At 45.4% G+C, this 53492-nt stretch overlaps 1 protein-coding gene across 2 annotated transcripts; it reads right to left on the bottom strand.

The window, feature by feature from the left end:
- Window positions 1-7059: 7059 nt before the first annotated feature.
- LOC125462988 (transmembrane protein 263-like) lies at window positions 7060-33736 on the bottom strand. 2 transcript variants are annotated; one of them, XM_048553565.2, is made up of 4 exons: window positions 28940-28952; window positions 26492-26547; window positions 11099-11180; window positions 7060-10034 (listed from the first exon to the last, which is right to left on the bottom strand). In XM_048553565.2, exons 1-4 carry the CDS (start codon window positions 28947-28949, stop codon window positions 9742-9744), a joined length of 441 nt encoding a protein of 146 aa, XP_048409522.1. In that variant the 5' UTR covers window positions 28950-28952; the 3' UTR covers window positions 7060-9741. The 2 variants fall into 2 exon arrangements, with proteins under 2 accessions (XP_048409522.1, XP_048409523.1); XM_048553566.2 differs by lacking the exons at window positions 26492-26547; window positions 28940-28952 and adding an exon at window positions 33629-33736.
- Window positions 33737-53492: the final 19756 nt, after the last annotated feature.

Below are 53492 nucleotides of genomic sequence, written 5' to 3' on the forward strand. Positions count from 1 at the left end.
AGGGTAATGAAACATCTGCAGAAAAACAAACCAGCTTGGTCAGTGAACCAACCACATCATTTTCTCACTGTCTCCCTGTTCCCTAACTTCTCCTCTTCATCATGCATGTCCAATCCTCACATACCTTCATTTCCAAAGCCTGCTTGGCTTCTTCCTCAACCTGAACAAACCCCATTCATCAGAACTCTCCTCCACATGGGCCCCAGTTAAGTCTGCCTCTTTATGGGGTATGTGGAACAATCCTCGTCCCAGTCCTACACTGGGCCCTTCTCACTGTCGGTACATAGACAACTGCTTCGGCACCACTTCACGCTCCCATCTGGATCTTGAAGAATTTGTTCATTTTGCCTCCAATTTCTTTCCGTCCAATGGCTCATCTCTGACACTTTCCTTCCTTTCCTTGATCTCTCCATCTCCATTTCAGGAAATAAACTGTCAACTGCCATCCACTACAAAGCCACTGACTCCCACAGCTACCTTCACTACAACTCATCACACCCAACATTCTGCAAGGACTCCATCCCATTCTCGCAGTTCCTTCACCTACATTGTATCTGTTTGGATGACACCCATTTCCAAAACAGCATTGCTGACATGGCTGGCTTCTTCCATAACCATAGCTCCCGGTCACTGTGGTTGACAGGGTCCTCAAGAGCCTCTGACCTACCATTCGTGCTACTGCTCTCGCCCCTTCCCATCATATCCAACAGTGTGATCAGGTCCCCTTGTCCTTACTTTTCGTCCCATACTTCCACATTCAAATGATCATCCTTTGTCATTTCAGACAACTCCAACAGAATGCCAACACCAAACACTTCTTCCCCTCACCCTCCCCATCTGAATTTCACAGGGGCCGTTCCCTCGGGACACCCTACTCCATTCTTTGATGACCACAAACACCATGCCCCCTTCCCACTGCACCTTCCCATGTCACCAACAGAAGGTACAATATCTGCCCCTTCATCTCCTCTCTACTCACCATCCAAGTGCCTAAACAGTCTTTCCAGGTGAAGCAGCATGTCTCCTGTACCTCCTCCAATCCTGTGTATTGTATTTGCTGTACCCAATGTGGCTGACTCTACACTGGAGAAACCAAATGCTAATTGGGTGACCACTTTCCAACCACCTCCGATCCATGCACAAGCATGACTCTGACTTTCCCATATTCGCTCATTATTTCCTACATGGACATAGCCCGTCTTCTGTGCTTGTCTGTGCATCACACCTGGCTGCGCCTCCACTATCCCATCCTGCTGCCAAATTAGTTTAAAACCACACCAGCATATTACCGTGGAACAATGATAGCCCTGTTGTGGCTCCGGTTCAAACCATCAAACTTGGATAGGCCCTACCTTCCCAAGAAATGGACCCAGTGATCAAGAAACCAGAAGTCCTTTCTCTAACTCCAGCACATTCATCTGTTCCATCTGCCTATTCCTACACTCACCAACACATAATATTGGGAGTAATTCAGAAATTACAACCTTCGAAGTTCTGCTTTTTAAATCTACTACCTGGGTCCCTAAATTCTTGCTGCAGGATGTCTTCCCTCCCACAACATATGTTGCAGATACCAATGTGAACCACTTCTGACTGCTCACCCTTCCCCTTCAGAATGCTCTGTAGTGGTTCAGTGACATCCTTGACCCTGGCCCCAGCAAGTCAAGTCACCATCCTGGTGCGACTTCTGTGGCTGCAGAAATACTTGAGTGCCCCACACGACTGAGTTTCCCACCGCTATTGTTCGCCCTCTCCTTCTCCTCCCCACCTTGTGCAGCTGAGCTCTGACTGCACCCCCCACAAGAACCATCACTCCCACTGTTTTCAGACATACTGAATCTCTTCTTGTACTCTGGCATTTTGCTGAAGGTTCGGTTACCTCCTTTTTCTGACCAGCGCTCAGTGTTTGTCAGCAACTCTTCCTTAAGCTGGCAAGTGAAACCCCACTCTCAACCTGATCAAGCTAGTACTACTTCCTGCACATGTGGTCAGTGAAGGAGACTGAAGATCCCAAGCCTTGCTCTCTCTTCATCTGCTGCCTTGTAAGAGATGACCCTTCATGGTCCACTTCCAGAAGGTGAATGCATTAATGCGATGCATGCTGGTCCAATAATATTGCCACAAATTATTTTACAGTGAAGCGGAATATTTACTTACGATAAAATTAATTCTTCACAATATGTATGAAAATAGCTGGGAGAAGGGTCCATTGCTTTTATAAACTGGAGACTCTGGATGAGATCAATGGATATGATGAAAAAGTGTTACTTTTTAGATCAGTTCTGTTACAAGGGTGAGGATCTGGAGGAGATAAATTCTTGTAACAATGTCCACAATCTGGAGGAAGTCGATGCTGATACAAAGTTCAGGATCTGGAGAGATCAGGTGTTAGTACAAAGTTAAGATCTCAAGGACACTAGCTGTTGTGATGAAGGTGAGAAGATCCATTTGTGTTACATATACATTGACATTCAAAGGATCTATTAGTATTTTGAAGGTGAGGATTTGGAGCAGATCAGTTGGTGTGAGGGAGACAAGGATCTGGACAAGATTCTGAGCCTAATGTATTGAGGCCTCATTTGGGTTCTGGTCAGCAGCAATTGCTAATTAATATTTTTCCCCAGACGTTCCATCAGATAAGTCCAAAGCAATGTGTCTGCTTCATGAGGAATGTTGCTAAGGCCACTGCATGATCATGGGGGAGCAGGCTGGTTGGAGCTGAATGTCACACAGGCCGAGATGTAAAAATTCATCAGGTTTGGGTAATGGTCAACAAGTTGAAGTGACATGTGTCTCAGAAAGTTTGGGTAACTCCAGCCCGGCGCCTCCAGACATGTTTCAATTAAGGCACAAGCCTTTGTGGATCCAGTGGATGAGAAGATTGCTTGCAGTGTTGTAATACAACATTGGATGGTTTTCTCACTCTTACTCCCCAAGTGCAGCAGCAAGCACATGATGCTGCCGTTGATCTGTTGCTGGAAGTCGCCAGACTCTCCCCACCCCCAAACTTGGCCAATATTCCTAACGTTTGGAAAGCTTCCAATGAGGCTTGCTCACTCCCTGCCCCCAAAGAATGGCTGAATCCTGGTGAGGACTGGGTTTAAGATGAGCTTGATTGTTTCTGCTGGTGCCCAAAGAATGTTTTTCTGCAGGCAAGACAACACGGCAGTGTTCCCTATATTCCCCGACACCTCACCAATACAACTGTCATGCTCCAATAGCATTGTCTCGCTCCAAAATCAATGCTTTTTAGAGCTCTGACACAGAGCAACTGGATAACGGGAGAGGAGTCATCCCAGCACAGGTATCGGATCTAGCTGTCAATCACAATGTCTCTGAGACCCAGCTCAGAAACACATAGAGCGTTCAAGAGTTCCCTGAAGAAGATGATCACATGAACTGCCCAACAGTCTCGGAACCAAACGATTGGGAAGCCAATCGATGAATGGTGTCACACAAATCATTGCTGGCAGGTACAGTCATTGCTCTGGCCAGCAGAACAACACCCCCACCCCCAGTTCAAATGCAGCCCCTACTCACTGTTTGCCTTCCTGTGATAAGATGAGAACAGTAGGAGATGTCCCTTCAACAGGTCAGATCAAATAGGGCCTTGAGTGACCTGACATGCTTTTCATTCAGTGACAGATTTGTACCAACATCAAACCTGGCTGTGAAACCTCTCTGCTATGGTTCAATGTCCAAATCCTTGGGCAGACAGAAACTCGCTCCACTGGTGAGAGATACACATAGGCCACGGATTAGCTGTGGGAGCAGTGTCACACTACGTCTGCCATCCTGGCCTGAGTGAGAATTTCATTTAAGCCATGGGGACTGTTAGCGAGACATTGGTTGAGCACTGATGGGGCAGGTTTTCCCCTCAAGTGAGTACACAAGATGTTGGGCAATGGTCACCATGCAGATTTTATCAGCTGCTGCTCTTCACTTGTTCATTGAGGTCTGTCAGTTCATCAGGATCCGTAAGGGCTCGTGATGTGGTTCCAGGCTGGCCCCCTCACCCATTAGCTGGATGAACAGGATAGTACAGACTGCATTGAGGACCCTCTGCTGAACTACAAGGGAACAATCAGAACAGCATGGCATCAGTCCTCCAAGTAGTGTCCCCATAAGATTCCCCAGCACTTCCCTGCTGATATCGAACTTCCTTGAATACACCACTAGCATCTCAGAGATTGTGTGTGTTGCTGTCTCTCACTCACTGTCTTCCATTGATAAGATCCCCTCTTCAATTTGAAGCATGATCTTCTCTACTGCAATAGAAATGAATCACAGGCTTCGTTGTTCAGTCTACTTTGCAACATGTTTAACTCTGCTGATTCAACCATGTCTACTATCTCTCCCTAGAGTCAGGAAGGTATGGATTGAGTTCCCCAGAGCACTTGGCTTGCTCTCTATTCATCTCTTCTGCACAAATGAACAGATTGCCTCACTTTGTTGTGTTTTGTCTGGTGCAATGATGATCATATTGTCACAGTTCTCACTGCGATGGCAGCAGCCCTCAGTTGTGTTGTGGTCCTGAGTTCCCAGCAGGTATTGTGTGCCTGGATTTTCAAAAGCAGACATTCATTGAGGAGTCACAGAGGTTATGGCACCGAGTGAGAGTTTATGTCATAGTCTCATGTCACAGACCCTTCAGTCCAAGTCAAGTATAATCCCAAACTAAACTAAGTCCCCTCCTGCCAGCTCCAGGGCCATATTCCTATTCATGTACTCATTCAAATGGCTTTTAAACACTAGCTGCACCCACATCCCCCACTTCCTCAGGGAGGTCATTCCACACACAACCACCCTCTGTGTAAAACAATTACCTCATGTCTGTTTTAAAATCACTCTCCTGTCACCTTAAAATTGTGCCCCTTCTCTTGAACCACACCCCCACCCCCACCCCCATCCCAGGGCAAAATAACTGCCGTTAACTCTATCTACACCCCCTCATCACTTTATAAACTTCTTTAAGGTCACCCCCTCGATCTCTTACACTCTAATGGAAAAAGTCCCAGCCTATCCAGCCTTTCTTTATAACCCAATTCCTTCCATACCCAGCAACCTCCTGGTAAATCTCTTCTGAACCTTCTCCAGCTTAATAATATCCTTCCGAAAGGTTACAAATGGACAATGACAGGATGCGGAGCTGGGCTGAAAAGTCACAGATGGAGTTTCATCCCGAAAAATGTGAGGTGATTCATTTTGGAAGGACAAACTTGAAAGCAGAATACAGGGTTAACGGATAGGTTCTTAGCAGTGTGGAGGAGCAGAGGGATCTTGGGATTCATGTTCACAGTTCCCTGATAACTGCCACCCAGGTGGATAGAGTTGTTAAGATGATGTATGGTGTGTTAGCTTTCATTAATAGAGGGATTGAGTTCAAAAGCTGTGAAGTAACGCTCCAGCTATACAAAACCTGGTTCAGCCACATCTGGAGTATTGTGTCCAGTTCTGGTCACCTCATTACAGGAAAGGTGTGGAAGCGTTAGAAAAAAATGCAGAGATTTACTAGGATGTTTCCTGGAATGAAGGGAACGTCTTATGAGGAAAGGTTGAGAGAGCTCGGGCTTTTCTCTTTAGAATGAAGGATGTGAGGTGACTTGATAGAGGTGTACAAAATGATCAGAGGTATAGATAGACAGCCAGAGACTTTTTTCCTAGGGTGGAGGTAGCTTTTACGAGGGAACATAGTTTTGAAGTGAAAGCAGGTAGATATCGGGGAGATGTCACAGGTAGGTTCTTTACTCAGAGAGTGGTAGGGGCGTAGAATGCATTGGCGGAGAGGGTAGTGGAGTCAACCTTATTAGGGGCATTTTAGCAGCTATTAGATAGGCATATGGATGATAGTATAAAGGTAGGGGTGGAGGTTAGATAGACCTTAGGTTTAGGGCAAAAGTTTGGCACAACATCATGGACCGAAGGGCCTGTGCTGTGCTGTACTGTTCAATGTTCTATAACTGGATGTCCAGAACTGAACACAGTATTCCAGAAGAAGCCTCACCAATATCCTGTATAACGTCAACATGGCTTTCAAACTCCTATACTCAAAAGTACTGAGCAATGAAGGCAAGCATGCTAAATAACTTTTCAACTACCTCATCTGTATATGGCACAAACTTCAAAGAATTGTATACAAGAACTCCTAGGTCTCCCTGTACTACAGCACTACCCAAGGCCCTACCATTAACTGTGTAAGCCCTACTCTTCTATGATGTACCATAGTGCAATACTTCACATTTATCCACAGATTGAACTCCCATCTGCCATCTTTCAGCCCATTGACCCATTTGATCCAGATCCCTTCGTAATCTTAGAAAACCTTCTACGCTATCTACAATGCCATCAATTTTGGTGTTGTCCACAAATTTACTAACTGCGCCTTCTATACTCTCAAGCAAATCATTTATCTAAACAATGAACAAAAGAGAACCCAGAACCAATCCCTGTGGAACACCAGTGGCCACAGGCCTCCGGCCCAAAAAGTGACCCTCCACTATCACTCTGTCTCGTGCCGATATGACGAACTATACATCCAATTGGCAAGCTCACTCTGAATCCCATGTGATTTATAATTACTAATCAGTCTATTGTGCAAAACCTTGTTGAAAGCCCCTCTAAAGTGCAAGAAAAAAACATCTACTGCTCCATCTCAATCTTTTCGGCAACTTCAAAAAAACTCAACTGTGGGACACGACTTTCCTTACACAAAACCATGCTGACTATTGCTAATCAACTTTTGTCTCTAAATGCCCATAAATCCTATCTTTTAATTTGTCCTTATGTAGTCTGACCTACATATTACACCAGACCCACAGTAACATGAATGACTGCCTGGCCTGCTCCCCGTACCTCAAAAAAGAGATGAATTTTTAAGACAATGTCTTCACTCCCCAGTGTTGACACTCCAGCTCTCTAATGCGTCCTCATTCCCTAGCATTCACACATCCATTCCTACCTTCTGTACCTGCACTCCAGTGGGACAGAATAAAATTGTTGTAGGGTAGCCAGTATGGAGGCTCAGGAGTTGTGTAGTTAAAAAGGACACCAAGGATACAGTTTGGGTAAAAAGATTTATTCAATTAAAGGTGTAAAATACAATACTGATTGAAAAGTGTTTTGTATACAAATACAACCCTGCCTATTATCTAAACACAGCCTCAGTCCATCAGCTGAAGTACAAGGATAGAAAAGCATAAATTGGACAACCTTCTGCAAACTCAAGTTTTAGTTTGTCAAATATTATCAGAGTGTATACAAATTGGGCATTATACAGAGCTGGTAGCCCATGCTGCGTCCACTCCATCAAATCTATTCATCCACATTACTGTAAATACCACCAGTTGAGTTTTGGTTATAAAGGGAACTAAGCTATTGGTGAGAAAAACCAAAAGGTCTCTAAAATGTAAACTGTAACATGGAAGGCCTGCTCTTTTTATCAGAAGTTCAATTTTCAGCTTAACGTTTCAGGCTCAAGTAAACCCACAAAAGACAGACTGGTAGAGAAGACCAATGTAACTCAGAGACCAGAGGCACACTATTATAAAGCTACAAGACCAGGATATATCAGGCATGATCCAGAAGTGTTTGAGCAAAGAACAATTCCAAGTGGACTCTAAAAAGCTATAGTCCCAGTAGCACAAGTGTTAATTTTACAACCACAAGATTTTCACAGGAAGAGAAAGGTTTGAGCTGCTGCTTACGATCCCCTAAACAGTGCCAAAAATTCCATGTCTCATGCAATAAAAATAATGCTTTTTTTTCCAGGTACAGCTCACCTTAGATTACAACCCAGCTGACCACGAGGAATGTAGTCCACAAATGTAAGGGACATCAACCAGCTATGGGCCAGCTTGGCACATAATTTTGCATGGTCACAGTTAACACGCAGCCCTTCCATGAACTTCAGAGATGGGAGGAAGAAAATCAGGGCAGTAGTGAGATTGTCAAATGCAAATCACTTGCTCTAGCATACACCAGGGGTAACCAATACTCCACGTTATCCTAGAATTAATTATTAATCTCCTACATCATGAAAAAAATCATACGGGTGTTCCCTTCTCCATCTTTGTACTGATCGGACTCAAGCAGCAGCAAATTCACAGTGAACCCAATCAAGCCCTGTTGCATGAGTGCAGTAACCAGTTAAATAGATAGAGCAGTTTGGAGTTCACAGAGGATTGTGGGTATTGCAGCAGCCATTATTGACTGACTGTTGCACAGAGCAATCACTAGCAAGAGTGTAGGAGCGTTTCAACTGGATGTGATGAAACTTTCCAGAATACAGGTCAAGCACAGTTGACAACACTACACACGCGCACACACACTTGAGCTCAGGAGCAACAAAGAACAACTCTAGGTAATCTACCTCCCCTTATGGCACTACTGTGTTTCAACCCACAACAGTGAGGTGGCTGCAAACAGAGGTCATGTTTTTGATGAATCATTTGCTTTGTGGGACAGTCTGGTCATTTAAATAAATTGCAAATCCCACTTTTATTTGATGTGGCTCAAAATGGCTCAATACCTACTTATGTTACTGTACTATCAATAATCATTACTAACTTCAGAAGCAAAAAAGGAAATATCAGAACATAACCCAAGGTCTCAGCCTATTGTGACTTGATAAGCACTGTGAAAAACCCAAGCTTAGTTACAATATGCTGTTCGATAAACCAGCCTCAGCACATACCCAACTGGTATTGAACAAAGCAACTGCGGTTTACAATGCATGAACAGTGAGAAGCAACAGCCCTGATACGGGAGGTTATATTTCTGCAAATTTAATGACATTTTTACATACAGGGTACAGAACACTCCTAAGCTGGGTGGGTGACAGGATTAATCCTGTTCAACACACCCTTCACATGAGAGAGCTTTGCATTTGACAGGGCCGTGTTTAGGATTGACGCTCAGTGTGAAATGAGTGTCGCCTTTCCCAAAACTAATAGCCACCTGCCAGAAAGCTCAAAAACAAGGACATCAGTAAAAAATTTTCCTGCACCTCAGGCTGTGCAGATATCGACAGTTCTGTCTTGACAATTGATAGCAAAATTAAAAGAGGAAACAAGAAACAAAGGAGATGTCAATTCATTTAGAACAAAATTGATTCTCTGTTGAAACTCACCATTCACAGAAAGATCAGTCAGGTAATGGGAAAGGGTGTAGCTCTTGAAACATTACCATGGTTTAAGTTGGGGCCTTTAGCCTCAGACACTGCGTCTTTTTAGCATGAAGAGGCCCACAATACACTCTCACCCAGAGCAGCGTTGATAAGCCAGGACTCCCTAGTTGTTGCAGTGACTAACACTCTGGCTTTCTGTCTCACTTGCGTTCAAAATGAGGATTCAGTCAACTTCAGCATGTTTTCTCTTCAGAATTGGAGGTTGAAGGTCAGAGGGGGATGGGGGTGTGGGGTAGGATCTCCCAAGGTGACAGCAGTGCTCAGACTGCCCTCTCCTTGGGAGCACTGCAAAGATTTAAGCTTCTGTTCTTCAGGTGACTTGGCTTCCATGGACGGATCAGCTCCCCAGGTGACCTACCCTGATGTCCCACTCAGAAAGCAGTACACGCCAGGCAAGAGTCAACCCCAAAGGCTGATGCTTCCAAAGGTCTGACAATAAACTTCCAGGCTAAATGGCAATCGTCACAACCCCTCCCCACCCACACCCCTCCCGTACCCAATGAACTGGCACAGTCCAGGTAACGTGTGTCCATATCAGGCCCCCGCAGGTTGACTCGTTAGTCAGATTTATCTTTCTTCTTGGATGTGAAGGGCACTTTCCCAGCCACGGTGGACCCCACTGTCGAAACACCTCCTGCCACAGCCGACATGCCACCCTTTACCAGTCCCACGCCAACTGCTGGCACTGAAGTGACCGCTGTCTTGGTCGCCGCCAGCCCTTTGCCACCAAGCCAAACAGCACCACCTACTGTGGCACCAACAGCTCCTTTGGTGATATTGTACAGGCCACCAGTCACTTTCCAGATCATTCCACTTTCTGTGCTGGGGTGATCTTTCGACGAGTCGGGAACTAGGAGGGAAGGAGGGAACAAAGTTAATAGTCAAGAGAGAACAAAGCCTTCACATCAGGGCCACTGGGCAGGGATCAACAGCAAGAGACCCACCCTCCCCAGAACCGGCCCAATCAACAGTCTGCACCTCTCCAAGGACCCCCAACTAACGACTCTCAAACCATGCCACCCCCAACAACCATCCACTGCCCAAACCAAACCAAACCCAGTCCAACCTACCCAACCAACACTCTCCCCACTCAATGCAAACTCCCCTCACCCACTCCAACCAACCCAGCTCTTAACCCTTCCAAGCAGCTCTTACTCGACAGTCCCCTCAGATCATTCCTTGATCCAGGGGTCCTGAAGCTAACTGATGGGAATTAAGCAACTTGTATCTGCTCTGCTTTTCACAGCCGCACAAAATCTTTTGAGCAGCAGACGTAACAGACAATTGTTTTGCAACCAGAAGCTGCGAGCAGCAATGAACAGAACAGCCAGATAATTTTTTTTTGGGTCACCAGGGAGTAATCCCCTCCTCTTCTATACCTTAGGATATTCAATATCATGAGGAGGGGGTGGACAGGGCCTGGGATGAACACCACGTCTGATAGATGCCAATGTCATGCTCACTCAATGCTAGGGTCAGCCTGACCTGTATACTTTAATGGGAATTAAACATCTCGTGGGTGAGAAGTGAGAACTGCTGCCAACAGGCAGCTGAGGCTGGACCTCAAAACTGCAGAGGCCTTCATTAGCTACCTCAGAAATCAGGGATCGATCCACCTCCTGTTTTACCATAAGGCAGGCTGCTTGATATAGTGCAAGTGGCCTCTACCCACGCCCATCTGAGCAGGCCCATTGCCGTCACACAGTCATAAGAATACCAGTAGGCAAGGGGCTGACATGAAGCATGGCTCCAGCAATGTAGCAGAAAGTCTGCACAACGTGGACCTCATACTGCATAAGATAACCATAACTAAGCAATGCCAAATACCACAAGCCAATCTAAGCTTGGCAGTGATATTAAATATTGATTCCTCTGTTTCCCACTTGTCTTCAGTTAGCAGATTGACTTCCTTACCTTCGGTTTGTTCATTATCAAAAACTTCGTGTTCCTTCTTGCTTTGGGATGGTGATCGGTTCATTTCTGTACCATTCACAACCTAAAAGACAAAGACAGGAAGAGGTGAGCTTCACAACATAATCAACTGGAACAGCAGGGCATACTGTACAAGGGAAAGCTGCTTGAAATGCTGCATTGTTACTCTGGGTAGCATTGTTAGCAAGGGAACACAGACTGTCAATCTCCCAAGGTCACTCAGATTTCCTCTCCCGTCTCTCAGAAAATCTACATGTTCCAAATTACATTACACTGCAAAGTGGGAGCATTTTGTTGTATTGCCATTTATGCTGGGGATATGTAAATAAGGTTAGCTCAATACTGTGGCTTCCCTCAGATCAGCATGTGTTTGTTAGTTTTACTCAGAACAACATAAAACAGAATGACAAAAGCTGGGATGGAGTTCTTTTCTCCACTTTATTTGAAACCATAGCCATGGAAATGGCAGGAAGAGATCATTGCAGATCATGAGGGAGCCCTTTTCCTGAGCTGATGGGGTGGAGAGATCCACTGGATTTCTGCGACATCCAGTCTCAGAGCCAGAACTACAGATACAGCTAATGCTGGGGTAGCCTTCAAACATCAAAATTCCCCACTTCCAGCCAATGTGTCTGTGGGTAAGTTTATTAGAACCATAAAATCCCTACAGTGTGGAAGCAGGCTAATTGGCCTACTTAGTCCACACCGACTCTCCAAACAGCATCTCACCCAGACTCACCCTCCTATCCTATCCCTGTAAGCCGGCACATCCCATGGCTAATCCATCAAAACTATGCATCCCTGGATATTATGGGCAATTTGGCATGACCAATCCACCTAACCTGCACATCTTTGGACTGTGGGAGGAAACCCACACAGTCACAGGGAGAACACGCAAACTCCACACAGACAGTCACTCGAGGGTGGAACTGAACCCAAGTCCCTGCTGCTAACCACTGAGCCACTGTGCCACCCCAAATGAGATCCTAACAGCACACCAGAGGAGCAGAAACAGTAAAGCTCCAGGTCAACGTAAAACTCCAGGAAGATGATTCCGGAGTCTGCAAGCCCTCGATTATTCACATGACAGAAATGAAAACAGAAGTTGATGGTATCGAGCAGGGAGGTCAAGAGTGGTCCTCGGTCAAAGGACAAGCCATTTAGATCATGGGAGATGAGAAGAATAGGCTGAAGATATAATATTATCAGCCCACAACAGAAACAGAAGTCAAGAGATTTACAACTTTCTTCCAGCACAAGAAATCCAAATCACATTCTCTCCTTCAAAGCTGGTATGAAACTCGTTATTCCAACGTTAATGTCACAGTGGGATATGATGATCCATCCTGCTACTCAATATCAGTCGTACTTGGAGGAAACAAAATCTCTCAGCTTGGAAACATCTCTCTTTCTAAGAAATGGTTAAGCTGGGCCTAGATATTTGCATAAAACATAGAACGGTAGAGCAGAGCACAGGCCCTTCGGCCCACGATGTTGTGCCGACCTATTATCCTAAGATCAATCTACCCTGCACACCCTACATTTTACCATTTTGCAGTTGGGATGAGCCAGTGCATCTGATAGAGAAAGGGCTAAGGGAATACAAAGGCGTCTGAGGAAGGAGCACCAAAAAAAATAAAACTTTCCCTCACCAGAGTACATTTTAAAGACAAAAGGAGAAGGACTGGTATAATGGCCAATATTAGACACTAGAAGGTAAAAGTTTTTGAACAGAGTCCAAGTCCACACCTTTTTTAAGTGACAGCTTTGTTTCAGTTAACCACATTCCAAAAAGCTTTCACTCCACTGATTACTAGTTCATCATATCCGTACCCAATTTATTACCCAACTATCCCTGAATATATCTGTCACAAGTTTCCTTGTTTCATCAGCTCTCAGGTATCCTTTAACAGCTTAATAGATTGTAACAGTAAATGTCACTGGATTAATAATCCAGAATCCCAGGCTCTAATGTTCTAGGGGCCTGGATTCAAATCCCACCATGGCAAATGATACACTTTGAATTCAATAAATAAAAATGTAGAATCAAAACCTAGCCTAACAATGACGGTGTAACCAGTGTCGATTGTCAGGAAAAACCCAACTGGTTTACTAATATCCTTTCGGGATGGAAATCTGCCCATCTTGCCCGGTCTGCCCTATACATGACTCCAGGCCAGTTGCAACATAGTCGTCTCTTAACTGTCAGCTGAAACAGTTTAGTGAGCCCCTCTGTTTTGGGGCAATTCAGGATGGGCAGAAATGTTGTTCTTGCCAGTCACGTCTACATTCAATGAAATAACAGGTTTTAAGAAAAGGATAGATGAACCGTTGGTAGTTTGCAAGGCAAAGCCAGTGTCTTAATAGCAACTGCAAGTAGCAAAGAAAAACTGCTGTAGTATCCCTACCTTTGAACTAGGAGGCCCAAGTTCAAGCCCCACCTACTCCAAAGGCGTGTAATAACACCTTTGAATAGGTTGATTAGAAAAATAGGTTAAATAAAAAGACAACAGCTGGAGATCAGAAAGAACAGGGTTTTTTTTAGGGCATTCGAGAACAGTAATTAGGCTACACCCATTGCGGTCATTCACAAAGCAGGCGGCTCCACTTCAGTTTATGGAGACTATAAGCAAACAGTAAATAATGAGATTGAGAATGATACGTGCCAACTGCCCACTGGTATTTTCTCACTTAACAAACAAGGCGGCGGTCAATAAGATAGATCCATCAAATTCATACAATTAGACTTAACCAAAAGGCAAGGTATCTCCTACCATTCACATACAAGGAGAGTTTGACATGTCTACTGCTCCCGCAGTGTGCCAGAGTCCCAGTTCAGTTACTAAGGGAGTTGAAAGGAATTACTGGTTTAAGTGAAATTGTAATTAATAGTAAGATGGAGAAAGAGCATATGGTACAATGATACGACGTCATAGACTGACTTCAAGGACATGGTGTCAAAGCAACAAAGCACAAACGTTGCACATGGTGTGAGCCTGGGTCACCAGTTCATGTATCTGCCCAATGAAAGGGGAGGTTGAGGGGATTTTGAAAGCTAAAGAGACCAGAGAAGACATTCATAAGGATTGTATGTATTATTCTTAGTTAACGCATTCTGCCCCTGTATCAACCCCTCAAGGATTGAGTCGCCTTAGGAGTTGTCTGTGGAGCGAGGGAAGGCATTTGAAGAACTAAAGGAACTGACTAGTGACCCTGTTTTGACCCAACATGATGGACCACACTGGAGTCAGTATGTGATTCCCCAGCACAGAGATGTGTGTGTGCGCTTGTTATCTCGGAATAGAAGACAGCATAGAGAAGCCTGGAGCATATGCTTCACGTACTTTTAGAAGAAGTCAGAAAAATTTACTTTAGTTTTTAAAAAAAATAAAGAGGTAGTGTTACCAAATTCCATAAATACTTGTATAGTTGGAAGTTGACTTTAACGAGAAAACGAGCCCTTACAAACACACTTGTTTCAAAGAAGAGTGTAGCATGACTTCAGAGATAGGTGTTGACGTTGATGGTTCCTCAACATAAGCTTAAATATTGTAAGGCAACAGATCATGCAATGATGAACATTCTGGAGATGTCCCTTGAAGAAGGATTCATTTACAGACACTACGTCATCTGTAAGTGAGTTTACCAACACAGATGGCAAAATGGTCCCTTCCAGAAATCCAAGGACATACTGTTCAATAAAGGGCTCAATTATAACACTGACTAGGCCAACATTTATTACCCATCTGTGACTTCCCATGAGAAGTTGGTGCTGAGCTATCTCTTGAACCACTGCAATCCTTAGAGCATACCTACAGTTCTGTTTGGGTGGGGGTTCCAAGATTTTGACCCAGTGACAGTGAAAGAACGGCAAAATATTTCCAAGTCAGCATAATGCGTGATGCCAAGTCATTCTTTGTAAAAATAACAGCACTGCTTTGGATAGAGCACCCGAGCTTCAGAGAAGTCACATGTTGGTTTTAAAAGGAAGGACTGCAAATTCCAGTGACCTGATACAGCAATTGGCTGAATATTTAAGCAAGATAAATTCCAAACATGTTAAATGTAGCCAACATGTCTACAGAACCCCAACTGAGCCAATAGTCCAGAAGGGGAGTGAATGGCATCATCTCTAAACCCATTCAAAAAACATGCAAACAATCAGCTGGCTGGGGACTATGCATTAGATAGTATCACAACAGATAATATACTGTGGCTAAGAAAGAAATCTGCTCAGCCATGAGTTAAGAACATTAAAACCACGTACCTGGAACACACCGGTCATGACCATATTCGGGTCACTTGTCAGTTACAGAGAGAGGATATGAAAAGGCAGCTAACTGTTCTGGTTTAAGTAAACCATTTTCGCCAACAGAGACAGAGGCAGAAAAGACACCAAACTGACAAAATCCCTGTGTGGGTCGGTCTCTCTCCCCCAAACATCTTGCAAGCTCAAAAACAAAAATAGAAATTGCTGTCAGCATCTGTGGAGATAAATCAGTGTTAACGTTTCAGGTTGAACGGCTCTTCTTCAGAACACAAGAGTCACGGACCTGAAACGTTCATTTTTTTTTCCCCTTCACAGATGCTGCCAGACTTGCTGAGTTTTTCCAGCAACTTTGTTTTTGTTCCCGATTTACAGCATCCGCAGTTCTTTCAGTTTTCACAAGTGAGGACCCTGCCTGCTATTTGACAATCCATATGCCATAGGCAGCGATTTTAAACATCTCAACACACCAGAGTCTACATCCAGAGGAATTGATAAATCATCGCCTACAAATGTTAATCACCTCAACACTGGAACCAGGCAGACCACTAAGCACAGCTGGATGACCCAGATCATTGTTTTACAAGAACCATGTCACTTACATCTTCAATGGGTTGTAACGTTTCACTTTGTCCATCTCCCATTCATTAGTGTGCGTCCATGTGAAAGTTAGAACATTTTCAATACTTGTGCTTAACCTGCTCTAAATAAATTAAAACCTTCACTTCCTTCTCAGCAACTCACGAAAATTTGTCTATTTCTGTCTTTATAGTCACAGCATATAAATAGAGTCTGTAATGATAATCATGAAACTGCCATATTGTTATTAAAAACTCAGCCAATTCTTTACTATGTGGCCCTTACCAAGTTTGGCCTACATGTCATTCCAGACCCAAGCAATGTGTTTGACTGTTAACTTCCCTGAAAAGGCCCAGCCAGCCACTCATTTGCACAAAAACTGCTGCAGAATTTTTTTTTGAAAAGCTGGACAGGCTTGCCATGAGCCGAGGAACCAGGTACAATGAAGCCACACTCTGGCCAGGTGACCCTGCAAAGTCCTCCACATTAACATTTCCAGGCTAGTGTCAAAACTGGGAGAGGAGTCCCACAGACCAGTCAAGCAACTGCCTGAGAATCTCACTCAACAAATCATACCTTCTATAAAATGCCTCAAAAGCTTGAATCCCCAAACCTTGGCATGTCCTGTCCTATCGGCAGGATAGATCCAACAGAGGAACAGAGTTGTCCTGGGATTCCTCACCATTGTCTCTAGGTCCCATGAAGTCCAAGGCTGTAGGTCAAAAATGAGCATGGAAGCATTCTGCTGACTACCACAGATCCATCTGTCCACAACAGCTACAATATTGGCATCTAACTGACAGTTTGGAAAATTGCCCAGCTATCACCTTTCCACAGAAAGCAGGATGCATTCAAACCGGCCAATTACTGCCCCACGGGTCTACTCCAAATCAAAGTGCTGGAAGGGGTCGTAAGCAGTGCAGTCCAGTAGCACTGAGTAATAAGCTGATCGCTGACTTGGGTTCTATCAGGGCCACTCAACTCCTGATTGCATTAGTCCAAACATGGGCAAAAGTGCTGAACCCCAATGGGGACATGAATGAGTGACCTCAACACCAAGGCCTCCAACTGACTGAGTATTGTATCAAAGTGACCTAACCAAAGAGAAGTGAATGGGAAAATCTCTCTCTTGGTCACAGTCTCCTTTGCATGAAGGAAGATAGGTGTAGTTGTTGGAGGTCAACTATCTCAGCTTCAAGGCATCACTTGGAGCTCCTCAGAGCAGTGCTCTGGACTCAACTGTCTTCACTGAAGATCTATCCTCCATCATAACCTCAGAATTGGGAATGTTTGCTGATAACTGTGTAATGTTCAACACCATTCTCAACTCTACAGATTCTGAAGCAGATGTATCCAATACACGTAGTGAGACATTGACAGAATGCAGGCTTTGCCTAAAACATGGCAACTTATGTGCTCAGAGATAATGGGAACAGCAGATGCTGGAGAATCCAAGATAACAAAGTGTGGAGCTGGATGAACATAGCAGGCCAAGCAGCATCAGAGGAACATAAAAGCTGACATTTCGGTGTGCTGCCTGCCAATGACCATCTTGAAGAGGAGAGAATCTTACCATCACTCTTCACTGCTCAACAGCATTACTATTGTGGAATCTCACTGTCATCAGAGCCTGCCATTCAATATTGTGGTTACAACTGCAAGTCAGAGATTAGGAATTCTGATTAACTCAATTCCTCTCTTCCCAAAGTCCATCCACCATCAACACGGCACAAGTCAGGAGTATGATGGAATACTCCCCACATGCCTCAATGAGTGCAGCTCCAACACTCAAAAAGCATTACACCATCCAGGACAAAACAGCCCACTTTACTGATTCTGCATGGACAACCTTAAATGTTTACCTTCCCCTAACGGCCCCCACCCGACCATTGGTGCAGTGACAGCATTGTGCACACAAACAAATTTCAATATACCATCCAAACCCACAGCCTCAACCTCTTCATAGGACAAGGGTAGCAGATGCACGGGAACACCACTACCTACAAGTTCCCCATCATCCCACATGACACGGAACTAGATCACTATACCTTCAGTGTCACTAGATCAACCTCCTGGGCTGCCCTCTGCAACAGCATTGTGGGTACATCTATGTGCCTAGGACTGCAGCAGTTCAAGATGGCAGCTCACCACCACCTTTCCAGAGCAATGAGGGAAGGACAATAAACGCTGGTCCAGTCAGCGACGCACACCGCCTGTGATAGAATTTCTGAAACATTGGGCAAAGGAACTCCATGCCCTCCTCTGTTAAAAACAAATTCTTAGTCATCCCTTCAAATATCTCCCTTTGATCAATATTGGTTTTTGCTTGATGGTGCATCTGGAAACTATCTTGAGTATACCTCCGTTTGAATAGTATTACACCAGAGGTAAGGACCCTGCAGGTATTTTGTTTCTGATTCACCCAGCCCTCTTTGCACTCACCACTTTTTTAAAGGGCATGTGCGCCAAAAACCCTTCCTGATAGAGACTGAAGCATGAACTGTACCAGATAGTGACAAAGTCACCAGGTTTCTCCAGACATAAAATGCAGCTCGGCGTGTATTCACAGAATCCCCAGAGTGTGGAACTACCCCACAAGTCTGCACCCACATAATCCCATCCCATCCCATCCCATCCAGACCCATTGTCCCCATAACACACCTAATCTACGCATCCCTGAGCACTATGGGGCAATTTAGCAGGGCCAATCCACCCAGCCTGCACATCTTTGGGAGGAAACCGGTGCACCCAGAGGAAACCCACACAGGCACGGGGAGAATGTGCAAACTCCACACAGACAGACAATCATCCGAGGGTGGAATCGAACCCAGGTCCCTGGTGCTGTGAGGCTGCAGTGCTAACCGCTGAGCCACCGTGCCATTTTGGAGGGCTCTGGGATACAGGAGGAGGAAGCTGTGCCAGTTGCCATTTAGTCAACAGTCTCATCATTCACCAAACTCAAAGGCCACTTTTTATCTACGGCCATCAAACTGTACAACAGGGAACCCGTGAACCTTGCCTGGTACACAGTGATAACAAACAACACACCGTGTTGCAATGAAGCCTAGAACTCAGATGATTCAAAGTGATTGCCTTTGACACAGATCAGCAGAATGATTATTCTAAAAATATGAACAGTATTCAAACGTGCACAGTCTCAATTAACACTCACTCCCTGAGGCCCTTCAACGGTGACAAAGCACCGTTTGTGAACATCTTTAAACCACCAGAAATCTCACTGGGATTTCACTACCCCATCAAGCTGTCATACTTTTTCCTTAATGATGAAAAGTGCTAAGCAGTAGAATTGAACACAGTTTTCCTTAACACTTACGTTCACAGCTTCTCAGCTATATACCCAAGGTTTAGACCTGAAGGTTAAAAATCAAGCGCGAGAAGTGATTTAACATGTTAACCTTCAAAGTTGACTCTCCACCATCAATGCAGAGTGGCAGGAGCGTATGCCATCCGCAAGATGCACTGCAACAACTTGCCAAAGTTCCCTTAACAGCACCCTCCAAAGTTGCCATCTGTACCCCTAGAAGGACAGGGGCAGCTGATGCATGGGAACGCCACCATCAGCAAGTTCTCCTCTGAGCCTTATATCATCCTGACTTGCAACAGTATTGCCATTCCTTCACTATCACTGCGTCAAAACCTAGAACTCCCTTCCTAACAGCACTGTGGGTGTATTTACCCCATATGGACTGTAGTGCTTCAAGAAAGCAACTCTCCATCACTTTCTGAAGGAATAGGCAACAAAAGCACAATTACTAACCCCAAGGAGGTAATACACAACTGCTTGCCTTTAATGTAGTGAAACAGTCCGGTTGATCTTTGGGCTTCTAACAGAAAAGGACTGATAGTGTGTCAAAAAGCTGATTATAGGACAAGCAACTAAAACCTTGGCAAGTTTTGAGAAGTGGCTTCAAGTAGAAGATAGAGGCAGAGTGCTAGAGACAGAGCTAGGGCCTAGACAACTAGCATAGCTACCAATGGTGGCTCAAAGGTAATAGGGGTACCAGTGACAAGACCTGGAGGAAGACAATGATTTCCAATGGGTGCAGTCTTCCAGGTGATCCAGATAGAGAGATGTGAGGAAACGGAGGAATTTGAACATAAACACTTATTTGAGAATTTAGAATCAAGACATCTATGGGCCAGAATCCAACACACATTATCAAGCACAGAAGTGGCAGGTTAATTAATTTTGGTGCAGCTTTGGATAGAGCACCCGCGCTTCAGAGGAACTGACGTTTGAGGGCGAGGAATGAGACCATAGGAAAAGGCAAATCTGGAGGTAATAAGACATGAGGGAGGGTTTCAACAACACAAGTTGAGGATGAGCCATACATAGGCGAGGTTAACATCTCCATGGTCTTGGTAAAAGAAAGGATGTGCGGTGAGAGAACCAGCTCAAGTTCAGCTCGCCTGGAGTCAGAGAGTCATTACAATCTAAAAAGGAGGCCATTCAGCCTATCAGGTCAATGCAGGCTCTTTGTAGAGCAATCTAGTCAGTTCCACTCACTTACTCCATTACTCAGAGTTCTGCAAGTTCATTTCTCTTAAGGGCCTGCTGCCCATTCAATTTCCTCTGAAGTTACTGATGATCATTGTTTCAATCATCCTCATGAACAGACAGTTCCACGTCATTCCAATGTATTGTGTAATGAGATTCTTCCTGATCTAATCCTGTTCGAAACCTGACACCTGCGACTACAAAGTACTACAGCACGACTGCAGGCACAGTCAAGTTCAGTCTGGGACAATAACAAGTGAGTGGGACAGCATTGCTGTCAAGGGAACAGAATTTGTGGAAAGAGTGGGGATGGGATGAGTATATAATGGCTCAGTTAAAATTCTAATTGGACTCACAAGCAGTTGAAATCTGTAATATTAAACACAGGGGAATATGCCAGAACACCGACATATTCTCTGCATTAATGTTAAAGTACAGCAGTTAGCTAAACATACAGTAAGACGTAAGACAGCATTATCATAATAATCTCAGATTCCAATTTCATCCAGAAACAAGTGACACCCTTCTGGCAAAGCAACTCAAAAAAGTGTCTCAGGGACAACCCTCAAAACACAAAAATGCTTAAATATTCCATGTGCAACACTGGGTTACATCAGAATAACACGCATTTGGGGGAAAAAAAGTTGAAAATGACTTGCGTAGATATCTGCAATGAAAACAAGATAATAGCTGATTAACACTGCTCCACAGACTGCCTCTATTTACTGAAAGGGCGTGTACAAAGCAAAGGATTATGAGGATTTGGCCAGGACTGAAAAGAAATGCAGTTATGAGAAACTGTCAGACAAACTGGGGATGTAGCACTTGGAACAGAGTAGGCTGGGGGGAGATTAGACTGAGGTGTCTGATTAGAGTAGATGGGAAGGAATCATTTCTCTCAGCAGTGGGGTAGGTGTGAGGGTGTGTGGTGGGGCATAGATTTGAAGTGATTGGAGGCGAGATTACAATGGAGATGCAGAAAATATTTGCACCCAGACATCAGTAAGGACCTGGAAGTTAGCATTTCAAAGTGTAGTGGAGGTAAAAACCCTCACCACATTTAAAAGGAGCCTGAATATGCACATCAAGTGCTGTACCCTCTGTGAATATGGACTTAATGCTAGAAATTGTGGCTCATTTCTCAGCCAGCACAGACTTAATGGGCAGACTGGCCTCTTTCTGTGCCATTATCTTTATATGATCACAGTCCTAATACAAAACATAGATCAGTACTGGAGCAAAATCAGCCCAGAGTCTGAGTGTTGCTGATAAAAGACACATATGGCAAAAGCTGTTTTGTCTTCACTCATCAGGACATTTCACAAGAATAGCAATTCAAGAGGAAAACCAAAATTTACACTGCATGAGAGGAAAGCACGGATTCGTTGGCAAGGAGACTTTAAACGAGAGGCATTGTCATGGAGACCTGCACTCATTAATGCTGATTGGCAGTTCTGAAGCCAAAACACTAACTCTGATTTCTCTCTACAGATACAGTCAGAGTTACTGCGCTTTTCCAACAAATTCTGTTCTTCTTTTGATTAACAGTTAACAGCCAGTGTTTATGGGCATATTCCCCATAGCAACATCTCTACCAATCAGCGCTCTCCTCTCACACAGTATAAATGTTGATTTACCCCTTAAACGTCGAATTCTGTTGAAATGAAAAACTTTGACAAAATGTGTCATTTACACAAGATCAGCCCCATCGTTAAAGTGGAGAAAACTTGACACAAGCAAGATCTGCAGAGAACATCAGTTCAGCCTGGGGGTTTCAGAGAGAGGAGGTACAATGTTAGGAGGATGTTATTCAATACTGAAAGCATTCTGATGTATTCATTGGTATGTGTTTAATGAGGCTGCTCTCAAAAGGAAAATAACAGTATTCATATCTTGTTGCAGGATTCAACACCGTGTCAAAGTATGCAGCTCAGTCAGAAAGTTACGCAAATCAGTTAAGGCAGGCAACTGCAACAGCAAGGTGACCCAGAGAGAAACCAGAATGGAAACTGAGTCACAATGTTCAAGTGACATTCCAGCAGCTTCAGTCTCATCCAGTGAGCTCAGCCTGCCCTCACCTCTCCCATTCCCTCATTGACCCTCCGGCAACCCTCCCTAAACTGGAGTCCATCCAAGACTCTGTCACCTGTGCATCAACTCATAAGCAATTCTCGTCCTTGTTTTCAAACCCCACCCCCACGACTGCACCCTTTCCCATCTCTCATCTCTTTCAGCCCCACTACCTTCTCAGAAGACTGTGCTACTCCAATTCTGGCCTCTTCAGTAGTTCTCTCGGTGCACTAGTTACCCAGGCCCCAAGCTCTGGAATATCCTCCCTAATACCTCTCTATCTCACTGTTTCAGTTCACACCTTCCTTCCTTATGTCAGTCATCAAAAAAAACTTACCCTCTGAGGTAAAATCTCCAATGGGGCTTGGGGGTCATATTCCATTGTATAATGCTCGTACGAGCATACTAAAGGTGCTATATAAATGTAAAGTTGTTTCATAGAATCCCTACCGTATGGAAAGTGGCCATTCAGCCCAATAAGTCCACACCAACCTGCTGAAGAACATTCCACCCAGATCCATCCCCCTACCCTGTCCCTGTAACCCTACATTTCCCATGGCTAACACACCTAGCCGACATATCCCTGAACACTACGGGCAACTTAGCGCGGCCAATCAACCTAGCCTGCACATCTTTGGACTGTGGGAGGAAACCGGAGCACGCAGAGGAAACACACGCAAACACAGGGAGAATGTGCAAACTCCACACAGACAGTTAACTGAGGGTGGATTTGAACGTCAGTCCCTGTGCCGTAAGGCAGCGGTGCTAACCACTGAGCCACCGTGCCACTTGGTGTTATTGAGTGGATCTTTGATCTGTTGTCAGATTTGGCAAATCAGATATAATCTAGTGAAATATATTACAGGTTAATGGGACTGACTGGTTCACTGTTGCTGCTATTGCTGATATTATGTATGTATCCTGTCTTATGTCCCATTAAAGTCAACAGGATGCAAATCAGGTGAATTGCATCTCAACAATTCAGTATGAATTGCCTGCCAAATCCCTTTCTCTGCTTAAACGTGTGTCAAAAAAAACCCGCCTATGCCAATTACTATTCAGTGGGCTGGCAATTTCCTGTGAAGTCATAATTTAAGAAAAATCTATTGACATCAGTCTTGAAAATTGTAACTATCCATCAGCGTTCACAGTCTTTAAGGTAGAGCATTCGAGACACTGTGTGCAAACCAGTTCATGCCTTCTGATGTCACTCCTACAGAGCCCGACTGATTTCCTCGTGTTCTCGACCCCCCTTATTCAGAGGAAACAGTGCCTTGATAGCTGCCGTATTCAATCCCTTCATCATTTTAAGTTCTTTGATAATATCTCTATTCAACTGTATAAACCAAAAAAGGACAGAACCCAATTTAGTGGTCCATCCAAAACAAACAGCATCTCTGACAGTGCAGCACTGTCTTCATACTACACTTGGATTAGCAAACCCGGATTACAAGCTGAAATCACTGGAGTATGAGTAGAAGCCACGTCCTTATGATGCAGAGGCACTGTGCTACCATTAAACCAGGCTGACACCCATCAAAATGCATATCTGTCCTAAAATGCTAAGAGTTGGAGGAACACGAGGACTGCATCAAGCTCAGTTTTAGTAGGTAATTCCTCCAGCAAAGGGAAATAAACGTGCTGTTCATCAGGATTTTCTAGGTGCACACCAATTTATTCCCAATCCCACAGGCAGTTAGCTACATCACCACGAGAGCTCAATCCTCTGCTACACCTGGAGAATATCAGGAACATGACTTGAACTGAAATCTCTACGCACACTGCTCAAAAAATTAGCCTCGTGCTTGTACTCTAGAACAACAGTTCCCTACAGAACACACGAAACTGACTATTTATCAGACAAATCAAAGACTGCCTTAAATTATTCTGTGATAAAACAAGCTATTTAAATTCACAGACATTGCAAAACTGTTCACAAGAACCGACTCTGACGGCACCAACCTCCGGTTGTCTATCAGCCCGACAGATTAGCTCAGGGGGACTTTGGTGTGAACAGTCAAGGCAAGTCTTGAGGACTCAGAGAAAACACCCACTCAATCAACTTCAAGGCAATATGACTGACTGTCTTTGTTGTGGTTAGCTCACTTGCTGGTGTTGCACATTGCATTGCCAAAAACGCAGAGAAGTAACTAACAGTTGGATCAAACTAGAACTGCCAAATTAAGTTGCCCACTGGTTCAGTGGTGACAACAACCATGCCTATATTAAAATCAGGAAGATCCCAGGCTGAATTTTTGGTCTGCCCTGAAGGGAGGACCCCGTGCACAAAAAAAATGGCTGAAGTGAAACAGACCAAAAGAGAATTGAAAACATCAACTAGACAAAAGTCCTAATGCTAATCAATATCCCTTTCACAGCACGTACAAACGTGTACACGAGCATTATGTACACACTTACTCACAGGATCCCTACAGCGTGGAAACAGGCCAGTCAGGCCCCCAAACAGCACCCTACTCAGACCCAGCCTCATGCCTTATCCTTGTAGCCCAGCATTTTCCATGGCTGTTCCACCTAGCCTACGCATCCCTGGATGCTACAGGGCAAATTAGCATGGCCAATCCACCTAACCTGCATGTCTTTGGACTGTCAGAAGGAACTGGAGCACCTGGCAGAAACCCACACAGACACAAGGAGAATGTGCAAACTCCACACAGCCACCCAAGGGAGAAATCAAACCTGGCTCCCTGGCACTAACCACTGAGCCACCGAGCTGCCCTTTGTCCGCATATAGTGTATAATTTTGACTATGTACATGCACGAGACAGAGCTACCCAGATTTACATCATGGGCTCCGCTATTTTGTTGTTCCCTTCTTTCTTACACCAACCATGACCAAAGATTCACCCACATTAGAGATCTACACTCATGGGAGGAATAGTCACATGTGAGGAACGGGATGGAGACAACTGCCTGGACTGTGAACTATGCAGTTATGCAAAACTCTGATTAGACCACACTTAGGGTGCCGTGAGCACATCTTGGCACATGTTAAGAAGGATATATTGGCTTTGGAGGGAGTACCATGTAGGTTTACAAGAATGATACCTTGACTATTGTTACGAGGGGAGATTATTCAAATTACGCCTGCTTTCTTTCCAATGTAGAACATTAAGGGGTGATTTGATTAAAGTCTTCAAAATATTATCAGGATAGTTAAAGAAATTATTTCCTCTGGCTGGGGATTTTAGAACTAGGGGCATAGTCTGAGAATTAGGGCCGGATTATTCAGGAAAGATGCTAGGAAGCACTTCTACACAACTAAAGGTAGTAGATGTTTGGAACTTTCTTCCACAAACATTAGATGCAGGATTGGTTGTAATAGGGTCATACAGCACAGAAACAGACCCTTCTGTCCAACCAGTCCATGTTGAATATAATACCATGAGGTGGAAGAAAGCACACTTGGCCAGTGTGTTTGATAGTGGGGTGATGAAATGTCTGCTAGGTAACATTGTCAGTGCACTTCCGGTGAAGCACTGGTGTTCTGTCTCACTTGTTATTTATAAGCCTTGATTTGCTGGGCTGGTGGGCATCACTTCCAGTTCTGCCAGATACCTTTTTAAGCAAAGGATTAAGGGATATTGGCCAAAGGCAAGTACACCGAGTTAGACCACAGATTAGCCAGGATCTCACTGAATTGCAGAACAGACTCAAGGGGCTGAATAGCCTAATCGTGATCCTACGTAATAGCATAGAGCTTCAGTGACAAATCAGTACTTCCGAAAGAGAATATACAGCAGGCTATTCAAGCCCTCATGCCTGCTGTTGACACGACTCCACATTCCTCCTCTGGGCTCCCTTACTAGTTGCAAGTCTATCTGCCTTTGCCTTAAAAGCATTTAGTGACCCCAATCTCACCACTCTCTGGGGAACAGTGTTCAACAGACACTCAACTGCTGAGAAAAGCATTGTACCTCATCTCAGTCCGAAATGAACGACGCCTTATTTTGTAACTGTATCCTCTTGTTCTGGTCTCTAGATGGGAAATGACGAAGGGAACCAGAGAGAAAACAAACAGGATCATAATGTCGAACATGACTGAGTTCATTGTTTGCTTCACTCGCTCTGAAGTACTAGACTGGTGAAGCAATGAGCCAAAAAAAGACTATGCTAAACCCTAATGAGATTATTACTGTGCAGTGATCTTGCTGGGGGTGGGATTTTGTTAGAGGTACGATCTATGGCAATCTAGCTATGTTATACACCTTATGATCTGCACAAAACCAGTCTCCAAACATTTAGGCAGGGGAAATGGCATGAAATTAGCAAAAGGAAAAACTCTCCTCACCCCTTCGCAGAAGTGCAGGCATGGGAGCCTTGGGAACTCAGCGAACCCTCTCTGCTTAACAGCTTCATGCCGATATTTGATGACACTAGCTTAAGACTGAAAGGAATGTGCCAGCAAGGGGAGTTGCCTTGCCTCTCAAGTCTGTTCCACTATTCAGTTAGGTCCTGTCACTAGCAGCTCAAAAACAGCACAGCCAATTTGCAGGATCAACGGGAATCTGCGTTCCCACCCCAAGCACAAACATCTGATGCCCATTCAATATCTTATTGGTTAAGAGAAAAAAAGAGGTTAACAGAAATCAATTTTGTTTCGTCAGTGAGACACGAATCATGCGCTGAAATCCAATAGTGCCACAATTAACAGTTTTCACACCCAAAATGTTGGGCTCGCCACCTTTAAATAATGACGAGTGAGATGCTCCCTTGCAGATCACTAACTGCAAAGAACGAGTGTTCACCAAACAAAGTATTTAGCCAAATTGGGCTGTTTACTATGTATTTTGTCAAGCTACTACACCTCCTGTCCATCCGCGCAGAGTTTACCAGGCTATCAATGTCAGACATCAGATAGAGCACTCTCGCCCGAGTCAGACAGTTATGCATGGAGGTCTTGCTCCAGAGATTTGAGCTCAAAATCTAGGTTAATGTGTTACTGAGAGAATGTTGCACAGTCAACAGTGCAATCTACTGAATGAGACGTTAAGCCCCCACTCAACTTCTCAGGCGGGGCATAAAAAATTGCACTGCACTGTGGAGGATGAACAGTTAACACCTCCCAATGGACTGGTCAACATTTATCACTCAACGAAAACTGGAAGTTTTGATTTACAAGAAGCTGGATGGGCTGGGACTATTTTTCCCTGGAGCATCAGAGGCTGATGGGTGACCTTATAGAGGTTTATACAATCATGAGGGCCACAGATAAGGTGAACAGCCAAGGCTATTTTTCCCCAACGGTTGAGGAGTCCAAAACTGGAGGGCATAGGTTCAAGGTGAGAGAAGAAAGATTTAAAAAGGGGCCTGAGGAGCAAATTTTTCATGCAACGTGTGACGCATGTATGGAACAAACTGCCAAAGGAAGTGGTAGAGGTCAGTACAGTTATGAGATTTAAAAGCCATGTGAACAGGTACACGAATAGGAAGGGTTGAAAGGGATACAAGCCAAATGCAGGTAAATGGGACTAGTTCAGTTTGGGAAACCTGGTCAGCATAGACAGGTTAGACCAAAAAGAGTCTGTTTCCATGCTGTATAACTCAATGATTCTATACTCAAAGACCAAAAACAGCTTACTTAGCGTTAGTGTATTTTTAATTGTAGGGCAATGATGACAGACAGAATTGGGTGCTGCATTTCTGAACTTTTAGTGACCAATGTGGTCAAGTAGGTGACAACAATCTCAGCAAGAGTCCACAACAATGTTTCAATCACCTGCACCATGACCAGAGCTGACTGCTGGACCAATCACTGTCGAAATCTGGTTTACTGTCCCTGGCCAAGAACCAACAGCTGCAGAATTGCTATCCCGGGAAAATCAATGTTGATGGTCTTGAGGGCTCTGAGAAAACACCCCTGAGTCAGCATCTGGTGACACTTGACAAATAACAAAGTGCGGAGCTGGATGAACACAGCAGGCCATGCAGCATCTTAGGAGCACAAAAGCTGACGGTTTGGCCTAGACCCTTCATCAGAGTCTAGACCCGAAACATCGGTTTTTGTGCTCTTAAGATGCTGCTTGACCTGCTGCGTTCATCCAGATCCACACGCTGTTATATCGGATTCTCCAGCGTCCGCAGTTCCCATTATCTCTGACACCCAACATATGTCCACAGCACCTGGTCTACTCGCAAATTTTGCAGAAACAGCAGCTACTAGGAAACTATGCATTTCTCAACAAGAAATACAATGACTGGTTTGACAAGAATCATAAGGAAAGCCAGGAACTCCTAAGTCACACATACAAAGAGCTTCTGAGCTGGAAACATCACCAAACCTGGAGGGAGAGAAAACAGGTTGACAAAGGCAGAGGTACAATAAGAAAACCTAAAAGAACAGATGGTGGGCAGAAATGCAGCAACTCACCAACAGTCATAATACGCGTGGATTCTTCAGCTGAACCGAGTGGGGCTCATCATTACAGAGAGGCAGTCAATGCTGATTGAGCATCCAGGTTATCCTTCTCAACATGAATGCCCTTGACCACATCCTAGAGCATGCTCCCTGCCACCATCTCAACACAACCCCATCCCAACACGGGACTGAAAACACCATCAGGCAGCTGAGAACATACAAAGCCGCCAGAACAAACAGAATCCCTGACGAGTTACTAAAGTATAGTCGAGCAGCTCTCTAGGCACATGACCTCATCTCCCTCATCTGGAAGGAGAACAGACCAGCAGTTCTTCAAGGTGCTATAGCTGTGGCCACCTTCAAGAAAGGAGAGAAAATGGTTTGTAGGAACACCCAAGGAATCTCCCTGCTGTCTACTCCAGGGAAGGACATTGCAAAAATCTTCCTCAGTCACCTCCTCCCAGTGGCTGAAGAGATGCTCCCAGAGTATCAATGTGGATTCCAATCATCCAGAGACACAATGCACATGCTCTTCACAGCAAGGCAAGTCCAAGAAAAGTGCAGAGATTGGGAGCAACCTTTACATGTGGCTTTATCCAACTTCAAGATGTCTGTGACCCTATCAACTGGATGGATTGTGAAATGCTCTCTTGCCCACAATACAATACGCACAACACAACAGGAGCTTTGAAACTAATCAGTGATTTCACCACAGACACAAAATGTGTGCAAACTGGGGTCAAGCTGCATCATTGCACCAACACCCTTCTCTCCATAATCCTCACTGCTGCACTCCACCCCTTCTTCATGAGGCTTCTTGCTGGACTAGAGCTTCTCAAAAGGATGACCAGGACTCTGTCCAGAGTGCATCACCTCCAGTTCAGACCCAAGACCACCATAACCTCTGTCAAAGAGCTACAGTACGCAGAGAACCCTTGTGTGTATGCTTACTCTGAGGGTGAGCTCCAAGCCACTGTCAATGCATTCGCAAAGGAATAGAATGAGCTTTTAGCACAACATCCAGGTGACAAAGGTCTTGCACCAGCTTTCTCCTGCTGTTAGCACTGATCAACTATCAGCAAGCTACCGGATCATTTCTCATTCTTCAGGGATCTCCCCTCAGTGAGAATGAAATTCAACATCATCTCCAGTCATGTACACAACCTCAGCCATCTGAGAAACAGTATTTGACAACAAAAACCTCAAACCCAGCAGCAAGCTCCTGGTCTCCCTGACAGCAGTGTTAACTGCCCTGCTGTATGTGGCAGAATGGACACCTCAAAATCTCTTGAGAAGTATCAGCAGTGATGCCGCCACAAGATCCTGCAAATCTAATCAACATTGTGATACCAGCGCCCACTCTTCAGCTAAAACCCCCAGTGCCAAGGCACAGGTTACAGGCAAACAGCTGCACTGGGTAGGTCATGCATCTAACACTAGACTTCCACAACAAGCTCTCCACCCTGAACTGCATCACAGCAAGTGGTTACCAGGAGGGCAAAGTATGTCCTTGCTGGAAAGGTGCACCATATCCATGGACTCAGGGGTAGGCCTTGACCAATGTGGCACCAATTGGCAGGGTCATGTCCATGAAAGTGCTGACCATCTCAAGCATTTCCAACAGGTCCAGGTGAAGGCAGTGTTGTAGAACCATGTAGAAACCCAGGCATCCCACTGATCTGCTTCTTCGAGGAGGAAGACAGAGAATGAAGCGCAGCAAAATATGCGCTACCAACCAGCCTGAAAGAAAAGCAATAATCAACTCACTGTGGGTGTGCCCCGAGAAGCAACCAGTAATCATCTCTTGGTCCTTTAACTCTGGCTCTGCAACCACTCAATAGGCTTTCTGCCTCTAGCCATTATGTGAAGGGAGGAGTCTTGTTCAACCTAGTACAAAATCTAACATAGTCAACACAATGTGGAACTAGAGGAACACAGCAGGTCAGGCAGCATCAGAGGAGCAGGAAAGTTGGCATTTTGGATCAGGACCCTTCTTCTGAACTTCAGCCTGACTTACTGAGTGAAACAGCAGCTCTACATGGCTTCGACTCTGACTCCAGCATCTGCAAAGTCTAAAGTGACTAGGAGCTGCAGAACCTCGACCACAAACTAGGCCCAGGGATTAAAACATCCTGTCGAGGAGTATGGGGAGAACCATGGCTCCCCATGCCGTGTTTACACACACACACACACACACACACACACACAGTCAAAAAAAATCCCTCAATTCCACAAACAAGTTTCTAGATATCTGCCTTCAGCAGGGTGGAAGAGCCCAAAACCAGAAATAAACTGTACTGTTTCAAATATAAAACTGTTAGCCTGGTATTCAAGAATCATAATGTCCTTTCCCATCCCTTCCTCTGTTCCTTCTTGCAGCCTAACCAAGGACTGTGTGCAGCTCAGATTTTCACCGTAGTACCATTGGCAGTCACACCTTTTTTTCTTGGCCTCAAGTTCTAGAATTCCTTCTCTAACGTTCTTCTCACCTCTTCCCCAACTCCTCCTTCCAGATGCACCTTAAAACCTCCCTTCTTTGCTCAAGCCTTTGGCTGTGTTTTGCAACCTCCTTAAGCAGTTCGACACCAGATTTTGAGATAACAATGTGTAGAGCTGGATGAACACAGCAGGCCAAGCAGCATCATAGGTGGAGGAAAGCTGACGTTTTGGGCCTAGACCCTTCTCCAGCATCTGCAGTTCTTACTATCTCAGCGCCAGATTTTACCAGATAATGTGAATCATCTGGTTCATGTCAATAAACTAAAATCCCCTTTCTCTCATCAATCATTTGGCATTGGAGATCGAATGTGGCAGGTACATAGCTTGAATGACATTCTCCTCTTGAATACCTAGTTGCTTTGAACTGTGGTAATGCATTTCATGAGCTCCAACTGTTATTGCAGGAAAAACACAAAAAAAGGCCCACAGTCTAGTCTGCTGCTTAATAAGATCATGGCTGATCTTCAACTTTACCCTTCCACCCTTTAACAAATCCCACGATTCTCTTAGTTCACCAATTTTTGATCTCAGCCTTGAATATATTTAATGACTGAGGCATTAAAGTCCTCTAAGGCAGAAAATTCAAAAGTTCACAAGCCACCACATGAAGAAATTTTGCTTCACTTCAGTCCTAAATTGTTGACCCTTCATCATGAGACAGCGGCCCCAGTTCTTAACTTTCCAGTCACCGGAAATAGCCACTAAGTATTGACCCCACCAAACCCACTCAAAATCTCATGTCTCAGTGAAATCTCCTCTCGTTTTTCTAAATTCAAGACAGTACAAGCTCAACCATTTCAGGTTCTCCTCACAGGGTTACACTTCCATCCCAAGAATTGATCTGGTGAATTCATGCTGCATTCTCTCTGAAAGCAAGTATATCCTTCCCTCTGTGTGGAGATGTCGTCAGCTCTGCAGGTCTGATCTCACAAAGCCCAGTACAACTGACCCAAATCCTCCTTACTCTAATTGCCAACCACCTTATATAGGCCAACATATCACTTGGCTTTCTAAAAGGTTGACGTACCAGTGTGCTAACGTTATTTTTGTACAAGGACACACAAATTTAAATGATTTTTGACCTTGTAAAACATATCAAGTGTTTCTATTCTTCAACTCAGCATGAATACCCTTCTTGTTCATTCGCTGAATCTGTCTATATTTCTTTGCTGTCTGTGTCCTCCTCAGTGCTTAGACTCCCAATTGGCTTTGTACCGAAATCAAACTTGGATGCCTGGCTCTCCATCCGCGTACGTAAGTAATCCATACAGATTGTAAATAGCTGAGATCCCACTAGTAATAGTTTAGCAACCAAAAAAAATTACCGGTTTCTTCCATCACTCCACTTTCTGTCCTTCAACCAGTTCATTCATAATGCTAATAGTTACCCAAATCCACAGTCCCTCGTGTTACAAAATAACCCTTTGTGATGGTACTGGCCTTTTGAAAATCCAAATGTACACTACTGCACTGGCTCCCCTTCAGCTAAGAAAGAAAGAGCATTACAGGTTCCAAAATAATCGTAGAATTGCCTCCTCTTCCCCCCCTATTCAGGTCAACGGCTAAGGCAGACACCGCTGGCTAATTGAGTTGTGCAGATGCTGTAAACTCGGCGGGGCACAAGACAAAGAGATGAAACAAGACAAAGGCAATTGCAGCTGGGTGAGGAAAACGTCCGGAGCTAAGTAAGCCGCCCCACCTCTCCCTGTCTCCCCACCCACCAGCCCCCACAACACTTAGTGACATGGCACTGCTGATCTGGGATGACGGGAGTGGGACAAACTGTGTCCGAATTGGACACAAATCAAAGTGTTTGTCAAAACAGATTGGGCTTGTTTGCAAACAAACCACGCAGGGGCAAAAAGCGCACCGAAATGTACAAATCGTGTCGTTTTCGCCTCGTGTTGCCTCCGGACAGTTAACAGGCCCCCTCCTCCTGCTGCAAACATTTGCAACATGTTTTGCTCAAATACAGCAGATCTTTTAGCTTCATAAATTAGAGCAACCCGTTTGTCGGTAAAAGCTTTGGAAAGACATTGACAAGAGCATTCAGGGAGCTGGCCCTCGTTATTCTTTTAAAAACAATGCAACAGACTAATAAACAATTTGAACTTGCACACGAGAACTTTCTCCAGACAAAAAAAAAGTTTTTTTTTTCTCGCTGTGACCATAAGGAGCTGAGAACAGCCCTGCAGCTCCTACCTTCACCATTCTGCGCTGTGCTCCCCTCTCTGCCCCCGGCTCTGGTGATCGGGCTAATGCAGCCGCAGTCTGCCCCGATCCCGGTCTTACAGAGACACGCTCTCCCGGTTACTCTGCAATTCCAGCGCTGCCGACGTGGCGCTCCACCCCGCACTACAACCGGACGTGGCGTCAAGTAGAAGCGGAAAAAAAACTACACTAAAAAACAAAGTCTGTTAACTGTGTCTGCACAGATGTCAGCCTTTGTGGGGGGGGGAGGGAACCCACTACACAGAGTACAAACCCATCTGCTCCTTTACCTCTCTCTCACACACACAAAGTGGAACTCACTGTGAAATGTGCGAGAGCCGGTTTCACCTGACTGCTCCCAGCCCATTCAAATGAGTCTGCATGTAGGAATCGTCCGTAAATATTGATTCACCCCCGGGCCCCCAATGTTAGTTTTGATCCTTTCTGCGAGCCTCTGTACGTAGTACTGTCAATATCGACATACTGCCTGATCTACCCTCTTCACGAGGTTTGGGGTCACTCTGTCCACATGTACAAATGATGTGGAGGTGCCAGTGTTGGACAACGAGGGACAAGGTCAGAAATCGGACGACACCAGGTTACAGTCCGGGATTGTTAGAACGCTTGAGTCACAGAAAACGCAGTGTGGAGTTGGAGGAACACAGCAGGCCAGGCAGCATTTGAGGAGCTGGAAAGTTGACGTTTCGTGTATTTTATTTGAAAACACAAGCACTCGGAGAGCCTCAGTCCTTCTTCGGGTGTTTGTGAGAGAGATAGTATCAAACACAGAATTTATCAGTAAAAGATCAAAGGTTCACACTATTGATGACGCTGTGCTAAACAAACCTAAGGTGCTGTTAAATCTTTAATTAGTTTTTAATTAACTAATATGTACATGTAAATCCTTTATTCCTTTCATGTCACAGCCCTGAGAGAACTAAAGGTTTTATCAGTGTGAAGAAGAGGTCATGTTTTAGGTCAGACAATGCATGTTAGGTGTGAGGCCTTGTTTAGAATCCGTTTGTGTTTTTGGCTTGGAGTCAGACTGGTTTTATTTCTAAAGATGGAATTTATAAAATGCCATATTGACTGACTGTCCATAAATTGTGTGCTTTTTGGACAAAGTGAAATGGATCTGAAAATACAAATTCACCCCTCGACTGCATGTGGCGGGGGGGGGGAGAGAGTGTGTGTATGTTGGGAGGAAAGAGAAACTGTGTGTGGGAGAGATATTGTTTGTGTGTGTGTGTGTGTGTGGGTGGGTGGGTGGAGGGGATGTGCGTGAGAGTGTGTGTGTGTGTGTGGAAGGGATGTGCGTGAGAGTGTGTGTGGAGGGGTGTGTGTGTGGAGGGGGCGTGTGTATGAGTGTGTGTGTGGAGGGGGCGTGTGTATGAGTGTGTGTGTGGAGGGGGTGTGCGTGAGAGTGTGTGTGTGTGGAAGGGATGTGCGTGAGAGTGTGTGTGGAGGGGTGTGTGTATGAGGGTGTGTGTATGAGGGTGTGTGTGGAGGGGGCATGTGTATGAGGGTGTGTGTGGAGGGGGCATGTGTATGAGTGTATGTGTGGAGGGGGTGTGTATGAGAGTGTGTGTGTATGGAGGGGGCGTGTGTATGAGTGTGTGTGTGTGGAGGGGGCGTGTGTGAGAGAGTGTGTGTGGAGGGGGCGTGTGTGAGAGAGTGTGTGTGTGTGGAGGGGGTGTGTGTATGAGTGTGTGTGGAGGGGGCGTGTGTATGAGGGTGTGTGTGGAGGGGGCGTGTGTATGAGAGTGTGTGTGTGGAGGGGTGTGTGTATGAGTGTATGTGTGGAGGGGGTGTGTGTGTGGAGGGGTGTGTGTATGAGTGTGTGTGTGGAGGGGATGTGCGTGAGAGTGCGTGTGTGTGGAAGGGATGTGCGTGAGAGTGTGTGTGGAGGGGTGTGTGTATGAGGGTGTGTGGAGGGGTGTGTGTATGAGGGTGTGTGTGGAGGGGGCGTGTGTATGTGTGGAGGGGGCGTGTGTATGAGTGTGTGTGTATGGAGGGGGCGTGTGTATGAGTGTGTGTGTGTGGAGGGGGCGTGTGTGAGAGAGTGTGTGTGTGGAGGGGGCGTGTGTGAGAGAGTGTGTGTGTGGAGGGGGTGTGTGTATGAGTGTGTGTGGAGGGGGTGTGTGTATGAGTGTGTGTGGAGGGGGCGTGTGTATGAGGGTGTGTGTGGAGGGGGCGTGTGTATGAGAGTGTGTGTGTGGAGGGGGTGTGTGTATGAGTGTATGTGTGGAGGGGGTGTGTGTGTGGAGGGGTGTGTGTATGAGTGTGTGTGTGGAGGGGTGTGTGTATGAGTGTGTGTGTGGAGGGGGTGTGTGTGAGAGTGTGTGTGTATGGAGGGGGCGTGTGTATGAGTGTGTGTGGAGGGGTGTGTGTATGAGTGTGTGTGGAGGGGTGTGTGTATGAGTGTGTGTGGAGGGGGTGTGTGTATGAGTGTGTGTGTGGAGGGGGTGTGTGTATGAGTGTGTGTGTGAAGGGGGTGTGTGTATGAGTGTGTGTGGAGGGGGTGTGTGTGTGTGTGTAGGGGATGTGCGTGAGTGTGTGTGTGTGGAGGGGTGTGTGTATGAGGGTGTGTGGAGGGGTGTGTGTATGAGGGTGTGTGTGTGAGTGTGTGTGTGGAGGGGGTGAGTGTGAGAATGTGTGTGTGGAGGGGGCGTGTGTGGAGGGGTGTGTGTATGTGTGTGTGGAGGGGGCGTGTGTGGAGGGGTGTGTGTATGTGTGTGTGGAGGGGGCGTGTGTGGAGGGGTGTGTGTATGAGTGTGTGTGTGGAGGGGGCGTGTGTGGAGGGGTGTGTGTATGAGTGTGTGTGGAGGGGGTGTGTGTGAGAGTGTGTGTGGAGGGGGTGTGTGTGAAAGTGTGTGTGTGTGAAGGGGGTGTGTGTGTGAGAGTGTGTGTGTGAAGGGGGTGTGTGTGTGGAGGGGTGTGTGTGTGAGAGCGTGTGTGTGAAGGGGGTGTGTGTGTGGAGGGGTGTGTGTATGAGTGTGTGTGTGGAGGGGGTGTGTGTGTGTGTGTGTGGAGGGGATGTGCGTGAGAGTGTGTGTGTGGAGGGGGCGTGTGTGGAGGGGTGTGTGTATGAGTGTGTGTGTGGAGGGGGCGTGTGTGTGAGAATGTGTGTGTGGAGGGGGCGTGTGTGAGAGAGTGTGTGTGTGGAGGGGGCGTGTGTGAGAGAGTGTGTGTGTGGAGGGGGCGTGTGTGAGAGAGTGTGTGTGTGGAGGGGGCGTGTGTGAGAGAGTGTGTGTGTGGAGGGGGCGTGTGTGAAAGAGTATGTGTGTGGAGGGAGCGTGTGTGAGAGAGTGTGTGTGTGGAGGGGGCGTGTGTGAGAGAGTGTGTGTGTGGAGGGGGCGTGTGTGAGAGAGTGTGTGTGTGGAGGGGGTGTGTGTATGAGTGTGTGTGTGGAGGGGGTGTGTGTATGAGTGTGTGTGTGGAGGGGGCGTGTGTGAGAGAGTGTGTGTGTGGAGGGGGCGTGTGTGAGAGAGTGTGTGTGTGGAGGGGGTGTGTGTATGAGTGTGTGTGTGGAGGGGGTGTGTGTATGAGTGTGTGTGTGGAGGGGGTGTGTGTGAGAGTGTGTGTGTGGAGGGGTGTGTGTGAGAGTGTGTGTGTGGAGGGTTGTGTGTGAGAGTGTGTGTGTGGAGGGGGTGTGTGTGAGAGGATGGGTGTGTGGAGGGGGCGTGTGTGAGAGTGTGTGTGTGGAGGGGGTGTGTGTGAGAGTGTGTGGGTGGAGGCGGTGTGTGTGAGAGGATGTGCATGTGTGGAGGGGATGTGTGTGAGAGTGTGTGTGGAGGGGATGTGTGTGTGGAGGGGTGTGTGGAGGGGATGTGTGTGTGGAGGGGTGTGTGGAGGGGATGTGTGTGTGGAGGGGTGTGTGGAGGGAATGTGTGTGGAGGGATGTGTGTGAGAGTGTGTGTGTGTGGAGGGGTGTGTGTGTGGAGGGGTTGTGTGTGAGAGGATGTGTGTGTGTGGAGGGGATGTGTGTGAGAGTTTGTGTGTGGAGGGGTTGTGTGTGAGAGGATGTGTGTGTGTGGAGGGGTTGTGTGTGAGAGGATGTGTGTGTGTGGAGGGGTTGTGTGTGAGAGGATGTGTGTGTGTGGAGGGGTTGTGTGTGAGAGGATGTGTGTGTGTGGAGGGGGTGTGTGTGAGAGGATGTGTGTGTGTGGAGGGGTTGTGTGTGAGAGGATGTGTGTGTGTGGAGGGGTTGTGTGTGAGAGGATGTGTGTGTGTGGAGGGGTTGTGTGTGAGAGGATGTGTGTGTGTGGAGGGGTTGTGTGTGAGAGGATGTGTGTGTGTGGAGGGGGTGTGTGAGAGGATGTGTGTGTGTGGAGGGGGTGTGTGTGAGTGTGTGTGGAGCCGGTGTGTGTGTGAGAGTGTGTGTGTGGAGGGGGTGTGTGTGAGAGTGTGTGTGTGGAGGGGTGTGTGTGTGAGTGTGTGTGTGTGGAGGGGATGTGCGTGAGAGTTTGTGTGTGGAGGGGTTGTGTGTGAGAGGATGTGTGTGTGTGGAGGGGGTGTGTGTGAGAGTGTGTGTGAGAGTGTGTGTGTGGAGGGGGTGTGTGTGAGAGTGTGTGTGTGGAGGGGTGTGTGTGTGAGTGTGTGTGTGTGGAGGGGATGTGCGTGAGAGTTTGTGTGTGGAGGGGTTGTGTGTGAGAGGATGTGTGTGTGTGGAGGGGGTGTGTGTGAGAGTGTGTGTGAGAGTGTGTGTGTGGAGCCGGTGTGTGTGTGAGAGTGTGTGTGTGGAGGGTGTGTGTGTGAGTGTGTGTGTGTGGAGGGGTGTGTGTGTGAGTGTGTGTGTGTGGAGGGGATGTGCGTGAGAGTTTGTGTGTGGAGGGGTTGTGTGTGAGAGGATGTGTGTGTGTGGAGGGGGTGTGTGTGAGAGTGTGTGTGTGGAGGGGGTGTGTGTGAGAGTGTGTGTGAGAGTGTGTGTGTGGAGGGGGTGTGTGTGAGAGTGTGTGTGTGTGGAGGGGGTGTGTGTGAGAGTGTGTGTGTGGAGGGTGTGTGTGTGAGTGTGTGTGTGTGGAGGGGTGTGTGTGTGAGTGTGTGTGTGTGGAGGGGATGTGCGTGAGAGTTTGTGTGTGGAGGGGTTGTGTGTGAGAGTGTGTGTGTGGAGGGGGTGTGTGTGAGAGAGTGTGTGAGAGTGTGTGTGTGGAGGGGGTGTGTGTGAGAGTGTGTGTGAGAGTGTGTGTGTGGAGGGGGTGTGTGTGAGAGTGTGTAGTGTGTTGGGGTCACCTGTAGTGCGACATGAACCCAAGATCACAGTTGAGGCTGTCCTCATGGGTACTAAACTTGGCTGTCAGTGACTCAGTACTGTTGTGTATCTCACAGTCCGATATTTACTGGAAGATCTGAGGCCAAATGGCCTTGACCACTGAAGTTATCCCCAGTGGGAGGGAAAATTCCTGTGTGGCAATTGTTGTGCGGTGTCTGCTGTTATCATAGCGTCTGCATGGTCTCACCAATGTACCATGCCTTGAGGCATCCTTGCCTGTAGTATATGAGATAGATAACATTGGCTGAATCACATGACCATCTGCAGTGTACATGGGTGTGTGGTGTTCCCACATGTGATGGTAGTATCCATATTGAAGATCAGACATGTCTTACCGAGGTTACGTGGTGTTGTGGTCAATGTTGTCCTGAAGGCTGCGTAGTCTGTTTAAGGTTTGGTGGTTGTTCGCAGGTGAGAAGTGGAGGGGTAGGGAAGATCTTGGCGAGTTGCTCATTGTCTTCAATAATGTGCTGAAGGCTGCAAAGAACATGGTGTAGTTTCTATGTGCCTGGGAAGTACAGGACGATGAAGTGCCCCCTGTCAGTCATATCCTGTGTCTGTCTTCTGAGGGGGTCATTACGAGTTTTCGCTGTGGCACATTGGAACTGATAATCGATGAGTTGAACATGGTATCCTGTTTCTGTTGAAAGCGTCCTTCAACATCTTCAGTTGTCCGTCTCATTCATCCTCATACAAACAGATCCTGTGCAGTGTAGGGTCGGACACCTCAGTAAATCACTTTACTGCAAGACCACAGATGACCTCACGATGCTGCACTTCTCTAGCTTCCACCCGAAACATGTTAAAACAGCCATACCCTGTGGACAAGCCCAATGCATACACAGAATCTATTTGTCGTCCTATTCAGAGGTATGTAGATCAGGTGGGTTAAAGGGGGTTGGGTCTGTGTAGGATGCTTGAAGGTATTGCCCTTGTTGGGCCAAAAGGCCTGTTTCCACACTCACGGGATTCTACAAAAATGAAATAAAACCAGTCTGACTCCGAATTAAAACACAGATTCCAAATAAGGTCTTGTGCCTAAAATGCATTGTCTGATCGAAAATGCCACCTCTTCCTTACACTGATAAAACCTTCAGTTCTCTCAGGACTGTGATTTGAAAGGAATTCAGGGATTTACATATACATATTAATCAATTAAAACCTTCTAGCTGATTAAAGATTTAACGGCATCTTAGGTTTGTTTAGCACGTCGTCATCAAAGGTGTGAACTTTTGATCTTTTACATTCTGTGTCTGATACTATCTCTCTCGATAACACCTGAAAAAGGACTGAAGGTCCAAGTGCTTGTGTTTTCAAATAAACCTGTTGGGCTATAACCTGGAGTTGTGTAATTTCTGACCACATTTACAAAGTCAGCGAGACCTCCTGTAAATATTGATCAATTCCTGGAACTGCTGAGATTACCGATGCACTGAATTACTTGCTGCAAATCGTCAGCTATAGCTGTGGATTCTTAGCTGATAGAAGGACACATCTTGGATGTGGACTCTGTCAAAGTGGGTTGAATTGGATGGCCCAAATTTCTCACAACCCAGCGGGAAAGGCAAGGCGGGAGGTAGGTGGTGATGTCTCTCTCAGTCTATTCGCCATTCCCCTTTAAGTAATTCCAGACACACAGGTATCCTGTTGCCAAGTCACCCTTTGTTTAGCTATAGAGAGCCCTTGACGCTGATCCAACTCTCTCAGAGTGAACTTCTGACGTTCCTGTTCTTATCTGTCAGCCAAGGCTCCCTGATTGGAACTGATTAACAAACCCAATCAGGGAACTTATATATTATGCAGCCCCTCCACCGCTGGGAACACAGGCTGGGTCATTTTTACTGCGGGTCTTCCTGAGGTGTTTTAGTACCTGATCTTATTCCTCCAAATCTCCCTGTGATATGGTCATGTGTAATGCTCGGTATCTCTCCTCTCGTGCCCAGAGCATCTTGGAAAAAATTCATTCTCTGCCTTAGGTGGCAATGATATAGAGGTGACAACATCTGCCATGTCCATCTCAGATTCCAAGGTATCTTTAACGCTTAACAGCGAGGGAGAACCGATGGCTTCCAGAACAGTCGGAAAGGCTGACGAAGAGCTGGGTGTGTTTTGCTCCCACACCGTTTGCAACTTTCATTTGGGCCACGTGCTTGTTCAGGATTGCCACACTTATCTTACATGCCACAGGATCAGACCTCACTTGATCTTGCCTCTTACCCATGCAGTGTCATTCCCGTGGTTCCAACACCAAACTTCATCCCCTTAGGTAAACTGTATCTCTCACTGAGTGGAGTCTTCTGTCCGGATTTGGTGTTCCTGATGCCTTTTCACCCCTTTCCCCCCTGCACCCAAATCCCAGGTCAGGGAAGATCAGATTGAAATTGCTGTGGATTCTTCTTCCCATAGGCAGCTCTGCTGGCACTGTCTCTGTCGTCATATGAGCTGGGGGTGGTAGTGGGTGGTGGTGGTGGGAGGCATGGGGCAGTGGTTGGGGGGTGTTCCTATAATCAAATAGGAACCAGGACAGTTTGGTATCGAGTGAAGCTGCAGGCTGATTTTTTAAGCCTGCCTTCAAAGTTTGGACTGCTTTTTCTGCCAGATCGTTGGATGGTGGATGGAGCTGTCCATATACTTAGATTAATACGCAACTTTAGGAAGTATGTACTCAAATTCTTTGCTGGTAAACAATGGCCCATCATCTATGATCAACACTTAGGAGACTGTGTATTGCAAAAGAGGTGTGCATGTTTTCTATTATCAGCCATGTGTTTGACAATTAAACTCTATGCACGTCCAGCCACTTTGAGCGGGAGCCCACAATGACTAAGAATATTGAGCCCATAAAAGGACCTGCATAGTTGAAGTGTAACTAAGTCCAAGGTTTGCCCAGCCAGTCCCATAAATGTTGGGGAGCTGTTGGCGGTAATTTTTGTCCTTGTTGGCACTCTGGGCACTGCCCTTCCAAAGTAGCTATGTCAGCATCCAATTCCAGCCACCAGGCTTAATCTCTTGCCAACATCTTCATTTTGGAAACCCCTGGATCACCTGAGTGGAATTCAGCAAGTACCTGGCAGTGACCTTTGCTCAGGCCAATCACTGTTGCTCCCCACAATAATATGCAACCCTCCACTGTGATCTGGTGTCTCCGGGTCAATTAATGTTTCAGTTCTGAATAAAAGCTGAAAGAACCGTGGATGTTGTAAGTCAAGAAGAAAAACAAAGTTGCTGGAAAAGCTCAGCAGGTCTGGCAGCATCTGTGAAGTAAAAGATCAGAGTTAACATTTCAGGTCTGGTAACCCTTCAGCTCTGGGAAAGGGTCACCAGACCCGAAACGTTAACTCTGATTTTCTTTTCTTCACAGCTACTGCGAGACCTGCTGAGCTTTTCTGACAACTTTGTTTTTTTATTCCACGTTTCAGTTCTGGGTGTCTTGGCCCTTCAGTTTCCCGCACCACCGCCAGCTGTTTCAGTTTTACCAGACCAGATCTTTCTGCGTCCAAATTGTGATATTGTCAGATGTAACTGAAAGTGTGTCCAGAAAACTTAAAACCATTATGGACCCTTCCAGTGGCTGTACCACTGATGGTGTATTTGCCAGCGGGAAATGGCTCAACGCACCTGCATTTACTACTTGGCCTCCCGGACAGTGTCCCAACCTATAATTATTTGCACTTCGTATTAGAGCCCACGGCTGAATTCGGCCTGAAGCTATGGGTGGCACTGCCTTGTCCTCTTTAAGTCAACCTATCGGGGTTTGTCGTCAATTAACATTTACATCTGTAAAGGTACTGGTGAAATTTCTTGTCTCTGAATATAACTTCCAAACCTCCTTCTCTACCTGGTTGTATTTACACCCTGCATTAGCTAAAGTCCTGGATGTATATGCTAAGGACCATTCTTCGCCACTGGGCCACCTATAAGCTAATACTGTCCCATTGCCATTTGGGAAGGCATCGCATGTCAATACCACCTCTCGCTTGGGATCATAATGTGCCAATACCTTAGGGAGTGATAGCTGTTTCTTTACTCCCCTGAAAGTTATGGCTTGGCGATGTGACTATTTCTAAGGGTGACCCTTTTTAAAGATTTGATGTAAAGGCGCCAGGATGGAGGTCAGGTAATGTATGAACTTTCTATAATAACTTACCAGCCCTAAGTTCCACTATAAGTGTGGGAACTGGGGCACCTTTGATCACCCTCACTTTATCATCCAATGGGTGTAACCCGGTTTTGTCAATTCTGTAGCCCAAGGAGGCCACTTGGGGTGCATGGAACTCACATTTCACCCTTCTTGAGCAAAAGCTTGCTTTGTAAAAGCAACTAAGGGCTATGTCCAAATTCTCTAAGTGCTCCTTATTGGTCTTCCCTGTTATTAGTACATCATCAAGATAAATGATGACATGCAGTAGACCTTGTAAAATATTCTCCATCATCTGCTGGATAATTGCAATCTGACAATACCCCAGATGGCTGTCTCATATATAGGTACAAATCCTCATGGTTATTACTTGTAGCATACTTCTGGGAATCCTCATCTAAGCATAATTGTAAGTATGCATGGCTCAGCTTCATGAAGGACAGCACCCCCTGCCAGCTTTGTATGTAAGTCCTCTATGTGAGGGATTGGATATTTATCCAGCCACAAAAAAATGGCTCACCGTCTCTTTAAAATCTCCACAAAGGCAAACCATAGGGTTCACTATGGGTACAGCCAGTGCTGCCCATTCCACAAACTGTACTGGTTTGATAAGTCCTTCGCTTTCTGGCCTCCTGATTTCTGCCTGTACCTTCCGCCGTAAGGCAAATGGAACTGGGAGGGCCCTTGCAGAATCATGGGATTGCTTCCTGGTCAACATGCAAGGTGGCCTTGGATCCTGAAAACTGTCCAGCCGTTTAGTTAGGACTTCACTCAGGCAGCCATTTTCTCAAGAAAAAATGTTGAGCCAATGTAGGTGACTCTTTCTCACCAATGTCAGCCCATCAGGCTTGGGCCTGAGCCTTTTTACTGCAATCAGTGGTAATTGAAACAGCTGTTTCTCGTAAGAGACGAGAACTGAAGTTGTACCTGTAATCAGTGAAGGTTCCCCGTATAGGTTCAGTCAAGCCAAGGTCTTGTGCAAATATAAGGATTGGAGTCCAGAGCGAATTTTGTTAAAAACTGGTTCTGCAATCACTGAAACGGCAGCACTGGTATTGAACTCTCATTGAACCGGGTGACAGTTTGACCAGACGTTTATTTTGATTGGTTCTGATTTGGCTGTTGCTAAGGAACTTAACTTTTGTTATCCAGATGTTGGTGGACTTTCCAGGATGTGCACTCTCCTCAATACAGGCCTATGGGTTCTCTCACTCCATTTAGGTCTAGTGGGATTCTTCTGCTGTCTTGAATCCACATACTAGCAGCAACTACAATGGGTGGCCAACCCAGATCCAAGAAACTTTTAACCATTTGGCTGAGGCTTCGCTTTGTTTCAAGGTTTTGCTGTGGGCTGACCAAGGGTCCCTCTGTTCAGGATATGTCCTGAGTGAGGCTGTGCAATTATCTTCACTTGAGTGGTGTCCCACAGACTCAGTTGGACTGGCAAGGATGTCCGTTTCCATCAGAATACCCCGAAACTCATACGTCCCACTTGCTGCATTTTCCAATGAAAAAGCCAGTTGTGGTGTCTGTTTAAGGTCCAGTTGGGCTTCAGCTGGTAGGCACTTTTGCCTGGTTACACCATTAATCCTACATAGCAAATGGTCTCTCAGCATCTCATTCAGGGTTAAACCAAAGTCACTGGCCTCTGCCAGTCATCTTAAATGAGTTAAAAATCCTAATACGATTCCCCTGAATCTCTTACTACCAAGTAAATCCGATAGCACCTCAGAATTAGAGGAGGCTTGGGATCAATATTTCTTCATTAAATCTGTCAACTCTTGAAAGATTTTAGTATCTGGTGCCTCAGGAAATGTTAAGCTGTGAATAACTGAAAAAGCTGTGGGTACACAAGCTGTCAGCAGAATTACTCATTGCTTTTCATCTTCCCCAATGTCATTTGCCTGGAAAAAGAAATAATGCATTCTTTCCACATACTGGGCCCAATCTTTGGCATCAGGATTGAACATATCAAGGTTACCAAGTAACAGCATGACCAGAAATGTTTACCCAACTCAAAGATAACTGTTGCGAGCAAATGTTTTCAGGTGGGTGCTTTTCTCTCACCACCAACTATTTACATGCGAAGAGTCCTTGATGCTGATCCAGCTCCCTCAGAGCCAGCTCTCAGAGTGAGCAGAATGTCTGACACTCTTGTTCTTAACTGTCGTCTGCTATTTGATTAGACCAGGTTAACAACGCCAATCAGGGAACTCATATTCTATAAGGTCCACCTGGCTGACCTCATTACAATCACTTCCACCCATTGTCACCTTCATGTCAGCTCGTCAGTTAGCAGACGCAAGAGGACAACCACCCTTAAGGTTATAAGGAAAAGGAGCTGGAATAGGCTATTGAAGTTGAATGGAGTAGATGTATTTGTGTGCCCAGGTGTATTTTGCGTATGTGTGGAGCTGAATGAGAACAATCTGTATGCTAAAGCATGCAGGGTTTTCTTTATTCTTTCAAGGCGTGTGGGCATCACTGGCAGCGTCAACATTTGTCTCCCATCCTAATTGCCTTTGAGAATATGGTAGTCAGCACCTTCATCAAGCACTGCAGTTTATATGGTGTAAGTACACACACAGGCCTGGCGGGTAGGAGTTCCAGGATATTGATCCTGTAACAATGAAGGAGCAGTGAAATTATTCCAAGTGAGTGTATTGGAAGGAAATTACTGATTGTGGTGATTCCAAGAATCTGCTGCCCTTGTCCTTTTAGATGGTAGTTCTTTCAAGTTTGGAAGGCACTGCAGAAGGAGCCTCGATAAGTGTTTGCAGTACATTTTGTATGTAATAAATGCTACTGCTACTGTGCTTTGGTGGTGAATGGGGTGAATCTTGAAAGTGGTAGCTGGGGTGCCAATGAAATGACTACTTTTGTCCTGGATGTCAATCTTCTTGATTGTTGTTGAAGATGCACTCATTCAGGCAAGTGGGGAATATTCCATCACATTCCTGACTTGTACCTTGTAGATAGTGGAAAGACTTTGGGGAGACAGAAGGTGAGTTGCTTGCCTCAAAATTCCCATGTCTGACTTGCTCTTGTATCACATTTTAAGAAGTGTATTTTCTCTTTTTTTTTAATGAAGAACGCGGTAACACGGAGGTGTTGACCAAGGCCAATAAAGTCAACAGCTTGTACGGCCTTGTTTTTTTATTTAAAGTAGGAACAATAGAAGGTGTCAGAATGAGTGGGGTTAGGCTCCCACAGAACCAGAATTCTTTTAGTTTTAGTTTTTCAGGAGCAGTTGCTGTTGTTGGGGTGTTGAAACTGGTTGTAGAAGTTGTTTTTCTCCTCTCCATTACAACTAAAAGCCGTGATTTTCTCCCTGCTGCTAGACTTGCATACGAGACAATCTATTTTACTGAATGTGCCTTTGCCAAGGGTGTGTTTATGGGATGTTACTGTATTAGAACATTTGCTGTTTAGCAGTTAAATAGTCTATTATTCTATTAAGTTTTCCAATAGTTATTTCCAATTTCTCCTTTCTTTTGTTGCCTTTTAATTATTGTGTATGAATAAAACATGTTTTGCTTCAATGCTAGTACTCTGGCCAATTGAATTACATCTGGAACACAACGCCTTTAAAATAAGAAAAAGATAGGGTACAGGCTGTCTTCTTAATGTATTTTGAGGGGGTTTGGTCTGATCCATAACAGTATGTACAAATCAATATTTACAAAGCTGGTTCAATTCTGTCTCTGTTCACTGGTAACCCTCAAGATGTCAACCGTGGGAGATTTTGTCATGGTAATGCCAATGAATGTTAAAGAGAGATAGTTGAATTCACTCTGGTCAATGCTAGAGTAATGGCCAAGGTTGGAGGGTGCGCTCTTTCTAGTCTCACTTCTCCACTGGCCAAACCAAAAAATTAAATTTAACCAAGACAACAAAATGTGAGGCTGGATGAACACAGCAGGCCAAGCAGCATCTCAGGAGCACAGTGCTCCTGAGATGCTGCTTGGCCTGCTGTGTTCACCCAGCCTCACATTTTGTTGTCTTGGATTCTCCAGCATCTGCAGTTCTCATTATCTCTGAATTAAATTTAACCATTTGGGGATATGGCCAATCATACAAGTTTTATACTGTGCCAGAGATAATGGGAACTGCAGATTCTGAAGAATCCAAGATAACCAAGTTTGGGGCTGGATGAACACAGCAGGCCAAGCAGCATCTCAGGAGCACCAAAGCTGACGTTTCGGGCCTAGATCCTTTTCTGATGAAGGGTCTCGGCCTGAAACGTCAGCTTTTGTGCTCCTAGGATGCTGCTTGGCCTGCTGTGTTCATCCAGCTCCACACTTTGTTATCTTATACTGTGCCATATTCAGTATTAGCACAGGTTAGCTTTTTTTTCAACTTAACAACAAATAACCAGCTTTTTCTCATTGATAAAATTATTCCAACAAAGATGCCAAGATTATTGAGAAACAGTCTGAGTAATGCAAGTTAATATCTACCCTTTAAAAAGCACAAACATACACAAATCCCGGAGGAACAAGGAAAATGAAAAATTTGAAGAATGTTAACTTCAATGTAATTTGACTAAGTAATAATTAGCTCAACAAAAAATTGACAAGTCATGAATTCCAACAAATTCTCTCTAGGAATCCTCTACTAGTGATGAAGATAACTTCTGATGACTTTCAACTCACACATTGCTAAAAGTAGTTGCAGAGAAAGAGTTGGGGACAATACTTCATTGCTCTTCAAGCAGGTCAAATCCTCTCTGATTCAGTTCAAAAATGTAATAGTCTTATTCCATTCACAAATTGGGCCATCTGAACTCTCACTGAATATCCTCTAGACTGAATGACTCCAACTTTGCGGTTGCTACATTATTGTTGTTTAAACTTTTCCTTAGCAAAATGACCTTTGTTTAAAAGTTCAAGGTATTATTAAATGAATCAACCTAAGGGGAGAAATGAAAACAGTTTATTCATTGCAGGGTATCAAAGCATTAGGGAAAAAAAAAGACAAACTGTCTCTCCCTCATACAGACACACACACACCCACAGACACACAATTCACTCAATAAGTCGAACGAGTGTGGTTACTCTTTTCTTCCATGTGGGCTCTCAGGTAATTCAGAACAACGTTAAAGTCTGCAAGTGCATCAATTTCATTGCTTTTTCCCTCAATGTGGACAATCTTCAAGTGAGAGGCATCCAATAGCAAACTCCATCTAAATAGTCTTGCTCACTGGCTTATAATTTTTTCTGCTCAGGATCACTAAACACCAGTGTCTGCGCCTATGATGGTTGCATAGTTATAAGTATTCCCAGTAATAGTCACAGGATTTCCTTCTTCACATCAGTATTTCTTTTTTATACTTTATATTTAAAAGTATACATATATAAATCTTGTATATTGGAGAATTATCCCACTGACCTTTGCATACCTGACTCATTTTCTTGATACAGGTCTCAGTGCATTACCTCAGGTCAACAGCATCAGTTACTTTCTCAAAGGGCCCTGTGAAATTTGGGGCAGCCAGCGTGATTCGTTGATTAAGTTGTTGTAAGATAGCACTCCCATGATCGTACAAGTTTTGTTTTGTTTGTCAGGAACAGCTCAGTGGATAAGAAACAGGGCTGAAGTTCAGCACAAAGTTGAGACTGAAATTACACATTCTCAAAATCTCATGATTTCTCATTTGTTCTGAGGGAGAGGGAACTCCATCAATGCCTTCACTTTGTTATTTCTGGCAGGACCTGTTCCTAATACACTATATAGTTCAGGTAGATTATACTTGCTTCTTCAAACTTAAATGTAAAAAGGCTAAACATTAAAGCAACTGCCTGTAATCATTCTAAAAGGGCCCCTCAATGTGTTACTTTATATCAGTACTCCATTAAAGTACATACTACATAATTAGGAACATGAGTTACTAATTGTTTCATTAGCCAATGGGAAGTGATAAGAGCATGTTTTGTTTGAATGGTATAGAAATGAAAGGGACTGTTCGGTATGACAAAAGGCAAGTTTTCTTTATCTAATGGTGCTTTATAAATCTGCAAATATCTCTTTAGCAAATTTATTGTCGTTTATACATGTGGCACTTCCAACCCTGTCGATACAAGTAATACAAAATCAAAAATACAAATTCAAACTCCTACAGGAGTCAGGTAGGGGTCTGCTGTGGTTACTGCATTGACCTTTCTGAAGTTAATGCAAACTCTTGTTGAGTCATTAGGCTCAGGCACTAACATGACCAAGGAATCCTAGCCTGCCTTAACTGTGTCCGATGAGGTGGTTCTCCTGGTTTTGGATTTCTGCTTTGACCTGGATCTATTTCTTGGGATCTAGGCAAAACAGAGCGAGTTTATGGGAAAGAACTACAACACATTCATAAGTGGCATGCAGAGGGTGGTGTGTGTATGGAACAAGCTGCCAAAGAAAGTGGTGGAGGCTGGTACAATTACAACATTTAAAAGACATCTGGATGGGTACATGAACAGGAAGGGTTTAGAGGATTATGGGCCAAATTATGGCAAATGGGATTAGCTTCATTTTGGATATCTGGTTGGCATGGACGAGTTGAACCACAGGGTCTGTTTCCATGCTGTATAACTCAAGACTCTATGGCTAAGTTTACAAACCCTGGTCTGTTGCAACAGAGCAAAAAGGGGAATTTGGGATGATGCTACACAATGACCACATTAAATTCAAGCATATTCTTCCCTTGAACTGCATTCTTTGGACAAAGAAAGTTGACAGCTGTTTTGAAAAATCAAGTAATTTTGTTTTCTAAAGTAGCAGCAAAATGTAAGGTATGCACTGAAGCATCATTTCGTATTTCTGGTAAAACACATTTACAGGTGGCAAAGTAACAAAAGAAGAAATGTCGGTGATCACTGACTCTTTATTCAAAGACTTCAGGGGCAAAGAAGAAATAATAACAGCAAGGTAGAACACCTCTCGGGGCTTCCACAGTAGCAAGACGAGTTGGACCTCTGTCTGAAAACATTTCAGTCACAATGGCAGGACCTGAAAGACTGTTAATGCTGTCACTGCAGTTCAATAAACCCATTGACATGGCTAACAAGGCCCAACTGATTGGATGCATAGTTTTAAAAACACAACCACCAAAGAGGATCTTCTCACTCTTTTGCCCATTAGTCAGAACAAGGAGCGAGGAAATCTAAAACAAATTCAAGATACATGCTTGAGAAAAGCATCCCAATTGAGAAACTAGTTTCCATCACAACTGATGGTGTACTGGCCATACTTGGTGCAAATATGGGCTTTGTTGCATTTTGCAGAAATAATCCTGGTTTCCCCTCTTTTGTCAATTACCTAAAATTCCAAAAACATTCAAAGGTTTGACACCATCCTGTACAAAGCAGGCCCACTTGATTGGCACCACATCCAAAATCATTCAGTCACTTCACCATGACTCTGAGTAACAGCAGCGTGTAACATCTGCAAGAAAATCTCCCGTGATCCTTAGACAGCATCTTCCAAACCATGACAACTTCCATCCTGAAGGACAAGAATTACAGTTAAATGGTAACACTGCTACCTGCAAGCTTCCCTGCAAGCCACTCACTACCCTGCCATATGGGCAGCACAGTGGCTCAGTGGTTTGCACTGCTGCCTCACAGTGCCGACGAACCAATAATTCATGGCACAGCATGGTGCATTGGGGACCCATGTTCGATTCTAACCTCGGGCGACTGTCTGAGTGAAGATTGCACATTCTCCCCGTGTCTGTGCAGGTTTCCTCTGGGTGCTCCAGTTTCCTCCCACAGTCCAAATATGTGCAGGTTAGGTGGATTTGCCATGCTAAATTGCCCATTGTGTCCAGGAATGTGCGGGCTAGGTGGGCTAGCCATGGGGAATGCAAGGGATAGGGCATGAGTCTCAGACGGATGCTTTTTGGAGGGTCAGTGTGGACTCGATGAGCCAAATGGCTTGCTTTTGTACTACAGGGTTTATATGAGTCATTCTTTTACTGTCACTGGGTCAAAATCCTGGGATTTCCTCCCTAATAGCACTATGGGCATCCCTACAGCACCTCTTCTGCAAGCAAGCCATACAGTCATAAAGCATAGAAAGAGGCCCTTTGCTCCACCATGTCTAACAGACACCATCTATACTAAGATTGTTTCGGAGATAGCAGGAACTGCAGATGCTGGAGAATCTGAGATAACAGGATTCAGGGTCTAAGCCCAAAACATCAGCCTTCCTGCTCCTCCGATGCTATTTGGCCTGCTGTATTCATCCAGCTCTACACCTTGTTACCTCTTATCGTCTACACTAATCCCATTTACCCTGACATTTTAATTGCTCATCCGGATGCTTCTTCAATGCTGCAAGAAACCTCCACCTCCCTCTCAGGCAACACGTTCCATATTTCTACCAACCTCTGGCTGAAAGAAAAGTTTCTCAGATCTCCTCTAAGCCAGTTGTTCCTCACCTTAAACTTCCGGTCTTAGCCATGTCTATCACGGGGAACAGACACTCACTATCTACTCTGTCTATGCCTGTCATAATTTTGCATATCTCAACCAAATCCTCCACACCCCACCTCTATGCACACCCCCACCCACCCAAATCATCCTCCTCTGCTCAAGGAAAAACAAACCCAGCCTATCCACTTACTCATCATAACTGAGACTTTTCCCCCCAGGCAACATCCTGGTATATCTCCTCTGCGTCCTATCCAGTGCAAATACATCCTTCCAATAATGTGGCGACCAGAACTGCACACAGTACTCCATCTGTGTCCTAGCCAATGTTTTATAAAGTTGTAAAAAGACATCCTTGCTCCTATATTCTAGGCCTCAGTTGTTTTTGTGCTGTGTAGATCCTTTTGTCAAGTCCGTCAGAAAGGATGCGATTGTGAGACTATTTCAGGCAGCTGAGGCCTGCAGGTAAAAGACTCCCTGTAAGTGGTTGACATCGCTGTTTTTTTCACTCAGAACTGCTGTCAACACAGGCTCATGAGCATCTGTGACCAGTTCAAGCTGGCCTTGGGAGCCAAGGTGAATCGAGGCAAAAGTGAGGCTATGTTCTTTGGGAACTCGGCCGATCGATCCTTCATCCCCTTCATGGTCTGGACAGATGACCTGAAAATGCTGGGAATATGGTTCAGAGGGGCTGCGTTGTGCACAAAATCTAGGGAGGAGCATGTTGTGGTTTAACCTGTCCTTGGTGTTATGAGGGCTGGGCTTGGCCTTTGTGCTACAGGACACTTCAAGTAATTGGACTGGTCCCCATCACCTGTCCCCTTATGGAAAACTATGCAAAAGAAAACACCTTTGACCACAAGTCCATTTGGAAGTGGTCAGCAGGGAATGTCCTCGAGACTCTGATGGAAAAGGAGAGTGTGGATTCTATCGGCTTCTTCCCTGAGCAGACTGCCAAAGTTATTTCACTGGAGACCTCGTCACCAGAGCTTTCCAACAAGCACCAAGACATGGCTTGAGTGTTGGTGTGAAATGCACTGCCCGTCAGATCCTTCACATATGCCTTGTCTCTGTGCGCTCTCCAAGTGGCCATGGGAGGAGGTGGGAGTGGGGGGGTTGCAGGTGCGGGGGCATTTGGGGTTATTGAGACTAACACACATCTCCTTCTGGAATGTCCCTTTGCAAAGAAGGTCTAGAGAGAGATGCAGTGGATTTTGTTGAGGTCTGTCCCAAGCAGCTCCATGATACAGGACTGTGCTCTATGTGCTCCTCCCCAGGACGCTCACCGAGACAAGCATCGACTGTGGCTGTAGGACCACCAACTCAGTGAAAGCCGCTCTTTAGTCTGCCTCAAACTTGCTGGTCTTCCAGATCAAGCATTGATCTTGACCGAGTTACAGGCTGGGCACATTCTAAGGTGCAGGACTGTGTGCTGAGGGATGCACGAGAGCCTGGGGCAGCTGCTGCCAAGGCACAGTGGGAAAGACCATAGTCTGAGGTCTTTCAGCCAAAGTACAATGGGGGTCGGTTCAGCATCAGACCCTCATACTGCCTCAAACGTTTATAAATTTTGTCCTCTACAAGTAAGAAATGCCTTGGCTTATTTGTAACTGCAGGAAATACCAAAACCAATATTTGTTTGTTTTTCAGGTTCAAAGACTGCACAGAGCTGCTTCATTTTTTTGTAAGTAAGAGGCAGCACGGTGCCTCAGCGGTTAACGCTCACAGCACCAGGGACCCAGTCTCGAGTCCACCCTCAGACAACTGCCTGTGTGGAGTTTGTACATTCTCCCTATTTCTGCATGGGTGTGCTCCAGTTTCGTTCCACAGTCCAAAGATGTACAGGTTAGGTGGATTAGCCATGCTAAATTGCCCATAGTCTCCAGGGATGTGCAGGGTTACAGAGATTGGGTGGGGTGCTGTTCAGAGGGTCGATGTGGACTTGCTGGGCTGAATGGCCTGCTTCTACACTGTAGCAATCTATGAAAGTGTATTTTTATAATAAAACAAAACTTCCACACCTCAGCTAAT

The sequence above is a fragment of the Stegostoma tigrinum genome, chromosome 21, assembly GCF_030684315.1.
Source record: "Stegostoma tigrinum isolate sSteTig4 chromosome 21, sSteTig4.hap1, whole genome shotgun sequence".
In the NCBI taxonomy this organism is placed as follows: Eukaryota; Metazoa; Chordata; class Chondrichthyes; order Orectolobiformes; family Stegostomatidae; genus Stegostoma; species Stegostoma tigrinum.

What these genes read in the sequence shown, in the direction of transcription:
- LOC125462988 (XM_048553565.2), bottom strand. An exon ending in GTCGTTCATTTCGGACTGAG is followed by an intron (nt 11,181 to 26,491) that starts ATGAGGTACAAT and finishes TTTGTCTTTTAG; the next exon opens with GTTGTGAATGGTACAGAAAT. An exon ending in TGATAATGAACAAACCGAAG is followed by an intron (nt 10,035 to 11,098) that starts GTAAGGAAGTCA and finishes CTTCCCTCCTAG; the next exon opens with TTCCCGACTCGTCGAAAGAT.